The sequence below is a fragment of the Pristis pectinata genome, chromosome 32 (genome assembly GCF_009764475.1).
Source record: "Pristis pectinata isolate sPriPec2 chromosome 32, sPriPec2.1.pri, whole genome shotgun sequence".
Lineage (NCBI taxonomy): Eukaryota > Metazoa > Chordata > Chondrichthyes > Rhinopristiformes > Pristidae > Pristis > Pristis pectinata.
In genome coordinates this window covers 20,565,741-20,625,363 of record NC_067436.1, presented here as the reverse complement: position 1 = coordinate 20,625,363, position 59,623 = coordinate 20,565,741, and the positions used below count along the sequence as shown (strand labels likewise).

At 40.8% G+C, this 59,623-nt stretch overlaps 1 protein-coding gene across 1 annotated transcript; it reads right to left on the bottom strand.

Annotated features, from left to right (window-relative positions):
* Positions 1–518: 518 nt before the first annotated feature.
* On the bottom strand, positions 519–59,362 carry LOC127585266 (E3 ubiquitin-protein ligase ARIH1). The gene is made up of 14 exons (XM_052042595.1): positions 59,012–59,362; positions 51,040–51,107; positions 43,690–43,834; positions 23,319–23,411; positions 23,161–23,216; positions 19,107–19,173; positions 18,706–18,812; positions 18,547–18,589; positions 17,322–17,393; positions 11,899–12,029; positions 11,374–11,431; positions 9,297–9,557; positions 5,241–5,353; positions 519–3,156 (listed from the first exon to the last, which is right to left on the bottom strand). Exons 1-14 carry the CDS (start codon positions 59,297–59,299, stop codon positions 3,072–3,074), a joined length of 1,587 nt encoding a protein of 528 aa, XP_051898555.1. The 5' UTR covers positions 59,300–59,362; the 3' UTR covers positions 519–3,071.
* Between the last annotated feature and the right edge of the window lie 261 nt (positions 59,363–59,623).

The window sequence follows — 59,623 nt, the reverse complement described above, 5'->3', positions numbered from 1 at the left end:
GGATTCAACCTTCGAAATTACTTGCTGGGATAATGGTAACTGTTACTTACAGAGGTCAGTCCTTCTGATTCTAATCCCATACAAGCATGCACTATCATTCACACCAAACACTACTGGCTGTGTTTACAGTGCAATCTCTGCCCCCGGCTTTTCAAAAGAATTTGCTTTTAAGACATTCCTTAACACGTCTGACCAAGATTTGTCACTGCTCCTAACATCTCCTTCTCAAGAACACAACAGAAAGTGAATGCCACTTTTCCGATTCTGCCTTTGCTATCTGAAAGGTATTCCGTTACAGCAGACTGCCATTGAAGTGTAATGAGGATTAAGAAAGACATCACTTTGAAGTCAATATATTCATAAGGCTCGAATACTTGAGTAAGCATGATTGTCTAACATTTCTAAAATTCATCTTTCCAACCTTCTCTACATCTTTGGACAGTAGGGATTTTATCTTTGCATTCTAAAGTTGATGTGAATGAGAAATTGAAATTCAGTAAAATTAGAAAACATTTGTTCCTTATTTGTCAAAAGTGCATTTATTGGGTTTAAAGTTTCACTGTGCTGGTGCCAAATGCACATGTCCTTAGAGCAGTATTTCTTGGACCAGAACAGTGTGATGCAGTAATCCCATATGATAATCATTCAGTAACTGTTCTGACCTGGATGAAAGGAGGACACATACAAAAGGTGGAATAGAAATGGATTTGCAGCATTGTCAGTCCCACCACCCCAAATCAGAAGTTCATCCTCTGTATTGACAGAACAGGCTTAAAGTGAGGTGTTCAGAAAAAGAGATTCCCCCCACAGAACCTATTGGCTCAGACAATGAGCTGAACGGCTTTCTTGTGTGTTATAAATTTTCTATGATTCCTATCAGCTATTTGCCACTTCAATGCTTAATGCTGTATTACCATCAGGATACCTACACTACTTAAAAGTCCTAGGCAGATTAACCTGTTATAGCACTGTGAAACAACAGGAAACACAGCACATCATGTATTCTCTATACTGTACCTACAGATGGCATGTGAAATTGCCACAGGTGACCAGGGCTTAAATTCACAAAATGAACATTCATTTTGGGATACTTTGTTCGGTTTTCAGTTTGTAAGCAACCCTCTGAGTCTTACATGAAGTGGGCATTGCATTTGGTACCTTCAGTGAGCTATGCAATAGTTTCCTGCTGGGTTTGCAACGATAATGCTAAACTCATGGATGTCCATTTGCCAACCAGTCATTGTTATTTACCAGTATCTCAGGTTGTTTTCCTTTCTCCTGCTATGTATGTACAGGACTGGTTTCTAACAGGATTGTAATTTCCCTTCAAGTGGGCAACCAAATGGCAGCTGAGACATCCTAGTTAGTATTCTAGACACTGAAAAGTGTGTGTGTGTGTGTGTGTGTATAGAAAAAGCCCACTTGCACACATCAATGCAAAGACAGCAGTAATGCTGGCGTGCAGAATAGCCAATCCACAACTGAGATTCAAACCCTTCCTGGTTATAGAAGAATGCACAGAGGAAAAAAGTGCTTCATAATTTGCTTGCACAATCTGTGGGTCAGTGAGATACATACAGTGCCATGCTTGTTCATTGTGCTTTTGCCCTGCTCAACAATAAGCCCCACCTCACAAGCACTGGAAGTCACGCAAGGAATACCCAAATTAAACCTTTATCGTCAGTAAATGCTTTGCAGTATTCAAGCTTTACAACTGTGTAAGTTCGTCGTGGATTCATCCATTACAGCTACAAATCTTTCATTGTTTGAGAATTTGACAACACATTGTCCCAGTGCAACAAAAGGAGAAACAAAAATAAAAGTTCCACAGCATTGAGTGTGGGGTTAAGGAATCCAATGCTAGATCTTAATCTCAGACAAGTCTCTTTGAAATATATATTTATATAATTAAATTACAGAGTAGAATGGAACAACTACCCATTACTTGTAGCTTAGGTTTGGTTGCCAGTTTGGGAACATAGCAGTCCACCAAGCACTGATCCTTCAACCCTAACCTCTTTACACTGGGATAGCAACACACAGGCAGAGCACAGCGAGGACAGCAGCCATCATCACCCAGGGCGGTGGTGGTGTGTGGAGAGACAGGCTAGACACTGTTCTCTTCCAAATATTACACGTCTATACCACTCCTACTGTCTGACGAGATCTGTACAATTTTACGGGTATTTTTTTATTTTTATACAGCAACAGAGAACATAGAAAGTACTGAGGGCTTCTGCCGAAGCTGGATGTGACTGTCGTTAGCTGTAGCAGGGTAGAAAAGCAATGAGAAAAAGGGGGAAAGAGGTGAACATTAGGGAAACCCAACAGCACCAGGACTCAGCTTGAGTCTACAACTAGTACTATGGAAAATTACATGGTAAAAACTTGCTTTTCATTTTAAAAGGGGAAGGACAAAGCAGAAAATTCAATCCACATTCCACTAACAGCGCTGAGGTCAAAGGTTAGCAAACCTAAAGAAACTGCACAGCAAATATACATATTCTTGAAGGTTTTTAAAGAATAAATATTTTTTTGTAATTAAACATTATGCAAACACGTGCCACACTTGCTCTCGCTCAACCATGCATATGCGCTATATACAATTTGAAAAATACTGTGTCCTCCTTTTAAAAGTCATATACAAAGATAACCCCCAGAGCGCTGCCTTAACATTAGCCAATCAACATTCACAAACAGGGAATCTACATACAATTAATGTCTGGCTGGAAAAGAGGAGCCAGGTCAAAACAGTTTCAGTTCAATTACTACACACAGAGAAAATGAATAAATGAAAGGAAACAGAATATGGTTCAGCTCTCAGAATGTAGCTACATTACAGATTAAAGCTGGAGGGTTTTTAGTGTGTCACACCCTTCATCCACTTACAATACTGTTGTACATTTTGTGGTTTTTATCTACTTTTTTTATTACAATATAATTTACTTAAACTTTCCATTAACAAAAAGTAGGGTAGAACTCCAGCAGTGTCTGCAAGGGCCTGTACCGCCCACTTTATTTGCATCAGCACCCTGTTGCTAACGGGTTGACAGTTCATTGCAAGCCAAGCCTCAGTCCTCGATATACTCCCAAAGGTCTTTCTCATAGCCTTCATGCACATGCTGTAGCAACACCTTCCTCCGGCTCTCACAGTATCTGATAAAGGGAACAGACAGTCAGTTTAAACTTATAAACAATGCACAGCAGTTAAACTTTTCAGGTGGGAATCTTAGAGCTTGTTTGGTCAGGAAAAAGTCTCTTTACATTGGATTGCATAAACATGTCCTGGAACATAGAAAGTCTGAAGTCAATCAGCAGAAGCAATGCAGAGAGTTTTAAAATGTCTTTGGGGGCAGTTTTGAAACTTTGGGTTAGGGTTAGGGTAGAAAGTACTTTGGATTATATGGATCCTTCCAGACTTCAGATATGTTGAAGTTGTAGTCATAGTGGTACAACACAGAAACAGGCCCTTCGGCCCACAAGATCCATGCTAAATGGTAATCCCATTTACCATCACTTCTATGCCTAGGTGATCAAGTGCTCATCTGGAAACATGTTCAACAATACAAGTCTGTCTCTACCACCTCCTCAAGCTATATATTCCAGATTCCAAACACACTCTGAGTGAAAAAGTTTTCCTTAATTCCCCTCTAAACCTCTTACACATTCTAAACCTATGTCCTCTAGCTTTAGACACCTCTACAATGGGAGAAGGTTCTTACTGTTTACTCTAATTAAGCTCCTCATAATTTTGTATACCACTATCAGGTCCCTCCTCAGTCTCCTACATTACAATTAAAATAAACCCAGCCTATCCAGTCTCTCTTCACAACTGAATGCTCCATTCCAGGCAACATCCAGGTGAACCTCCTCTGTATCCTTTCCACTGTAGTCATGTATGCCCTATTGAATATTCAATAACACAAGATCAACACCAAATATGAAATGACAAAAAAGTTTACAGGTTAGACTGGTGATGCAAAATGATAGGTTAATATTAATAAGCAAAGCATATTTGGAAGACATATCCCAGGTTAAAAACAATGGTTTTATATTAAATGGCCCCCGTTATCCTAATGGAACATTGAGATATATAAAAAATCCAAGATTAAGTGTTAAAACTGCTATCATATGATGAACATTATGAAAATAGAGCAAAAATTGTACTGTGATGTACTCTACTGTGAAGTACCTTGGGCAGGGTAGTCAGATTCACTGATTCTCCAGTATTTCAGATTTACACCAAGTATGGATCCAGCTATTTAAAGAACAGGTTTAACTCCTGCTTAAATCAAGTGTTTTGCAACTCCAGCATGTACGTCAGAAGATCAGGGGACACAGACAGGAGCAATGTTGATTCACCAGGGTATGCTCAGTTGTATTGCCCAATTCTTAAAACTGAAGTTATGAATCCCATTCTAATCTAAACTGTAACGATAGAGTCCTATGCTGGAGGCGGCCAGGGGCCTTGCCTGCCCAAGCAGCTAATTCAGGGATGGCTCTGCACAATATTTCCCAACAGTTCTGCATAGTTCCCAAGCCAGATCAAATGGTCATTGAACTCACTGTTTCTGTATGTGAAATGGATGGTACATTTTACCCTCATTACACTTAAATGTAATTTATTGTATCTGAAGTATTTTGAAATGTTTGAGAGAGGAATGTTTAAATGCAAATCTTGCTTTACACATGCAGGTGGACATTAACCACCTAAGCCAAAACTGACTCGAGCTTATTTGTCACAAAATGTAAGATAGGCTGAACTCTTGCACCAAAGGACAAATGATTTTCATTTATAAAGTCACCATGTTTCAAACCTACATGCTACAACTTGAAGAACCTGCAGGATAACATCACTAATAGGTCAGTGTTTTATTCAGCAGTTTTCAATGGGCTGGATGAGTCAAGAACGATCTATTTTTGCTTCTAGGATGAAAATATTATGCTTTGCAGTAAGGGACTTGAGAGGGAAAGTTTGCAAAGCTGTTTCACCCCTGGTCCTGCCCCACTTTTTTTTATTAAAAGTGGAAGCTCCATATCAGTCCACTCATTCATTGGGAAAAATAACTGCATGGACATGGTTATTTTAAATTATTTGTAATTGTGTGCAACACATGTACATGAACATTCTGGACCATGTAGATTCCAGAGTACCAAGTTAATACCCACTTCCTGTGTGTTCTGGTATGGGGAATGAGAAGACATTTGTTAGAAACCTTGTTATATTCATATCAACTTACCTGTACTTGTCTTGTACTTTTTGTTTGATGTCCTGCAAGGAGTCCTGGGATATGTCCCTCTCCAGATAGCCAGACAGCACTTCTGTTGCATTCTCCAAGTCTGCCTGATTGTTCTGGGGAGAGAAGCACACATTTCATAGATCACGTGTCCCTGCATTGCGTAGGTATTCTGATTCTGCCAAGCGCTTGTAATAGCAAATGCCAAATTAAACTTTCTTAAATTGACAAATTGCTAAACTACAAAGAGCACTCAGTCCACGTGGCTAACTGACAGTAGATAATTTAGTGGCCCATGACACAGTCCACATTCTGCCAATTAGACAGAGTCCAACATTTGGTTATATTCAGTGTAAACTAACTTGTAATGGAGTCCTAATGTGGGGTCTTAATCTGAAATGTCGGCAATTCGTATTTTCCCCCTCCCACCCCCACAGGGACTGCTTGGCTCGCTGAGTTCCTCCAGCAGTTTTTTTTGCTTCAGATTCCAGCATCTGCGGTCTCTTATGTCTCTAACTTTTAATTGTATTGTGTGGGTCACAGGATGGAGGTGTTATTAACTGTGACACATGAATCAATTCAAAGGTGAAAGATTCACTCATAAGATTAAGCAGTTCCCTTTACTATCTAGTACCAAGCTAAGAACACAGATAGAAATTTATACAAGTTCCAGATTTACAGAATTTGTCAACATTATCAGGGATGAACATCTCATCTTCATCTTGGTAGTCTTAAAAGGTTGTAGCAGGCTTCTTCCTCAAACCATACCTGCAGTGGAGCAAAAACAAAATACTACAGGTGTTGGAAGCACACAGATTGGGCAGCATTTATGGAGAGAAAAACATTTAAAATTTCAGGTTGATGAAAAGTAATCAGCCTGAATCATTAACTTTGTTTCTCTCAACAGGTGATACTTGATAGATGGTGCAAAATAGGGATTTGCAGGATTCTGACCCAGTTATGACCTGATAGTTGTCCACTGTCAGGGCACATGGCGAGGCAGGAGAAATCTGAATGATGTTTCTAAGCAGTCTGTAGAGCTGGGAGACTGTGGAGGAAGAAATTTTAATTCTGAAAGGCATATTGAAGATGGTAAATATCCCAATGTGTCAAAACCGTGCCCAGTGTCTTTGCGATGCTATCATGACAACAAGAACATCTGTTCAAATTAAAACCAGTTCCATTGCAAGGTCACCCAGAATGTGCTTGTCAGATGAATTTTCCACAGTCCCATTTACAGAGGACAATACCTATCAACGACAAAAGCCAGGGTGGTTGCCATGGAATGACATACAATATTGCATAATTTGTTGAAGTGGGCAGGGCAGAATGAGAGACCATACAAGATCCCGGGCTTTATAAATAGAGTCATAGATACAAGAACAAAGAAGTCACAACAAACATTTATAATACAATGGTTCAGCCAGATTTTAAGGTTGGGTGGGGGGGGGTGGTGGTGGTGGCAGTGGAGTGGTTATGGAAGGGGTTTACTAAAGTCATTCCAGAGAGGATGACCTTAGTTATTTGGATAGACTGGAGGAGCTGGGTCTGTTCTCCTTGGAACACAGGAGACTGCTAGAAAATCAATCAGGGCCATCAGTTTATTAGGGAAGTGGTAGCATAGTGGTTAACGTAACACTATTACAGTGCCAGTGATCGGGGATTGATTCCTGCCGCTGTCTGTGAGGAGTTTGTATGTTCTCCCTATGACTGTGGGTTTCCTCCCACATTCCAAAGACATACGGGTTAGTAGGTTAACATGGGTGTAATTGGGGTGGCATGGACTCGTTGGGCCAAAGGGCCTGTTACCGTGCTGTATAAATAAAGTTTTTTTAAAAAAATAGGTAGGATCATCAGAATCACGAAATGGTTACCGCACAAGGGGAGGCCATTGAGCCCAACCATATAGATAGAAATGGTCCCCATTGGCAGAAGGATCAAATACCAGGGGCTGAGAAGGAAGGTGATTAGTAAAAGGAACAAAAGTGACATGAGGAAGAACATTTTTCTTTTAACACAACAAATGGGTGGGGTTTGGATTGCACTGCCAGGGAGGCCACATTCAACTGTAACATTCAAGAATATGGATTTGTGGGCTATGTGGAGAGCACATGGGGACTGGGACACGCTAGATTGCTCATATGTAGAACTGATCCATGGTCAATGGGCAAATGGTCTCCTTTTGTACAGACCCATTCTACAATTCTGGTGGTCCTATTTGTCGCACCATTATCCTTATAAAACAGAGCCCTGACTGATTTGCTCATTAGTGCCCTTCAAGATTCTAGCATCAAGAACAGAATCTCACTAAATCTCACACAACTATTGGAAATAATCAACACGGACCTGCCAAGATTGTGGTCATAAAGTTTGCTTGAAGGCCTTGGCAAAATGATCATAGTGGACATCACAGCCACTGATACATCTGTGTAACACCGCAAAAATAAATTTAGTAACCCAAAAAGGGGAGAGAACAGCAAATCTGTTTCTGTACCAGGAAATGTGGTGAATTGGAAATGGGCACTTTTGGCCCTGTATTTACATTTACCATCAGTACAGTTGCCAGGATACTCTAGGCTACTGAACCTGGGATAACAAGAGACCAGTTGTTGAGCCACTGCCTACACCTCTCACCATGGGAGGAGTTTCTGAATGAAATTGCAACACTTTCAGGCTATACAGAGAGCACAATAAAGGATTGAGCACATTAATCAGTCATAGAAGTGGTTCTCAGGAGATTCTGTTAATGTATTAAGGGTAAAGCCTGCCAAAGGAACAATTTTTTAGCAAGAGGTTGCAGTAATATGAAACTCCAGAAGGGCCAAAAATTAAACATATGGACACAACGGAAAACCATTTTCTGGCCACATGGCAGCAGCAGAAAAGGTTAATTAAAAACAACAGAGGAAGACAGAGAGAGGAGGTAATGCTTAAAAGTAATGGTAGAAATGGCTTTGTAATATGGTGACACAAGGAGCTTGCAAATGTTCTTTATTCCCTGTAGGTTTTATTGGCATTTTTGAATTAATTGACCGAGGAGAAACTTGTGCTGAATCTGGCGCAAATATTCCTGTTGTTCTGATTGCTACTACTCACACAGGAGAGCAATAAGAACTCAAGTTTCTATATTCACACAATATGAATTTTACAATAGCCAAGCTGACCCTGAAAATTTTTTAAATTGCATCATAACAGGCTCAAGACAAGCCAAGAAAGCACACCAGCTCTACTTCCTCAGAAGGCCAAGGAAATTCGGCACATCCCCAATGACCCTCACCAATTTTTACAGGTGCACCATAGAACCCATCCTATCCAGATGCATCACAGCTTGGTATGGCAACTGCTCTGCCCAAGACCGCAAGAAATTGCAGAGCGTTGTGAACACAGCCCAGTATCACAAAAACCAGCTTCCCCTCTATTGACTCTGCCTACACTTCTCACTACCTCGGGAAAGCGGACAATATAATCAAAGACCCCTCCCACCCAGTCATTCTATCTTTTCCACCCTTCCATCGGGCAGAAGATACAGAAGCTTAAAAACACACATCACCAGGCTCAAGGACAGCTTCTATCCCACTGTTGTAACACTCCAGATCAGACCTCTTGTACGATAAAGATGAACTCAATGTCTCAATCTACCTCGTCATGGCCCTCACACTTTGTCTACTTGCACTGCCTCTAACTGTAACGCTATATTCTGCATTTGGTCATTGCTTTTCCCTTTGTACGACCTCAATGTACTTGTGTTTGAAACGATCTGTCTGGATGGTGTGCAAAACAAAGTTATTCACTGTAGATTGGTACATGGACCCTTGACCTCACAATCTACCTCGTCATGACCTTGCACCTTATTGTCCACCTGCACTGCACTTTCTCTGTAACTGTAATACTTCTGCATTCTGTTTTACCCTGTATTACCTCAAACCACTGTTGTAATGAATTGATCTGTATGAACGGTATGCAAGGCAAGTTTTTCACTGTACCTCAGTACATGTGACAATAATAAACCAATTACCCGTTAAACAACAATTTGAACCTGTGTGTGGAAATCGGGCATACCTCAAAGATAATGGACTGGTTGTTCTTTCTGAGGTAGAAAGCAAAGACATAAGTGTACATTAGTGTGGCGCGGCACTGGCAGAGGACATCCACAGCTTTTTTCAGGAATTGCACCTCAATCCAAGACATGTTGTGTTGTTGCATCTCCTCCATCTTCTGCTTGACTTGAGCATACAGCTTGTGCTCGAACCGCAGACTCTGCATGTGATTCATGTAGCGGTTGCAGTAGAAGAGATACCGCTGGAGAGCTGCTCGAGAGCGCTGTCACAGAAACATACAGGAGAGATCAGGTGCTGGGAAAAATTATTTTCAATCATTGCTTGTGTTCAGTCAAGTAAACCAGATTGTATTTCTGTACTGTCCATATCCTTCCACTTATCAGATTTTCAACTAAAAGTGACAATTAAGTATTTCAACAGAAATTAGAGCCAGGTGATAAAGATGAAGTGAACATGTTATGTCGTCAGGTGCCATCCAACACTGTCAGCTTCACAGTTGAAATATAGAGTGGTATTCAAAAATGAAAAAAACTGCAGATGGTAAAAATCAGAAATAACAACAGAAAGTTGTGGAAATACTCAGCAGGTCAGGCCTCATCCATGGGAAGAGAAACAGAGTTAGCGTTTCAGTTCTTCCGATGAAGGGTCTTTGACCTGAAACGTTACTTCTGTTTCTCTTTCCACAGATGCAGCCTGACCTGCTGAGTAGTTCCAGCATTTTCTGTTCTATATTCTATACTGTATATTAAGAGTGTAGACCCTTTACCGCTCTTGAAAATTCATTACATTACAATCATTACAAATATTATTTCAAACTCTGTACTGTTGCCAGGATGAGGTTTGGCTTGTGATGTCAAAAGATTCCAGGCACATACGAGAAGCTCCCAACAAGATAGTTTTGAAATGAATTGTGTTTAATGACAGATGTCTACTTAAATTCAAATAAGTACTGAAAGTATTACACCAATATTTATGTATGTACATTCCTCAAAATATAGACTTCCAACTTCATGTTAGATCAAATGAGTGCTCAGTTCATACGCATATAAACAGAAACAGATCAGCTCAGCTGATATGGCCATGGCAGGTCAGAAAGCCATGGGTAGAAGCCCATTAGATATTTAAGCATTTGACTCAATGTAAACTGATGGACAATAAATACCAGCCTTACCAGCAATACTCACATCTCAAGAATTCATTATAAAATCCAAAGCAAGTGGTAACTGCCAAAGTTGCAGTTGAATGAAATGTTACATGTCTACCTAGCACAGGTATATAAAAATGTCACGGCATGAAGAGTTGAGCGCGCTGTGGCTCGGCTAGTATTCCTTCTCTAACAAACTATCTAATGCAGAGCAAATCATAATTTGCTATTTGTGGTAGGCATTGACTAATACTAAAGACAAAACAAATTTGATCCACAATATGGCAATATGGTGATGATGGAAAGGTGTTCTTGTGATTGGAAATGTGTAACCAGTGATGCACCACAGGAATCAGTGCTGATATCTTTGTTGTTTGTTATATAAATTAACAATCTGGATAAGAGTGTATGATTAACAAGTTGCAGGTAACAGAAAAATTGGTGTCATTGATAATGAGGAAGATAACCATAGACTACAAGATGACATTGATCAGTTAAGATGGGCAAAGTAATGGCAGATGGAATTTAATCCTGATCAATATGAAGGGATGTACTTGGGGAGGATTTACAAGCGCAGGACATACACCATGAATGGTAAGACCTTGGAGAATACAGAGAAACAAAGGGACCTTCATGTACAAATCCAAGGATCCCTGAAGGTGGTAGCACCAGTAGGCAAGGAATGCTTGCTTTTAATTTCTGTGGCTTAGAAGAGTAGGGAGGTTATGACACAACTTTATAAAACATTGGTTAAGCTACAGCTGGAGTTCTGTGTATAGTTGTGGTTGCCACACTGAGAGGAACATGATTGCCTTGGACAGGGTGGAGGGAAGATTCAATGCTAGAAGGAATAAGCTTCAACAATAAACATTTCCCCACACAACTGCATGGTTAGGGGCTCTGTGGATCTGTCCACATCCCATGCTCCTTTTACCTCCTGGGCATCCCTTGCTGCCTTTGCGTCATCTTCATTGTAACGATTGCAGTTATACCTAAAAGCAGAGAGGGGCCAACTTAATTTCATTTGCTTATCAACAAAAATAAATACAATACAGACACAAAATGTAAACAAAATTCTATAATATTTGCTTTCTACATCAGTTAAGATCTTCCCCCCCCAATCACCATGTTTGGATTGAAGTGTCACTGATAACCTTGACATAGCTTTCCCCCTATCAAATTTAATGAGCAGTATACGAATGTAATTCTCCTCCTGCAGATTGTGTACTTAGTCAGACTCTTAACTAGTTCAGCTGTCCACTTCGACGAAAACAAGTTTGGCATTAAGTTTTGCTCAAGTTCTGAAAACCAACAGTATTTCTGAAACAGACACTTTCAATCAAGCATCTTGTTTGACTTAACCTTGGGGCAGAGGTACAGCAGCAGCCAACCTAGCATCCCAACAATTAAAATGTTGGTTAATCCTTAAAACCTTGCAAGAGCAAAGCAAGATACTAACCAGGCAGATCCGTGTGGCTCCCAAGGACCGAGGCAGACCCAACAGAATTCTGCTTTACAATTCTGATTGCGACAAACCATGTGATTACATCCGCCATCCTTTTCAATGGTCACATGACATTTTGGGCATTCCTGTTGGGATGTTAGAAGCACTGTTAGCACATAGTAAAAATTCAACTGCAGGTAAGCAGTAGAAGCCCACACTTGAGTTCTAATATTGAATAGCGCTATACTAATCAACTACCTACCAAGCCCAATGAATTAGCAAGCCATATCGAGAAATCAGTCCTAGGGTTAAGGACAGTGAACAGCCATTAGACGCACTTTAGATATTTTCCTGGTAATATTTTACTTTTAAGAGCTTTTTGTATCCCATGTTGCATTAGCAAACAAACTTGGTGAGATGGGAATGACATGCACATTTTAAATCACTAACGCTTTATTACTTGGTGTGTTTTGGAATAGACTGCAGTTGTGTTGTTTCCATCACAAGTCTGAGTGAGGAGCTGAGTATTTCAACATATTACATGAAACACTGACAGCTTAACAGCTTGTATGGAGGACACAGCACCAATAGTCACACTGATGGTGTAGCATGGACAAGGAACTATAGCTTAATCGAATGCTTTTTGAGAATGCAGTGGGCCCGGCATTCACCAGTGGGCCTCAGTTCCTGAATGAAAGCCCCATTTAGTCACACAGTAGAATACGTGCCATGTAAACAACAGATCATATTACAGGCCATTCATTTTAAAGAGGTAGGACTGCCCGTGGAATTCCAAGGGACTGTTAGCATCACAATGGCTGGAACAGCTTGTGTGTTGAGTATATATTTATTTATTTTTAAAAAAATTTTTGATAACTTTTTAACTAAGAGGACCTCTGGTTAGTTGGTATTAACAACCCGCCCTTCACTCCCAAAGCCCCATGGGGGCTATACACCCCAGAATGGGAATCACTAGTACATGTAGACTTAAAGGAAACCCTTAGATACCACAATGGCGGCCATTTAAGGCGTAGGGGATTAAGGGAAGGATTGCAAATTGTATCAAAAACTGGCCTGAAGGGTGTTCAAACACCAAAAGACTGCAGATTTTGTAAATCTGAAATAAAAGTAGAAAATTGATGGAATTACTTAACAGGTTGGGCAGCATCTGTGGAGAGGGAAATGTTTTAGGTTGATGACTTACATTAAGATTATTAAAAATCAAACGTGCTGTAAGTTAGAGCAGTGGAGGGGTGAAATGAATAAACTGAATGTCTATGGAGACCAAGAGACTGAATGATATGTGTGGAGCCAGGGATAAGAGCGAGATCCGAAATGAATACTTCTCATTAGTGCTCACATAGATCAGCTGAATGGTTGAGTGGAGTGGTTGGTGGCAGATGGAATTTAATCCAGACAAGTGTGAGGGGAAGTCGAGTTCTGGTAGGACATGTAGAGTAAATGGCAGGGACCTTAAGAGAGTTGATGTATAGACGCACCTTGGGGTGCAGGCCTATGGTTCACTGAAAGTGGTGACACAGGTAGATACTTGCCTTCATAGGCCAAGGCATTAAGTACAAGAGTTGGAATGACATGTTGCAGCTACACAAAATATTGCTTAGAACACATTTAGGTGCAATTCTGGTTGCTACACTATGGGAGGGATGTGGTAGTAAAGAGAGTGTAAGAGAGACATTGACTGGAATGGAGGGCTGTAGTTACAAGGAGAGATTGGATAGACTGGATTTTTTCTCACTGGGTCAAAGGAGGCTGAGGAGTGCCCGTATTGGAGGCTTATAAAATTATGAGGGGCACAAATAGAATAGATAGTCATAATCATTTTCCCAGGACAGGGGAGTCTAGAATTAGAAGGCTTAGGTTTAAGGTGAAAGGGGAAAAATTTAAAGGAGATCTGAGGGGTGTATGTTTTACATAGAGGGTGGTGAATATCTGGAACGAGCTGCCAGAGGTGGTGGTGGCAGGAGGTACAATTACAAGTTTAAAAGGCATTTGGACAGGTACATACAGAGGGATATGGGCAAATCAGATTAGTGTAAATAGGCATCACATCAATATGGTTGAGGTAGGCAGCAAAGTTCTGTTTCTGTGCTGTATGTTTCTTTGGTCATGCTGCTGGCTGAGAGAGGGTGATGAAAGCTTATAATCACACTGATCTGTCTGGAAGAGCTGTGCATTGGAGAACAATGAAAACAGAAGAAAAAAAATTTGCAGGAACTTAGAGATAAAACGTTCTAGATACTGGAAATCAGAATTAAAATACAGAATGCTGGAAATACTCAGAACTGTGGAGAGAGAAAAACAATTAATGTTACAGATTGATGACCCTTCATCAGAACTGGCTAGTTTTGATAGAAACTGGAAAGGCTGATATCTGAACACGTTAGATTCAGTGACATTCCCACTGCTGTAATGCGCCACAGTAGTGATAACCTCCAGGAGTCCACCTTCACTTCTGTTCACTCTGTACATCAATAAATTGATACAAGCCAAGAGCATGTAGTATCCAAAGTTAAAGACCGTTTGAAGTTAAATAATTCAGGAAACCTACATCAGCATTTAAGGGTATTTCAACATTTCAGAAAATGAGGGAAAAAGTTCTGTTTCGAAACAATGCCCTGGATTTTGCTCCTCTTGACCTGCGGCTTCCACTGAAAACCGTTGGCTGACAGGGTTGTGCATGTCAGCGGGAAGTCAGGAATGTGTTGAAGGTCAGGCTCTGGCTCGTCTGATGTCCCATTCAGCCATTGACCTCAGCACTGAGCCCAGGGGCAGAGCTCAGTTGCACTGCCAATAATTGGCTGTACAGCTCGGTGTACTTAGTTCAACGGGGTTACCAACCTGGAATGAAAAGGTAGGAAAGTGTATTCTCTTTAGTTTAGTTGATGAGGTGTATCCGAGGTGCTGAGAGATGAGGGAGAAGAATGCTGGGCCTTGACAGAAATTATTTAAATCTTGGCTGGCCACAGGGGAGATGCCAGATGACTGAAGGACAGCGAACGTGGTGCCTTTATTCAAGAGCAGCAGGGACCAGCCAGGTAATTACAGGCCTGTGAGTCTAATATCACTGGAAGGGAAGTTACTGGCGAAAAAATCTGATGGAAAGAATTAATTTGCACTTCAGTTCATTGGACCCAAGACAAGTTGGCAAACATAGGCTTGGTACAAGGAGGTAGAGGCTGACTGTAGACTGTTGTTTTTGTGACTGGAAGCCTGTGATCAGTGGTGTACCACAGGGATTGGTGCTGCACACCTTACTGTTTGTTATATACATTAACAATTTGGATATGAATAAAGGACATATGATCAGGAAGCTTGCAGGTGACCCAAAAATTACGCTGTAATTGAGATTGAGGATAGTCTTAGGGCCCTGGACAATATTAATCAGTTGGTAAGATGGGCACTGCAACTGAAAGTGGAATTTATTCTGATGTAGTTTGGGCGGTTGGAATCTGGAACGCACTGCCTGTGCAGCTGGTGAGGCAGACACTCGTGCTATTTAACCAGCAATTCAAATGTTCGCCTGGAGAAGGCAATAGAAGGCTACAGGCCTGGTGCTGATATATGGAATTGGAATAAATGGGTGTTTGATGTCCAGAATGGCCATGGTGAGCTAACTGGTCTGTTTCCCTGCTGTATGTTTGAACATAAATGAATTAAAAATTTTAATACTAAAATATTTTTCAATACATATAATTTAAAAAAAAACTGAATTTGACTTACTAAATCTACTTTTTAAATATCACTGATTTAGAAGGGCTGTAAGGTCATCAGGACAGTCCAAGGCTGGACCTCAGAATATGCCTCCTGAACACCAAGTCCCATGCAGAACCCTCCACCTCACAAGAATTGCACAATGAAGCTTGAGCTTGACTAGACCCACTGAACTGCAAAGGTTTAGTTGTGGGCAATTGCACAGGGAGTGAACATTAGGAACAGACTGGTCAATTACAATCTGGACAAAAGCAGTAGTAATCACATGAGTAGAATGAGAGACTGGAGGATGTGGAAGAGGTGGGACTTGGGAGATTAAATCTCAAAAGTTTAAAAGCAACACCACAATTGGAATGACCGTGTCGATATCTGGATCTTTTGTTTGTTGCAAGTGCTACTGAAATTGAAATCTCACTTCTGAATATCCTCCTTAAGTAAGTTGTTTAATGTTTTCTTTGAAAGTCTCAAACACATCCACTAAATTTTCTCAAAATAATTAAAATATTCCTTGTTTGTGCTACTTCATTAGTGTGGGTATTGGTACAGATAATGCTCTCCACATAAAGGGATGCTTAAGATGGCAATTTGAAACTTTAGAAAGGTGACAGTTGAAATACTGAGTGCAATTTCTTAATTTACTAACAGTGGATGAATAGTGAGTTACAGAATAAGGATGGGGCAGATTCACTAGGGTGCTGCCTTGTGTGAAGAAATACAAAAACCTTGTAAAGGTTAGAAGAGTACGCATTTGAACAGTGAAGATTTTGGGTAACTGGTGAAGATATTCATAGTTATGAAATGATAAGAGACAGAAAAACAGAATGGTTTACAATTTGATGACTTAGGGCTATAAACAAAAGGGGCTTTAAATATAAAAACTGAGAGGCTGTGGAAAGACCGAGCAGGATTAATCTTTGAAGCAATGTCCACAAGAGTATTTAAGGACAAGTTAAACCGACATTGGTGTGGAGGAGTCCGAGTATAGGGTGGCACTTAGATTATCATTGCTCCCGGGGGATAAACACCTCCATTGTCCTATTGGGTTCAATGGTCTGCTCCTGTGTCATAATTTCTACTGAATACCATGTAATTTGGTTTTAAGTGATCACTAGCTTCCCACAACTGTTACACGGCGAGAATTTCTCACAATGACTACAGCAAATAAAACATGCAAGTTTTTACCGCAAATTATATGAAATCATCTTTGACTGTGACATTGAGAATTACTTACGACTAAGTTTACAAAGGTACTTCATTGTTGCTATTACGGCATGTTTAAGTAAAGGAACCTGGAGAGCAGCATATATAGAGCCCACTCATCTCTCATATTGTTAAGCTTTTCCCTCCAGTCATGAGAATGTGGGCACTGAATTCCAAGAGCATCCAGTTCCACACTCTCGCTCTCAAGACACCAGCATACAAACTGGTACTGATGGTCTGCAGAGATGCAGACCATCAAGTGGGTCTAGTTGAACACAGATTGCTTTACATATTCTCATTCTACAACATTTAATCCAGAACCTCTTCTAAAATATGCATTTTCTGACAATTCTGTTGAGATGAATGAAATAGCAAAACCAGTGAGAGGGCTAGTCCGTAATCCTTCAGACTGATCTAAGAATATTCTCTGCATCAGTCATCCTACCGTATCAGGGGCAACCCAAAGTACTACTTCCACTGATGGTCTCTGGAGGTCATTGGTCTACCTTGGTATTTGCTGCAATCCAGTTGGAGGTTTCACTGTCATCATCACACTTTTTAATCCATTTCTTCAACCACTACAAGGAAGACAGCAGAACACTTTATTAGCACATTCTGAGTAAAAACAAGGCCTGGAATGTGCTCATCTACATACATTCCAAGAACAAAAGTAAACTTTGAAAATGGTCGAGCAATTGTGGAGATCAATGCTTTGCAAAACACTGACAATTTTAAACTACTTGCAAAGCATATTGTGCTCAAGATTTTTTTTTAATAAAAGAGAACTTGTACACATCAATCCTAGTTTTCCCTGTACCATCTCATCCAAGAAAGCGATTTGCTATTTGCGCTTTGATGGTACTTTTGTATTATCCGTTGCTGCACAGCGCACTGTAAAACTCCCCAGGTAACCTCTACATTATTATACTACTACTGGAAAAATAAGGGTGTTCCCAACAGATTACCCAATCACATTTCAGTCTGTTTTAACTCATCGTTTTCTCTTACCATCCCTACCCTACAACACTACAGCTGATTGTTTTTAAACCGTTCAAAAGACTTTACTTAAAAGGACCCGGTTTTCTGACAAAAAAAAAGTCATCGAACTGAAATGCTAACCCTGTTCTTCTCTCCATGGGTGCTGCCTAACCTGCTGCACATCTCTAGCATTTCAAGTTTCCATATCCAATGTATAAATCTCAGTTTGGGTCTCACATCGCAAAGGCCTTACTTCTAAACTGCATCTTTTGGAATAATATACCAAAGAGCTGATGTAATCACTGCGAAGATCGTCCCTTCAACAAGTAAATTTTGTAGCCAGCGAGCAAAGGCAGCAAGCTCTGGCTCACTGACATTTTTTCCTAACCCAATTCTGGACAATTCATTACTATCACCATCACAATCTAAGAATATATTGAGTTAGTACAGAGAGAATGAAAAGATTATTTTCCCCAATAAATTCCCTCTTTAAATCAACCACTCCTCACCACTGCCAAAGCCACTGTCACCCTGCTCAACCCTTTACAAAGAAGTAACATCTAGCTGCATCCTAAAAATCGACTTCAATGGCTTCCTGGGTACACTGTCATCTTTTCTGCATATAGAAAGGATACGCATTGAAGTTTCACTTCACCTACTGCAATTTTAAAACAAACTGAGCTTACACAGGAACACTGTCACATTACTAATGTGAAAATGGTACCGTGAATTTATTGATGGACAGTCTCTCACCTTGCATTTAACAGGATCATGCCAATTCTCAGCACAGTTGAAGCTGTAAATTAAGAAACAAGCTTACTTTGTGACAATCAGACTACATTTCAGATACTTAAAGCAGCCCAATAACCAATAGGGATACTTGGATAGAAATCTGTTGTGCCGTGCACTTACCAGAACTGCCGCCCACATTTACAACGAACTGGCTTTGCATCAGGATATTGAACTTTAATAACGTGGTGACAGTCAGGGGCAGGGCACCATTTTAACAGTCGATTACACTGTGATGGAAAAGCACAACTGTTGGCGTTTCAGTCAGTTTTAGAAAAGAAAACTGCAGCAATGAAAAGGTTTAGGTACCAGCCACAGTCAGTAATTAATTAATGACCACTGAACATTAGTCATATTTTACTGCACACTTAAACTTTGTTCAGTGCTGTAAGGCTCCACCTATCATCAGCAATGCAGTCTAAACATATTTAAAACTATTTTGAATTACTACAACACGATCCCAGTACTAAAGTATTTAATTTCTACTTGCTGCACATCAATGATCTAAAGAGAGAAAGTCTTACCTCTACAAAACTGTTAGTTATTAAATGCTGGTACTTCAACTTGACTTTGGAATCTGTGATCAAACGCCTGGAGAAAATAAATGGAAGCACATTTCCTTTAGACTGACAACATACAGGGATAAAAGGAGTCTTTCCACAAAAAAGTGACCCATCCACACCCTGTAATGGTGCTGATTTCCCAATTCAGTACGAAGGATGGTGGTGGGTTAAGCAAGAGATGAGCTTTTAAGAACTTGTGAATCTACAAAATTCTTAACTGTGCAGTTATTAAAACATGCAACTAAACTGTTGCTGAGGTGTGATACTTGCCATTCAATTCAATATGGTAAAGAGGTTCAAGCCTTTTCTAGACAGATGTTCTACTGAACTCCTGCCTTGTTTTATCACCATCCATCAATGTCCTGATGGATACTAGCTTCCCCAAATATTAACTTTTACATAATCAGTGAGGAGACAACCATCCTGTTATTGCTGGTTTGATTATGGTGCTCCATGGTAGATTAGAAGGTAAAGAATGAAAGCTCCAGGTAGTTGGAGTGTGTGTGAGACATAGGGCTTGTCAATATGGAAACTGGTGAAGCACAAATAAGTGCCTCATCTTAAACTGTGCTTACATGAAAAATTTGTGTTTGCCATCTCTAAAATGTGCTGTTCTCCAAAAAGACATACAATTCTGCAGACTTTCACTTGAACTGAAACACAGCGCTGCAACATACATGTGAATGAGCATGGTTATTGTCAGCAGGAACTCTGCAACGCAGTGAAATGAAATGATTTTTAGACTCGCTGCAAACCAAGTTCTGTGAAATTGTAAATCATCAGAACTAAACTCCTGCCAAATCTCAGTTTGTGAAACTGGACCAAAGAGAATTGTATACATCAAGTCAATTCAGCCAGCAGATAATTCTGAACAACTCTTGCACTACTAAAGAAACAAGGGGCAGGCAAGTTAAGGTGATCAAAGATAGTGTGGGAAGTGGCAGGCATGAATGAGAAACAAAGTATGCACTTACAGTCGGTCTAACTTACAACTAAATTAAACACTCTCAGCACTGTTTGGATCAAAGCCTCTATTGAATAACCAACAAAGTATGGTTTATGCACATCTCTCCAATGTCAGCAAAATTTCACTCCCCGTAGCTTAACAGAGATTGCATAAAAGTGCCTTTAAGTTCATCCCAATCTTTGTATCCCCACCCACCACACAATTTAAAACCATGATTTCATCAATGAAACATCATTTCTAGCAGTCAGCAGGAGACAGTCTGACACTCCTGCACTAAACTCTAGGTTGAATGCACAGAAGCCATTCCCCATTACAGGGACACAAACTTTTCAAGACCCGCACGACTAGAAAAACAGCTCGAGGTAAGCAACCGATATAGTACTTGGACAAATGATGAACCACCCCAAAAACCTAAAACCTAACCTCTTGGTTAGTCAGTCACATTCACAAAGGTGTTCTAGTGAATACATGAAATAACGCCATTTACTGTTTACAAACTCTCTGCCATGAAAGGGTGAGCACACAATCGCCTGTGCTCTCTGGACCAGCAATATTTATATACCAGCTGACTGTACCATTCAAACTCCTCAGAGTATTCTACATGTGATGAGTTGCGAGCAGGCAAATGTGCAATGTAGCAGGATCCCACAAAATGATGACCACCACTCCTGCTCTCATCTGTTCCTTTTGTGACAAGCAAATCAAATCGTAGAAAAAACTTTTTCTTTGAAAAAGGAAATTTATTACTAGTATCAACTAGCCATTCAATTTCCTTCCACTTCAGACAGGTCTACACTGCCAACTTAGACCATGCTCAGCCAGGACTGGGGGGTGCTGGGTGAGGGCAAACCCACACTTTCACACCCCTGTACGTGCAACTATGTTACATCGCAGTAGCTGATGGTTTAGGTTGAGGCAAGTCTAAAAAAGCCACTGAGGTGGAATTTAAAATTCATACAAAGTGAAAACCTAGAGAGAGACGACATGCACAAGTTGTCATATACCATTTATTACATCCTCCACCCTGACATTCCAGTGGAGGAACAATGCTGAGGGCCACTGCACTGTCGAGGGGCAGCCCTGGTGCCACTGTAGGAGTCACCCCAGGGTCACTACACCACTGCAGGAGCCTTCTTTCAAAATGACTTGTCAAATTGTGATTCCCATCTGCTTTAACCAGGTGAATGCAATGCAACCCATAGCACTGCTGTGACCACCAGCAAGGAATAATCCCTGGAGATATGGCCAATATTTATCAATTAATAAACATCCATTATCATACCACTGATTTGTGGAACCTTACTGTGCGCTAATCAGCCATTAAATTTTTTACATTAGACCCATGACTATAATTATTTGGCTGTAGAGCAGTTTGGAATAGCCCAAGAACAGCTCTATGGAAACACAGATAACACAGAATTTTTTTTTAAATCACAAAATCAGCAGATTTTTCCTTCTGGATCTCTCCATCTCAGGAGATAAACAATTCACTGATATCTAGTAAAAACCTATGGACTCCCACAACTACAACTCCTACCACCCTGTATCAAGATTCCAACGTTTTCCCTCAGTTTCTCCATCACTGCTGCATCTGAAGAGGCTTTCCTCTCTAGGACTTCTAGAATGTTCTTCAGGAAACGGAGCTTACCCTCTGCTGTAGTTGATGGAGCCCTCAAGCATTCCATCCATGTCTGCTCTCACCCACACTTTTCTCCCCCCCCATCCCCAAGACAGAGCAGAGATAGTTCCCCTGGTCCTCAACCTTCACCCCACCAGCACATCATCCTTCGTCATGTCCGCCATCTCCAACAGGATCTCACCACCAGCTGCAATTTCCTACACGCCACCCCCACCTCTCCCCCCCCACCCCCAATTTTCCAAAAGGACCCCTCTTTCCATGACTCCCTCATCCGTTCATCACTTCCCACCTAACCTTCCCTGGCCCCTGGTACTTTCCCCTGTAACCATAGGATGTGCAACACTTGTCACTTCACCTCCTCCCTCACCACCATCCAGGGACCTGAACAACCCTTCCAGGTGAGGTAGAGATTTGCCTGAATCCCCTCCCCTAACCTGGTCTACTGCATTTGGTGCTTGCGATGTGGCCTCCTCTACATCGGTGAGACCAAGAGTTGACTAGGCGACCGGTCTGCAGAGCACCTACGCTCTGTCCACAACAGACATTTTGAGCTTCCGGTTTCCATGTCATTTCATCTCCCCTTCCCATTCCAACACTGACCTGTTGGTCCTCATCCTTCTCCACTGCCCTGGAGAGGCCAAATGTGAAGTAGAAGAACAGCACCTCATATTCTGCTTGGGCAGCCTTCCAATTTCAGGTCCCCCACTCAGTGTTCCTCTTCCACTCCCACCTGTCCACTCAGGACCTCCTTCCCTTTGTTCAACTTTTCCATCCCTCCCCCCTCGTTACTGAGACGCATTACCCTCCCCTACTCTGTTCCACCTGCCCATCACCCACATACCTTTCTACCTGCATTTCTTCTCCCGTGATTCACCTTTCCTATCCTCTCCCCCTACCTGGTTCCATCTGCCCATTATCGCTCCCTCATCTGGGTTCACCTATCACCTACCAGCCTCCGACTCCACCCGGAACATCCCAGGAGCACAATAAGGCAGGCTGCCACCACTCAACTCCACACAAAACTAATCACCCTGGGCTCCTCCTCCAGTCAGAAATCAAGAGTCCAATTTCAAGAACTGCCAATTATTCCCACTGCTTTCCACAAGCATGATAAAGGCCACTGAGTTTCATTCCTTCCACATCCTCTGCCACATTAAATATACCTCAGCCACTATATTTCAGTATTCAGGGATTATCACATCTTCTGCTACAACCAGCTGCATCTCACTCTATTGCACAACATACACCATGGACAAATAGACAGCACCTGGAACTGTGGAGTTCAGTGCTTTGCCCAGTTCAAATTACAATTCACATTTTATTACAATCCCAGTCTTTACAGTTTTTGCCTTATCCTAAAACTGCTTGCTCATAAGTGAACAACTTTCACCTATTAAAACAATACTTACATAACTGTGTTGTCATCAACTAGGATATCACAGCCATGAGCTGGGCAGGATATAGTCTGCAAAGAAGTGCAAAACAAGTAAGTTCACCAATGGAGTCACACTTAAATATTCAGTTTCTGAACAGCAGGAACAGAACACAGAGCAGCGTGGATACATACCTGCCCCATACCTTCCTCTATGATCTTTGTAGTTAAGTATTCATTCCAGCACTGCATACAGAATTTGTGCCCACACTCCAAGCCTGTGAAATACTGCAAAAGGCAAGAAACACAAAGAGTGCCAGTGTCATGATAAGACACAATTAGCATCTGGGAACATATTAATATTTAGTCACATGCAGTCCTTTCCTGAAATACAGCAAAAGTCTAACACAGGAGTCCAGCATTCTACACAAAGCACATGCAATGTGCAGTCCTCAAAACACAGGCTTCCAAGTCCAATTCTAGTTATGTCTCATTTTTGTTTGACTCCATTACAAATGTAATGGAAAAGATAATAGTTAATGGGTGTTTTAGTATCTGGAGTGTACTCTACCAGTGAGATTCCACAGGGCAGAGTACTTGAACACTTGCTTTTTATAATATGCATTAACGTTTGAGTGGAAGCAAGTCACTACTTATCGTGAGGATTGATTAAGAGACATGAAATATAGAGTGCATGATTAGCAAGTTTGAAGACAATGCAGGAGTTAGCTGTTTGACATTGAGGAGGAAACTTCAGAGTGCAAGAAAATCTGGGCTTGAAAATGGCAGACAATTCAATCTGGAGAGGTGCAAGGTAATGAATCTGAAGAGATGCTAAAAAAGGAAATACAAGTAAACTGGAGCATTGAGAGGTGTCAAGGGACAAAGGGGCCTTGAAAGTAACAGGAATATCAGTAAGATGGTTAAAGTGGTATTCAGACACAGATTCTGCAGATGCTGGAAATCTGGAGCAACATACTCAAAATGTTGGAGGAACTCAGCAGACCAGGCAGCATCTATGGAGGGAAATGAACAATCAATGTTTCAGGCCGAGACCCTTCATCAGGACTATACTAGTTTCAAATGGTATTCAGAATGCTCTCCTTCATCAGCAGAGTCATGGAATGCAGGAGTCAGGAGCTTGTGCTAGAAATGCAAATTAGACCATGGCTTGATTTCCACTAAACGGTTCTGGTGAGTACAAAACAGGAAATAGTGTAGAGGAGATTTACAAGGATGTTGCCAGAACTGGAAAGATATAGTTGTGAGGCAAGCCTAGATAAACCAAGGTTGTTTACTTTGAAGAAGTAAGATTTAATTGGTGTATAAAATTAGGAAGATCCCAGATAGACCAAATTTTCCTTTCCAGACAGGTCAAAAACTAGGGGCATAGATTTATGGTAATTGGCTGAAGGGAGAGGATGTTTCCCCCACTCAGAGGGTGGTAGGGGTCCAGAACCCTTTGCCTAGAATGTTAAGAGGCAGAAACCCTCAATAAGGAGTAGCTGGATGTGTAGTTGGTGACTTGTAGAGCTACAGACCTAGTGCGTAGATGGGGTTCGGCTGGGTAGCTCAAGTTTACCAACGTGGAATCAATGGACTGAATGGCCTCCTGTGTCTAAGGTTTTCTATGATTTTATTCTATAATACATCCCATTGGTGAATAGATCTGTTAGTGCCAGGATTTGGCAATTAAAAAAAATATTAATGGGATTAGGTACCTAGAACTTTACATTGCTGGCACCTTTGGAGAAGACATGGCACACACTGGCAGAGTTCCATGTGAACAGGGATTAGGCATCACAGCTGCAATGGGTGAAAAAGTAATAGGAGTTGGCCACACAGCCCCGTTACTGATCCTCACCCTTGCATCATTTTCCCACCCTAATCTCTTGCCCCTCAGCATCCCACAATTTTTCTGTCTCAGCTCAGAACATGACAATCAAACACCAACAGCCTTCAAGGCTACAGAATTCCAAAGATTTACAAACTTCAAATACAAGAAACTTTGTCACCTCAGTCCCTTAACGTCTAGCTTTACACTCTTCAAACAGAGGGACACGGACACAGCAGCTATTCCGACAATCAATCCGCAATCGAGTGAGCAGAAGGTCCAAACTATTCAAATCTCTCCAGGGATGGCAAAAAAGTATTGAGGGCGATGGAATGAGAGTGATTCAGCATGGAATTTTAAAGTGCTTCTGGGTGAAAAAGAGTAGCAAAAATAACATGGGTCCTTCAAGGACAGAATAAATAATTGGCAATTGATAAAGACTGACATAATAACAAATATTTGGTATGCCTCACAATGGAAGGCAAATACTGGAAATTGGAGACACCCAAGACTGCAGATGCTGGAATCTGGAGCAAACTGGAAACACTACTGGAAACTGGATGGAATAAGAAAAACCTTCAAGATCAAATGAGGAGCCCAAACAAAAACACTAGTAAAGGGTGCAGGAGAAGTTAATGGGGCTAAAAATTTAACCTGAAATTGCAAAGGGCACTGGGTTGCTAGAAAGCCATTTTGGCAAATTTCCAATCTGACTTTGTATCTGCTACACTCATCAATTCCCCTCCCTAGTTTTATCAATGCTAACTTTTGAGGAAATGTGCCACTGCCACAACTTGTTTCCAACTTATTTTGACACTGGTAGCTCTAGTAAAACAAGTTACTGGTCACTGATATCTCAAATTGTAGATGTCGTAAATGTACTAGATCAATGCCATTTATATCAAAATCAAATGAAGGTTTCTTATAAGAAATAATAATAGGAATGCTAAATACTTTGGAGAGTATATCAAGTAATTCAAAGACTTTCTGAACATCAAATTAATTTAGCGATTAGCTTCACTAAATTCTGTAAATGACCTCTACACTTACAGATATCACTTTCCTACATCCGCATACATTGGGTAAATGCAATTTTAAGGAGTCACAAAGGTTTAGTCAATCCTAAATGAGTTACTCAACATATTTAAATACAATCCCCGGAATTGACTAACTGAAACAATGTAGAAACAGATCATGTTTCACTCATCAAATAAAGAACAAATGACAATCAATTAATCAATTCATCATAATTCCAAATTACTGCCACTCAAGCCAATTTCAAATATTCAGTCATTTCCTACTGTATTTACAATATTCTACAACATGAATAGTTAGGGCTGAAGCCTCGATTGATAAAGCCCAGAACTGTGTACACCTTATTAACCATTTTCCCAACCTGCCATTCATACTGTATTTGCAATACTCTGCAAGATGAATGTAATTCCTTTTGAAAAAAGATTCAATATCAAAGATAATTCTGTAAGAAATATCAGGCCCATCTTGAAAGAGTTGAGTGAAAGACAGGCTTGGATTGCACCTTTCGTGACCTCGTGATGCCCAAAGCTAATGGATAACATTCTAAAGTGTTATAACATTGGACCATCACTAAAGACCCTCATTATCCAGGCATGCCCTCTTCATGTTACTACCATCAGGGAGGTGGTACAGGAGCTTGAAGATCCATATCCAATGTTTTAGGAACTGCTTCTTCCCTTCTGCATTCAGATTTCTGAATGGTCCATGAACCCATGAAAACTACCTTATTATTCCTCTTTTGCACTACTTATTTTTGTAACTTACAGTAATTCTCATCTTGCACTGTACTGCTGCCACAAAGCAACAAATTTCATGGCATATGTCAGTGATAATAATTCTGAGCTTCCACATATAGCAAGTTGATAAGACCATGGATCACAAGATATAGGAGCAGAATTAGGTAATTCGGCCCATCAAGTCTGCTCCACCATTCAATCATGGCTGTTTTTTCTCCCCCAACCCCATTCTCCTGCCTACTCCCTGTAACCCTCTTACCAATCAAGAACCTATCAATCTTTTAAATACACCCAATGACTTGGCCTCCACAGCCCTCTGTGACAATGAATTCCACAGATTCACCATCCTCTTCCTGAAAAAATTCCTCATCTCACTTCTGAAGGGAAATCCCTTCATTCTGAGGCTGTAGCCTCAGACCCAATACTCTCCTACTGATGGAAACATCCTCTCCACTCTATCCAGGCCTTTCAGTATTCAGTAGGTTTCAACGAGATTCCCCCCCCCTTTCTGAACTCCATCAAGTACAGGCCCAGAGACAAATGCTCTTCATACATTAAGCCTTTCATTCCTGGGATCATTCTTGTGAACCTCCTCTCGACCCTTTCTGGGACCACCACACCCTTCCTTAGATGGGGGCCCAAAATTGCTCACGATATTCCAAATGCCATCTGACCAACGCCTTAGCAGTATGTCCTTGTTTTTATATTCTAGTCCTCTCGAAACGAATGCTAACATTGCATTTGCCTTCCTTACTACCAACTCAACCTGCAAATTAACCTTAAGGGAATCCCGAACTAGGACTCTCAAGTCCCTTTGCACCTCCAATTTCAGAATTCTCTCCCCATTTAGAAAATAGTCTACACCTTTATTCTTCCTACCAAAGTGCATAACCTCACAATTTCCTACACTGTATTCCATTTGCCACTTCTTTGCCTACTCTCCCAACTTGTCCAAGTCCTTCTGCAGATTCCCTGCCACTGCCTGTGCCTCCACCTTATCTTTGTATTGTCTGCAAACTTGGGCACAATGCCTTCAGTTCCTTCATTCAGATCATTAACAAAAAATGTGCTTCCAACACTGACCCCTGAGGAACTGCATTAGTCATCGACAGCCATACTGAAAAGCACCCCTTTATCTCAACTCTATGCCTTCTGCCAGTCAGCCAATCTTCTATCCATGTAATAAGTAATAAAACCTAACAACATGTTTTGTTTTTAAAAGTTGCTTTAGGTGATAGATATCGTCTGGATACTGGGGACAAGTTTCCTCTTCTTCACATTAGTGTTTGGAATTTTCTACATTCAGTCAAGAGCACAAACAAGGGATTCAGGTTAAAGATCTCTTCTGAAAGATGGCATCTCCAACTGTGAAGCGCTGCCTCAGGCATACATTGGAGTATAAATATCTTGACTAATCCATCAGTCTTTGAAATAGGCCAATCCAGATCATGAGAATATCCACCCTATTTATTATGATTAAAAAACACATGGCTAATGAGACAATTTTTGAATCTACTTAATACAAAATGCATATTCTTAGTATAACATTTGTTAATATTGGGAAAACAGTATCTCAGGAAGAACTTACCAAATTGGAGAGGACCAACCTGAAACTCTAATTCTACCTCAGATTATATTTCCCTCAATGTGCATTAATGTCATGATGTTTATTTTGTTATGCAAGTTATGTACGATTTATGTTAATTTAAGTTTATGTAATTTATGTTTGTAATGTACCGTGCTGTTGCTGCAAAAAGCTAATCTTCATGGCATTTATACCCTGGGTATGTATGCCCAGGGCAATAAACAAACTTGAGAAGAGAAAGAAGCCACACTGAGTAGAAGTTTATGAGTCAGCTCATGAACAAGATAAATTTTGAACACTAGGTAATGAGGTAGTCTTGAGGACGTTCTGTCTTTCTAACAAATGTGATCAGCTTCAAGCATGCAAATACTCTATAGAGCCCCAAGCCCAAATTCACAAATATAACATGCAAAATACTTCTCCAGAAATATTGTTGAAAAGGCCACATTGTTATTCAGAAATTTTTTAAAAACCCAAATTTGATAATGTTTCACACTTTAAAATAATAGTTGTATTACAGAATTAACATGGGTAAAAAACAATGCATTAGTAATGAACTCTCCAGGTGTATATTACCTGTAATACCACAAGTCAAAAAATAAAGCCTTTTTTTTTAAAGAAAGAAAGCAGAACAGAAAAGGGAATTAACTTAATTTTTCTTTAAAGCTGGCAAATAGCTGGAAACCATAAAGCCTCCTGCAGTCAAATTAAAAGGAGCATTATAGTCAGTATGTGAGGAGTGCTCCACATGGTTCTTCAAAAAATGCAATGATGGCAATAATTTACGAAGCAAGAAAACAGTGGCTCCTCTCATTGCAATGGTCATTTGCTTGGCCCAAACTGCAAAGATCCATTCCCCAAGCTGTCTTCGTTATAGAGCCAAAGAGGTAACCAACTCAAACCAACTGTGTTAAGTTTCTGATTTTTGTGAAGCAGCAGAGAAAAATGAAGGAAGATTTGTTGATATTCTCCTGGATGCATCAACCTAGAAATGTTGTGTACTTAGACCAAAAGTCTACAATCTGACATTCTACAATTGAGCCAGTTTGAAGGAACAAAAGATTGAGGACATTGTTTCTTGCAACACATCACACATTATGTACCTGTGGGCCCCTTTCCATGATCCAACCTGGTTATTCCAAAAGATGGCTCCTTCAGCTTGTTATGCACATGGGCACTTGAGGAACCCCTTATTTGTCAGTCATGAAGAAGCAACCAGTCATGGGGAGTAAAGCAGTGTACTCATTCACCCTCCACCCCGACCCAAAAGGGCACCAATAAAGGAACCACAGAAATCAAACATTTTGTCCACTACAAGATAACAAATGCAGAGTCAGATCTTTGCTTTTCTTCAAAGTGTTACTGTAGAATAACTCAAAGATCATTGCCATACCATAATAGACTCCCAAGAATGCATCTGCAAGCCACACCATTCAGGCGGAATTATCAGTGGATCTATTCTGATGTATGAAGACGTCCAGAGTTGACCATCAGTAGCTGATGACACTCTCATTATGCCCTGGACTGCTGCAAAGCCCTAGTGCTTGCTTTTTGGTAGATCAGGACAAATTATACTGCTCCTTTGTTCATAATAATCTGTTGAAACTCCTGTTCTTGGCAGCTGTATTGTGCTTTCTCCAAAAAGAGGCATTTCAGTGACTTGTACCTTCTTCTGAAGTCAAGTCTAGAACTTAGCTGGATAAACAGGTGACTTCACTGCTTAGATGAAATTTGTTGCTTATTAGCAGCTGCAGCCAATTTTATTTTTAAATGGGAACTTGGTTGTGACACTAAGTAGATTTCAACAAACTGATTTTCACACCACTGAATTACAAAATTAAAATGGATTACCATTCCTCAAGCTGGGAGATGGCCACTGTGCTGGCACCACCACTAGGCTTCAACAGGTGTGAATTAAACACAGTAAAAAGAATCTACAAAGCTCGATGTTTAAGAAAATATATACTGTTTTACTACGCTGGGTGATACTCATTTTGGTCTGAGTAGTAATGACCCTCTGAATTATTAGCAACACTTTGAATGCAACTTTGATGATGGTCATTTCCCTTTAGTCCATCATCAACCATCCACTTATGCTAATCCTACATTAATTCCATTTTTTATTTTTTATCTTCTGAATTCATCCAGTACAGATCACAACTCTATCATGAAATGTCTTAGTACATCTGAGGTGCTTTGATTATTTAATTGACAGGAAAGGATCTGTTGCATTCTCTTACTGTTGAATATGCCCACAATCAGGTAATATTTGCACAGCAAGACAGACATCTAAATTACAAAAGGTAGGTAAGAAGGCCAAGTAAGTAGGCCAAGTGCAAACTGCAAGCCACTAACGGCAAGAAACTGCAGAGAGTTGTGAACACAGCTCAGCGCATCACAGAAACCAGCCTCCCCTCCGTGAACTCTATCTACACCTCCCTGCCTCAGTAAAGCAGCCAGCATAATCAAAGACTGCACCCACCCCAGACATTCTCTCTTCTCTCCCTCCCATCGGGCAGAAGATACAAAAGCCTGAAAGCACGCACCACCAGGCTCAAGGAGAGCTTCTACCTCACTGTTAAGACCATTGAATGGTTCCCTGGTACGATAAGATGGTCCCTTGACCTCACAATCTGCCTTGTTATGACCTTGCACCTTATTGTCTTCCTGTACTGCACTCTCTCTGTAACTGTAACACTTTATTCTGCACTATTATCGTTTAACCCCAATGCACTGTTGTAATGAATTGATCTGTACGAACAATATGCAATAAAGTTTTTTTTACTGTACTTTGGTACATGTAAATCAATTTAGCAACTTAAGTGAAGGAAGATGGAGTTCAAAGTAAAAGCACACCAAATCAATCTTGATGTTCCTATACACAACTAAAAGTTACTTCTTTGATGTAAAAAAGACTAATGGCATGATGGTCTTCACTTCAAGTGAGAATATGAGTAAATGATTATCAGATTCTGTCATCATTCAGTTCTAGCTCCAAACTCAAGGAAGGATGTGGTGCAGAAGAAAAGAACCAGTACATCAGATGAAATAGGCAGATCAGATCAGCTGCATGAATTTTTCCAAATTTAATTGAGAAATAATTTAAATAAAGTGCATAAAATAAAGGGATTTGATATGGACATACATAGCAAGCGTTTTTAATATCAGAGACATCTAAAATTAAAGGGGAATTAGTACTGGGCCACCCAGGGGTGAAATCTGGAAGCAGTTTTATGAAAAGGGCTATGGAGAACTGGAATTAAAGGCTGTGGATTAAAGGGTTCACTAAATTGTTTTAAGATCGAGAGCAACTAAGTTTGTTTTTGCTAAATGCATCAAAGGATATGGATTCCAGGTACAGATCAGCTAAGATCTAACTGAATCACCTTCTCCCGTTTTTATTTTCCTAAATGAATTACCCATTCACTTTGAGAGATTATACAAGAAAAAGATTATGACTATGGCCCAAGACTGATTTAAGGGCACATGCCCAGAATCTCAACATAACAAGTTAATGTGAATTATTTTGCACAATCAATAGGTTTGGTAGAAACTCCTGGTAAAGCACAGAAGGTTCAGAAAACTACAATGGAAACCTTGACTGTACACAAGAAGTTTGGATTATTCCTGAGGGATCAAGCATTAAGCACAGAAATATTGCTCGTTTAATATTTCCATTGTAAACTTCATTTTTTCATTGCAATTTCTGGACCTTGATCCTTTAATAGTGTTGCACATTTTTGAAGGAGAGAAAGTAAAGAACTGTGCACTAATGCAAGTGCGTAGAACTCCACCTTGGAGATTTTAGTTACGTCAATATAACACAGCTGGAAGAACAGAGAGTTGAACATTAAACTCAACCATCAAAACCCATGGCTTTAACTAGCAAATAGCTAGCAAAATCATAGGCCAATATATGTATGCAGTTCCTTCTTGCACAGGAACTCAGATAAACTACTGTGTTCAACATAACCATGTAGACCAGCATTGGTTAATTTTCTCATTTTCCCATTTTCCTTTAGCAGCACTCCAGAGCCCTTATGGATCTCGTGGGTATCCTAGGTCAATTGTAGCATGAAATGTTATTTTCAATTGAGCTTTTGTTCTGCTTGGTTAACATTTAAATGTCACTAATTAAGCAAGTTGCTTGCCCTTCTTAATATTCATTTCATGCCCATCAAGTTGATCAATAAAAAGGGAGTTTAACGATGGAATATTTTTTCAGGCTCCAAAACAACTTCTCCCCTAAGCAATAATGGCTCATTTACAAATCAGCTGCAAGGAATGTTTAAACTAATGTGCTGGATGTTAATGAAAGGCAGTATGGATTATGTTCATCTTACCAAAAATTGGCTGTGCTTAAAAGAGTCAAAAATATTCAACTGCCGCTTAACGTTCAAGTCCTGTGTTTTTAAGGATAGAAAGAAAAGTTCCAGCAAATCTTTAGGAACAATCTGGGTCCAAGGCTCTGATGATGCACAGACAACAGATGGGAGAGTGCAAAGATCATTTTGCTGGCTTATGGCAGAACAGCAGCTATCCTTTCTGTTTGCTGATGCACGATGTAGCAAAACCAGGACAGTGCAATGCCATTCTGGAACATCCTAGTATTCATTTGTACTTTTTAACCATTTTTTTTGCTCTTCCTTAATACATCTAGCACTTTAACTATAGGTAACAAAGGTATGCTCCTCACTCAACATAACTTATGACAACAAATTCTTAAAATTGATAATAATCAGAAAAAGTATTAAAAGCAACTATTCTGTCCTAGCTTAATTTGGCTAAGCTGATGATAGTGGTACCAGTAGAGATAGAACACACCCTCTTAGCCTGGACATCATGCTGCTGCCAGGTCAACTCAAAATATTTCCACCCTGCAGCCATCCTAACATTGTGAACTTCTCGGTCTTTCAGCAAGTGTTTACCACTCCCTTTCCAAGCTTGTGGCCAAAAGCCATTCTGCTAGCAGAAATTTATGCCTGATTTGTAAAAGCATATATCTGTATCACAATTCCATTCAACTTTCCTGTTAAAATGAACATACTGCTCATAACCATTGCTTACTCTCTGTCCAGACCCAAGAAGAAAGGTCCCCTCTCTCCTTCTGATGAAGACTAACTCTGGGTGGGCCATTTCAGATAGTGTGTGGAGTACAGCCAAAGAAAGGTAAATTGTCCATTCTTTGGGCACCATCATTAATTATACGGTAATACTCTAATAACCTGGTGTCCAATTGTTTGGAAATCCTGACTGTTCAGCATCTGTTTCACGCATCAGACATGAGCACGAGCTAGGAGTCCAGAGTGCGAGCAGGGTATGTAGCTGGTGTAAGGAATGCTTGAATGATTCAGATTGTTGACAGGTTGAAAGTTAGAAACTGAAACTCACTTGATTCTATTACCCACTTCTTTTTAAACCTACTGGGACTCTGCTTCCAGCTCCATTCAAACTTATCGGATTCACTGAAAAATGCATTATACTATTGTGTAACATGTGAAAAAGTTAAATAAAAGTGTGTTGGGGCATTAATAGGAGTAACATTCAACAGACCAGAAAATCTGCTAATCCAACAAAAAGTCAAAAGAGTGCTGGATTATCGGAGTTTTACTGTAGTCTTTCTTACCTTCTCTTACTGCAGATCTAGTGCTGCAGTTTTTGTAGATGCCTTTAAGCCAAAAGAACACCTGGAATTAACAACTTGTGACCTTTTACCACTCCCTGTTTCAACAATTTTGTTATAGCTGTCTGCATAGCTAGAAGGTACCTGCAATTTGACTCTTAAATAAATTAGACACAAGAGCCAATTCAATTAGGGTGTTGGCTCCTAATGTTTAGTATTGTGTTGCTGGCTTCCTTTGGTCACAGAAACTGAAGACACCAATGTTAGAGGGTGGTTACACTGTCATTCAACATACAAGTGTGGAACTAACTAAAAGGTTAAGTGAGGTGACCCTTTTCGATTTTATAGCAACGTTGAGTAATGGATAACATCCCCTTTATGTTTTCTTTCTGTATATAAAGAATTTAGTTTTAGAGTTCTTTATGCCCTCTGGGCATAGCATGATGCTTCACTGAAATCAAATTCTTTGGAAATATAGTAACATATTAAGAAGTAGCACAGCATCCCATTTGCACCCAGCAAAGTCCTATAAACAGTAACAAAACAAACTATCATTTCCTATTTTTGATTGAGGGATTAACATTGGTTTGGATACCGATGAACCAAAGGAACTCCAAACGTAACTGTAGTGCAGATTAGTCTGAATGGAATAAACCAAATGCTCTGTAGCAAATCTGCTGGAAAAAATCAGTACAATATTATTTAGAATGTTTTTTTATTTAGTTCCCTCTGCAAACACATCTTAGAATGTTCATTGGAGTTCCTTGATAGATACCCTCTTGTAACTAGGACCTTCACCACAAGAGACAAGATGAAGCTCAAGGAGTTATGCAGGTTGTTAATCAAGTGCCCTTTTTTTAAAAATGGACAACTTCAATCTAATCCATCCATGGGGACAGTTGGTTAGTGTATAAAACTAAAAATCAGAGCCTAATAAACTGTTCTGATGCCAGTTCACAGTGATATTTCACCACGCAGATAACAAAATCATTAGTGCTGATGTAAAGGATTTCTGCTTCATCATCAGTGCCCATTTGTTCAATAGAATGTCTCACGTGTGTATTTGAGACAGATTTAGTGACTGGATGGATGGATTTTCAGTAGACAAAACAGCAAACTCAAGCCAAGTACTACACTATACTAGGGATGGCACATTTATGGAAAGTTGATAGATTACTGATTCAATTATAATGACATTGAAGTGATAAGTAAATATAAACAGCGCAGTTAAACAGGTGTGTGAGCAAGGTGGCATCCGGAATTCAGAATGCCAGCAGGAACCACCAGGGGCCAAAATTAATGCCCGTCAACATCTGCCACAACATCAATGGGGGGGGAGAATCAGTATTTTCAATACAATGTGCCAACCCATACACTATACAGAGCTAAATAGTCTCCACCCTACCTGGCCATCTGATACTGAGTTAGTGATCCTAGTGGTGCTTCCAGACCCCCCATTTTCTTCTTTCTAATGAGAGAACAGGAGACTCGTTTCTACCTTGTCATTGCTTTACACCACCGCTACACTCAATTTGTATAAAATACACAACTATAAATGAATAAATATCAGGACTAAAATTTCTATCAATAAAACTATACGAGTTGTATGTACATTATTCCCAACCTAATAAAGTTTGCACCTTCCACACTTAAATAAATCTAAAACTAAGTACATTTGTTTCGATGAAGAACTATGAAGATGTTGTCATAGTGCAAGGGCCCAGTCAGATAAACACCCAGACTCATTAATAAAAAAAAAGATCATGTGGTCAGGCAGGGGGAGTGGTCTGAAAACTAGGGCCTACCCCAATAAGAGTGAAGGAGGTAAAATACATACAGCGGTCATATTTTTAACATGCATGCTTTGAAAACAAAGGCAAGACCATAAAGAGCAGAATGAGGCTGTTCAGCCCATTAAGTCTGCTCTGCCATTCAATCATGGCTAATTTTTTAAAAACCCCATTCTCCCACCTTCTCCCTGTAATCCTTAACCCCCTAACTAATCAAGAATCTATCAATCTCTGCCTCAAATACACCCATTGAGTTGGCCTCCACACCCTCTGAGGCCACAAATTCAACAGATTCACTTCTCCTCCTCTGGAACCCCTCCAGGGCCATCACATCCTTCCTTAGATATGGAGCCCAAAATTGCCCACAATATTCCAAATGTGGTCTGACCAACATCTTATAAAGCCTCAGGAGTACATCCTTGCTTTTATATTCTAGTTTTCTCGAAATGAATACCAAGTTATCCTTGAAGGAATTCTGAACTAGGACTCCCAAGTCCCTTTGTACCTCTGATTTCTTAATTTTCTCCCCATTTAGAAAATAGTCTACACCTTTATTCTTTCTATCAAAGTGTATAACCCCGCACTTCCCTGCATTGTATCCATCTGCCACTTCTTTGCCCACTCTCCCAACCTGTTCAAGTCCTTCTATAGACTCCCTGTCTCCCTGTTCCTCCGCCTATTTTGATATCGTGTACACACTTGGCCACAATGCCATCAGTTCCTTCACCCAGATCATTAATGTTTAAAGAATATAAAGAAAAAGGCAACATATTTTTAAAATTATACTTGAATGCAGCAGAGATCTCAGAACACACTGCAGCATTTCCACATGTTTACATGCCACTTCTATAATTTGGGGGCTTGTCTTTAATTCAGCATCACAGACCAGTCATTGACAAGCATTTACTATTCTCAGAGCTCAGGTTGTTTGATAAATCGTTTCACTAACTAACCCAGGGGAGGGGCTGACGGTCACAATGCAGGGCACTTCACAAGGAGCAATCAACATGGAGACGGTCTAAAAAGATCGTAACTTTATCATATTAAGTTCTAGGAAATGCAATCAGAATCCATTAAATCCATTACACCTATTTGAATAAATAAATCAATCTCTGAATAGTCCAATGTTAACTCCAGTGTTGCACTATGTCAGACAACACCAGTTCAAAGTGGAAATTGATACAAAACATACTGAATGAATTATTCATATTGGGCACGCTCAGCAGTCCAACCAGGTCAGTTAACTTTGGATAAGCAACTTCTGATTATAAGTTAATTTATCCTAGTTCTTTTCACACAGTGTTCCTGAAAATGCTGATTATTTCACATCTCAGAATGAACCATGCACAGAGCAGACAGAATTTCCTATTAGTTTCCCCTCCTCCACTCATTCCATCTGCCCATCACCCACACACTCCTCCCATGGGATCTCCGCCCCCACTGTTCCCACCTGCCCTTCCCTCACTTGGTCCCATGCTCCACCCTCCTCTCTATCAGATTCCATCATCTTCAGCCCTTTGTCACCTCCACCTATCACCACTCAGCTTGTTACTATTTCCACTCTCTTCTCACCTGCCTATCGCCCCTCCTCACCTCCATACACCTATCACTTGCTAGCTCTTGCTCCACCCCTTCCCCTCATGCCTTTAAACTGGCCATCTCCCTTCAGTCCAGATGATGGGTGTCAGCCTGAAACATCAACTGCCCAGTTTCCTCCACGGATGCTTCTTGACCCACTGAGTGCCTCCAGCATTGTGCTGCTGTAGACAGAATGCCTCTCTATTTACAAGTGTCTCATTTTAGGACGGGGCCTTACTGTGATCACCATTGCCTCTCAGTGCACAAGTCTGAATTCTACCAGGGACTAAACAACAAATGCCAAATTTGTGGCAGACACATGAAAGCTGGGTTAAAATCCTGAGAAGTGGCATGACTACCCTGTGGGAACACCTTCAACACAGAGACTGCAGTGTTTCAAGAAGGCAGGTCAGCACCACTCTTGCAACAATTAGGAATGGGCAATAAATGCCAGGTTTGTCTGAGAGGTCAGTATTTCCAAAAACTCATTCCAGAAGGAAGGAATGAATTTTAAAAAAAGGAATGAAAGAAAAGTTAAAAATGACTGGGATATTATGCTTTACAAGAACCATATATACTATATAATGCCAGGCATTGGAAGGAAAGTTTGGTGGAATGTAACATTCAAATATCAGAAAGGCATGATCCATCTAGACAAAGAGTCCTATTTACAAACAGTTCAGTCAAGCCCAGTTAAAAGCACAGCACTCAGAGTCCATGGAGTCTGGATTTTGGCAAAGTTAGGGTGATAACAGTGGGCAATATAGTTGAGAGGACAGATATTAGTCTCTGCAGCTGCGGGTGTGAGTTTCAAAAGTTGTCCCACAAGGGTTAAAGACATTTCTTCAGGGCTGTAGAGGAAGGAAAGATCTAGGTGTCTTGGTCAATGGGGGGGGGTTGGGGGAAAGAGGAGGAAAGAAACATATTTTGAAAGTATACCAGCAACTGGGTCGATATTAAAAAGCAAAACCACAATAATAATTTCTAGATTCCTACCCATAACCTAGAAATATAAATTGGCATGGAATCAAATCAGGTCAGAGAATGTGTGGCTCAAAGATTGGTAAAGAAGGAATGGGTTTCAATTCATGGGCAATGGCATGAGTACTTGAAAAAAAAGGATCTATTCCATTGGGATGGACTTCACTTGAACATGACTAGGACCAGGTTCCTAGTGAAACAAGTAACTAGATCTGAAGATAAAGACTTTAAACTGAATAGTTGAGATAGGTAGTGGGCGGGGTGAAGGGGTTCGCTGAGAGGAAATTTAGGAATTTGAACAGAAGGGAACAGACAATAGTCCATGATCACAAAATAAGTAATGAAAACCAGAATGTGTCCAGTAGGATAGTTCATACAAATATGGACCTATGAGTCCAAACAGGACAAACTGGAACAAAGATAAAATGAAGGTTCTTTAACTGAATGCATGAGCATTGATAACATAGAGGTAAATTAATGACACATATAGAAATAAATGGGTCTGACCTACATTTGCACCTCATTTAACGCTCAGCATGTATTTCCAAGAACAAGAAAACTAATGGGACCAGTGCTATGAAGGGTCATTACATGCAGAAAATCCCTGCTCTCCCCACTCTATGGGGCAAATCAACAGTGGTTACTGGCCATTAAGCTTGTCATACAGAAAGCTCCAGACTGGAGAGAGTTGTGCACCTGCCAGTTAACAGACGGAGCAGGTGCTGCTGGTCCCCACCAATGGCCCACAATCACCTTGAACCCCAGATCTCAATACTAAGCAATGACAACACTAACACAGCCCATTCAACATCAGCCCTCACACAGGGCCTCTACACACAAAGCCATTGCTCAGAGGCTAGCAGAGGGTAGGGATTTGCTCTAGTTTTCTTACACAACAGTAAATGAAAATCTGATGAAGGGTCCCGGACCTGAAACGTTAACTGTTTCTCTCTCCACAGATGCTGCCCGACTTGCTGAGGGTTTCCAGTATTTTCTGTCTTTTTAAAGTACAGGGTGGGCATGACTCAGTGTTCAGGCTGGAGGACCAAGAGCCCTATGACAAATAAGAGCTATGCAGAATATCATTGCAATAGTCATTAGAAAGACAAAACAGGGCACTTAATATTTAGTATTGGACAGAGTCACAAGGATTGAATGAGTGAAGCACAGAAGGTTCTAGATGTTCTAGTGCACGAATCATAAAAAGCTGACAGGCAGGTCCAACAAGTAGTAAAAAGGCAAACAGCATTTTGGCCTTATTGCAGAGGGGTTGGAGTTTAAAAATAGGGAGGTTTTGTTGCAATTGCACAGGGTGTCGGTGAGGCCTCATCTGAAATATTGTCTACAGTTTTGTCCCCTTACCTTAGAAAAGACAATGGAGGTAGTACAAAGGAGATTCACCAGGCTAGTGGAGACACAAGAGACTGCAGGTGCTGGAATTTGGAGCAACAATCTGCTGAAGGAGCAGTTGTTGCTTCACCAGGTTAATTCCTGGAATAACAATATTGGCCTACCAAGTGAGACTAAATAGTTTTGGCCTGTGTTCTTTGGAGTTTAGAAGAATGAGGGGAGACCTTATTCGAACAAAGAAGATCCTAAGGGAGACTGACAGGGTAGATGTTGGGTGCTTTCACTAAAGTGAGTCTCAACCAAGGGGACATTACAATAACATAAGGGGATGGTCATTTAAAACTGATGTATGTAGAATTTTTTCTTCTTGCAGAGGCAGGAAAATCTCTGGAATTATCTGCTCCAGCCTGGTGGAGGAAACTGGGTCATTAGAAGTATTTAAGGCCGAGGTAGATAAATATTTGGTAGATCATGGAAAAAAGACACAGAACAGCAGCTGAAGCTGGCAAAGATCACCCATTATCATATTAAATGGTGGGATAACCCACTCCTGCTATTTTCTCGTGTTCTTGTGAAAGCTACAATGTTACAGAAAGTAAGGTCCTGTTCCTCAAGCTTATGCTGGGACTTGTTGGAATAGTGCAGAAACTACAAAGCTTGGAGGGGGTGTGGGTGACAGCTTTGCAGAGCACCTAAGTACACAGGAGTGACCTTGACCTTCCAGATGGCTGTCACATTAACCCTCCGTGTGAATCAGTATCAAATTCAAATGACTCTTTAGATATGGATAACCTGATTTTTCTGTGGATCAGAACCAGTCAATTCCTGCTCCAGATTCCAGCATCTGCAGATTTTCTTGCGTCTGTGTACCTGTTTGTGTTGTACAACTCTAGAACTAGCTGTAATATTGACTCAGATTTTTTTTCCTCTTCACCGACACTGCTGATCTGCTGGATATTTCTATCATTCTCCTTTTGGCTTCAGGACTCAAACAGCTCTGGCCCATATTTCACAGTTTTACATGTCCCTTTGTTTGCTTTGTCTAATTTCTCTCATTAACCAGAGGCTTGTTAACTGCAGAATCACCTAGGAAACCTTAGCTTCATCCAAGCAGATAAACTTTCTTTGTTCAGTCTATCCCTCCGACACCCTCTTTGCAACTTAAAACTAACTTACTTTCACACTTCCTGGTTCTCATGAAAAGTCTTCAACCTGAAATATTAACCATTTCTCTTGCTGCCTGACCTGCTGAATATTTCCAGAATTTTGTTTTTAGTTTAGATTCTTAGCATCTACAGTTTTTTTTTATTTTCAAAATGTCAAAATGAAATCATTTTGGGAAATTTGTTAAAGAATTTTTTTTGCAGTAGTAACTAGCAGAATAGGTAAAGGCACAAACTGTAGAGTGAGAATTATACATCACAGAAATGGGCCCTTCAGCTCACCACTGTTCTGCCCACCTAGTTGATATGCTATACTTTAACTTTCAGAAGGATTTTGTAAGATTACATACAAGAAATTATTACTCAAAATTAGAGCTCACTCCATTGGAGAAAATATACTGGCATGATTGAGGATTGGAAAACAGTAGGAATAAATGGATAATTTTCACTTTAGGAAGCATAAACCAGTGCTGGGGCCCCAGATGCCCACAATTTACATCAATTATGTGAATGAGAGGATCACACATTATACATCTGCATATGATACAAAGGCAAAGGGGCGGTGTGGGCTGCAAGGATGATGCAGCCGGGCTTCAGTAGGATATTGATGTTAAGAGAACGAACAAGGACACGGCAGATGAAATGCACTGTGGAAAAATCTGAGATTATCCACTTTGATAGAAAGTTGGGTGGAAAATCAAAAGTCAATAAATCAATAAATGGTGGAAAATCAAAAGTCATTGGTGCTCAAAGGAAACTGCAAGTTCTTTTACATAAATCACAATGTTAACATGTAAGTGCAGCAAGCAAATAGGAAGTCAAATGGCATGTTGGCCTTTCATGCATGAATAGTGATGTCTTATGTGATTATACAAAGTTATGGTAAAACTATTCGGAATATTGTGTACAAGTCTTCCTTCCCAAGGAAGGGTATGTTTCAGCAGATTGAATCTTGGGATGGCAGGATTGCCCTACGAGGAGAGATCAAGCAGACTGGACTGATAAGAGTTTAGAACAATGAGACATGATCTCATTGAAGCATACAATATTCTTACAGGGCTCAAGTGTATGGATGAGGAGTTGATGCTTCCTCTGGCTGGGACTGTAATTTCAAAACAAGGGGTTGGCCATTCAGGGCAAATGTGAAAAGAAATTTTTTCACACAGAAGATGACAGTGAGTCTTCAGACTGGAGAGGTTAAATGACTGAATTTATTTGTGGCAGAAATTGATAGATTTTTAGATATTAACAGAATGAAGGGATATGAGGTCAGTGCAGGAAAATTGAGCTGAGGTAAAAGATTATCCATGATCTTGCTGAATGGCAAAGCAGGTGTGACAGGCTGCATGGCCTACTCCTGCTTCTATTTCTAACATTCTGACACTCTGCATCATTTTCTCCTTCTGTTTTTATTACATACTTTAAACCAGTTTTGTTTGGGCATTTCAGTCATCGGGTATATTTAGCCATGCACAGCATTTCAACTCATTAAATCTAGGATCTAATGAGAGGATGTTTAAAAGATTTCAGTGCTGGTTGCTTTCTGAGATCACAATTACATGACTGCTTACAAGCCATATATAGCCACAGCCTCAAGTTCACTTATAATAGTAACAGGGAGTGTGACCAGATCAAGTTTTTGAGACTTAAGCACTAGGTTAGTGTCTGCATGGAGTGTTATTAGATGCTGTAACCACAAGGAACAAAGAAAATTAAGGGAAGTGACCTGAGAAAAAGATTCCAAGCATGAATCCTAAAGGAATATGTATGGGATAAAAAACTCAAAGAGAAACATGGAACCATTTTCTAAATGAAAGGATCAACTTAATGGTTAACATATTTTAAGAGAGAATCTCTGATGAAATCTCAAATGAACACATTTCCAATATGTTTAAATCCAGAACCTGGTAACAGTCACATGACTTTGCAGTAACACCTTAGACAAACCTCACAGGCACAAAACTCCCACTTATTTCGCAATAGTTCTTGGTGACCAAACAGTCAACATTTTTCTGTAATAGATATATATGTTATGTTATTGTGGGAGCCAGATGCAGCTTCCTAGGCAATGGGGCAGCCACAACATTTTTCACCTACTGTTGCTTGCCAAATACAAATGAATCTTTCAGAATGCCATTAGCCTGGTCATACCAGGATTTATGTAGCTTGTAAACAGCCTCTAATGGCAAAACGCAGGTTCTTATAATCTTCGTTTGCATAGGGTTAGTTCTGTGGCACTGAAATATTCCTTTTCGCAATAATTCATGTTTTTTTTACACTCAGTGTATCAAGCACACTGCTGCAGAGTTGGAACTGATGATCAGTATCAATTCGATGAGCCACATTCTATTGGGATATAAGTGGGACAAGGCTCATTATTTAACAGATTCTGTGGAATGTTGTTTGAACTCATCTAACTTGCAGTTCTTTGCACAGCACCTGTTCCAGAAATAGAGCTCATCATTTGAAGGTGGTAGGTTGGAATTTCCTGCAGTTAAAAAAAGATATAGCTGTCGCCATGCAGAGCAAAAATAACATGTATATAGTGATAACCCTATTAGACCTTAAAGTATCTTGCACATTGTTCAGCAATTAGAAAAACCCAGTCTTGAGCTCCAGCTTTACTACTGGTCAGCAAGAGTAAGAGGTGTTCATTTTAGAGGTAGCTTGCTCCAGGTCTGATCGATAGTTTGTCTGCTGCTCAGGAAATATCCCCAAGAACTTGTACACTGTGTTAAGCTGTTCCAGTCTCAGTAACTTGAACAATTGGTGTACTTAAACTCAGCCCAAGATAAAGTTGAAAAATCTTAATACTTATGAGACAGAAGGCTGTGGTCCAAATTTATCGTATTTCAAACACCATTCCTCATGCTCTTCAGTATACACTCACCGAGTTAGGATAATTCAGGTAGCAGATCGCACAAACCATGTCCTGTGAGGAGGATCTTGTGTTCATCTGACGTGTTCGAGATTTTTTATAAGGGTTTACTACATGACATTCTGCAAAAAGTTTCTCCAGGTTCCCATCGAAATATCTGTAACAATTAAAGTTTCCCATTACTTAAAGAAATCAAAGTAGGTTTGAGTTCAGTTTTTAATCTTCTTCACACAGTGACACTTTCGAAAAGGGTACTCACAAGCCACTAGAAATATACAAACTTAATATTTACAAATACAGGACACGACCTACAATGGGAAATAGCTGAGTAAATGTCAGACTGCAAATACATAGACTATTAAAGAAGGCATCACACAACCCCATCACCAGAGAGGACCTAATTGCACTGACAGGTTTATGTCAATTGTTAAGAACAGTAGGACAACAGCTGGCCCTTGAAGCCTGCTTGACCATTCAAAATCATGGCTAAGTCTTCTACCTCAGTGCCATTTTCCAGCACTATCCCTGCATCCTTTGATTCTCTCAATATCCAGAAATCCATCGATTGCCATTTTCAACCGAGCCTTCACTGCCCTCTGGAATAGAATTCCAAAAATTTATGATGCATCAAGTGAACAAGCTGCTCTTCATTTCAACCCAAAACAGTCTACTCCTTATTCTGAGACTATGATCCCTGGCCTTGCACTCCTCAGCCATGGGAATATCTTCCTTTCATCCAGCCTATTGAGCCCTATAAGAATTTCCACCTCTCATTCTTCTCAACTCCAGGACAGAGGCCTCCTTTGTTCACTCTCATATGGCAAACCTGCCATCCTTGGAACAGGTCTACTGAACCTTTGCTGCCTTTAAGGCAAGTAAATACTTTCTTAGGTAAGGAGACCAAAATTGTATACAGTCCTTCAGGTATGATCACACCAAGATGCTATATAATTCCAGTAAGACTTCCTTGCATGTATATTCAAATCCTCTCTTAAAAGGGCTAATACACTGTTTGCTTTCCTCATCATTTGTTGTAATTACCCATTGGGTTCCAGTGACTTGTGAAAAGGCAAACCTAGGTTCATCATTGATCTTTGAACATCAAACCTACCCAAACCTTTGCCATTTAAAAAAATACTCAGGAAATATTATAGGAACTTACAATGGAAACATACCGTATAAAGACCAAATAACCTTCTATAACATCAACTAATCCCTTCCTCCAAACTTTCATATGAAGACAACACCTGACCCTGGCTTGTTTATTAATTTATCATTTCTTCCAAAATATGTTCTCCTAGCAGTTTTCTGTAACCCCAATGCAAATTTCCTAGATAATCTCATTTCATAAGTATATTGAGAACACCCTTTACACAAAATGCATCTTCCTTTCAAGATTACGTTATTGACAGCAGGTTTTGACCCAGTAATGTCAATGCCTGGGAAAAGGAAGCAAAGCAAATGGAGGGAGTGAAGAACATGTCTGTGAAGCTTCAAATTGGAAAGAGTAACATCTTGGAAAGAATAAAATTTAAGATCATGGCATTGTAAACTGTAGAAAAACTGTGGTAGTCAAACTATTAACAGCCATTAACTTTCGTTAAATTTTAGACAACAATTTGGTTCGGTTCACTCCACTCCACATTATCTCTATATTTGCACATTTTGAAATTGGTTAATTCTTATTCCTAAACACTTTGCCAACTTCAAATGCAGCCACTACTATTTTTCTTCTATTTGGAACTATGAGCGATGGGGAAATGCTGTGATTTATTGCTCATTGGAGGGATCCACATATACCGTATTTGGGATAACATCAGCATGCCCAATACAGGGCCATAAAGAAAAGCTTACTGTTGTAACTGTACAAAGATTTTAAAGGCAAATGTATATCTGGCAGACAAGCAGCTGAGGGGTAGAAAATGTAAAACGGAGCTGCTATCTCTGAGACATTAGCAGATATCTGAAAGCTTCAGTTCAATTAATCCAGAAAAGACTGCCTTTTGCAATTTAATGGATAGAAACTATATTTAATAATCTCCCTGGGAAGGTGGAGCTCCAGGTTTTCATTGTTTGACGAATGAAAACTGTCTTTTCCTGTTCTTGAACATTTGTGCAACTGCTCCATGGGATACCTCCTGACTGGCAGTAACTCAGCTGCAGGTGAGCAGCTTCAGGCAAATGATCAGCTTGCCTGAGCCACAATCAAATCAGCAATTGTGAAGGGCAGTTATTCCATTTTAATATTTAATAAAATTATGGTGTGAGAAACAAACCAATCTTGATTCTGCCATTGAATTATGCTCCTTCAACCCATATTACTCGCATACCAAAATTCATTTACACTTCACAATCTAGTGTCAATGGAATTGCATGGAGGGAAATTCAGCCTAACTAACACAGAGCCACAATAATTCCATATCTAAAAAACAAAAGCCATCCATCTGCTGTGGCTTGTCCTCTTTACAAATTTGTTGATTGTAATTGAGCAAAAACTGTGCATTGCAGCTTTCAGCTGAAGGGTTGGAAGCTGTTTCTTTGTCATATGTAGAGCTTACAAGCCGCCTAGAATAGATTGGCTGTATGTAAGAAATGTATAATCATCAAACAGATGCAAATGTTCCCAGGAGGGCGTGAGGTTATAGGGAGAGGTTGGGCAGACTTGGACTTTATTCCTTGGAGCGTAGGAGACTGAGGGGTGATCTTATAGTGTACAAAATCACAAAAAGTATAGATAGGGTGAATGCACAGTCTTTTTCCCCAGGGAAAGGGAACCAAAAACTAGAGGGCATAGCTTTAAGGTGAGAGTGGAAAGATTTAAAAAGGACCTGAGAGGGCAGTTCTTCATGCAGAGAGTAGTGCATCTATGGAACGAGCTGCTAGAGAAAGTGGCTGAGGCAGGTACAATAATGACATTTAAAAGACATTTGGATAGATACATGGATAAGATTTAGAAATATCAGTCCAGTTTTTTTTTTCCTTTTGAAATTGTTTTAGTTTGTTTCATTTTATTACTTAGATTTTTTTTTCCGATTTGGGTTTTTTTTTAAAATATAATAAATCTTTTTCTTTCTCCTTTTGACTTTCTTTTTGTAATATATTCGTTTACCAAGAAACCATGGGGCCTAGAATTTTCTTTTTTAATTCTTTATGATTATATATGTCATGATTGTCCTCCCAATCTCTTTGTATTACATGAATAATTACCGATGTTATATGTATTAATCTGAAAATTAATAAAAAGATTGAAAAAGAAAAATTTAGAGGGATATTGGCTAAACGCAGGCAAATAGGACTAGCTTAGATGGGCATCTTGGTTGATATGGATGAGTTAGGCCAAAAGGCCTGTTGCTGTGACTCTATGTATCCAGATCTCAATGGTCAGTAGTGTTGATCCAGCTTACAATTCCACCAAGATACCAATGCTGAACTAAATGCACAAATTGTGAAAGAGAAGCTTTTCTTCAATGTAGAGCATAAGGAAATACAACAGCAACCTACATTTACAGAACATCTTTAATGTGCAACAGCAATTCACAGGTGACATAGAAATTGACACCAAGCTACACAAGACAAATAGCTTACAGGGAAACAAGTGTAGGACTGGGATTGATGGGATTGTTCTAAGAGCCAACAGGCTCAATGAAACAGATGGCCTATCTCATAAGAAAATCAGGATTTTTGCCCAAAAGCTTGGTTAGAGAGGCAGAGCATTAAAATGGAGAGTGGGAGAATAGAGACAAGAGGTCTGGGAAGAGAACTTCAGATCCCAATATCTTGGAAGCTGAAGTAAAGTCATCAATGGTGGAAGGATTTAATGGTGACCAGAACTGTAGGAGTTACGTTACAGATCTGGGTGACAGGAACTGGAACAACATGAAGGGATTTGAAAACAAAAGGTGAGAATTTCAAATTTGACACACTGCTTAATCAGGTGCAACTGTAGGTCAGAAGCACAGGGATAAAAGGTGAACAAAACAGTGAGTTAAGACGTGGGTGTAGAGACTGGATAAACCCAAATTCACTAAGAGTAAAACAAGAGTGAAATAGGCAGAACCATGTTGTGATAATTAGGTCTGGAGGTAGCAGAAATATGGATGAGGGCTCAGTGGACAAGCTGAGATAGGGACTGAGGTCAGAAACAGGTGGTCCTATGGACACCATGAACACGTGGTCCAAACTGGGAGTCAGTGACAAAGGAATGGAACTTCTGATGATGACTGTAGACATGCAGAAAAGAAATACGAGAGAACCAATTGTACACCCTTGGGAGGCATCAGTGGCAAATGGTATGGCAGCAGGAGGAGAGGCCAATAGTGACCATTCTTTGACTATGACTGGCTGGACATTAACATAAACAGAAACAATGAGCGGGGTCTCCAAATGGGCGACGATAGAGAGGTGTTGGAAGATTATGTTGTCAATTATGTCAAAGAATGCATACGGGTCAAAGAGGATAAAAAGGACAGATTTTTTACAACCATATATAACATCAGTTAGCCCAGTAAGAGCTGAGTCAATACCATGGCATGGACATAATTTTTGTGGCTACTTGTACAAAAGGACACAGAAATGTAAAATACTTTAGGATATGAGGCTCTAACATTCATGCCCCAAAGTTTCCACATCTTGCCTGCCTAGAGGTCTCCATGGAAGCTAGCACAATTGCCTATAACAATAAGGGTATTTAAAAAGGTAGTAGATAAATTATTGAAAGATCAGGGAATGGAAGGCTATAGGGAACTGTTATAGAAAAGATGAGGCCTGGAGCAATTCAACCATGATCATATTAAACGATGGGATAGGCTAGAGAAACCGACCAGCCTATGCTTATGTTCATATGCCTTTGGTGGCTCTGCCGATCCCATGCTATGCTCTACTCTTGTCTCAGCCCACCAACAACTGACAGCAAAAAGCAGCAAGCACCCCACTCCTAATATAGATCCCTTATTTAAAACAAGCAGCATTTGGCATTCAAAATCCCAATATATACTCAACATTGAAACAAACAACAGAGCCTCCAAAAGCCAGGGAAGGTTTAGAGGACTATAAGAACTAGTATAGTACACAGGCCTGTAGTTCATTTTCAAACAATAGTGGAGCCCAGTAGACCCACCTCAGTAGCATCAATTTTTCACACTTCAGAGTCCAGCAAACTCTTTCTTCATACTGTCTCCCAAAACACCCTCAAACAGGGATGGGTACAAAAAAAATCCGTAAAAAAGAAAGCACCAAAATGAAATGGCAATACTCAATTCACTTGGTGACTGACAGCAAGAATGCAAACTTTCAATATGTATGTACACAACTATTCGTGGTGCGATAATTCAGCACTATTTGATGGGGGAAGGGGTGAAACGGGCAGTTTCACAAGATAACAAGGACAATATCGCCCTAAGCAAAACCAAAACCTTCAAATTCACAATCAGAAACTTGCAAACACAGCTCAATGAACACCGCACAATACCAACTCAGTGGGTTCTAATGATTCATAGACTTTCCCAACCTAGCTTTTGAGTTCACCATGTGGAAATAACTTCTGTCTACCATATCAGCTCTTTCACAATTCATGAAATTATTTGTCCAGAATAAGTGACTAAATCCTCAAATATGAAGTGTAATAACCCATGTTTTTTCATTCCTATATGTAACTTCCACCTGAGCAAAAATGTATCTATTTTACTTTAAAGATATGAATAATTAGATTGGCAGCAAACTCTCCTGTAAACGCTGAATTCAAATGACACAAAGGACCACAGTGGGAGTACATGCAGCAGGCTGTCAGTAGTCGTGTACATGCCAGGACCAAATCATTGGGAGCACAACACCAATCAAAGGTAAACTGTTAGACCACCTTCTTTTTGAAAACAGCATTGAGAATATAATGTAATTCTACCATGGCTAGTAATTGCTTATTAGTTTTGTTTCAATTGATAACTTGTTTGTCTGCGATGACTCAAAAAAAAGGATCAAGATTTATCTAGCTCCAAATGGCTTGAGACGGCAACATGAAAGACAGAGATGAAGCCTTGCTGGCAATGATAATCTACGCTTAAATAATAGCAAAGTGCCACACTCAGGGAAGAATACTGTAAACGACCACTGCGTAAGTAACAAAAACTCACAAATGGATTGAAAGCTTTCTTTAGGTTACTAAATTTATTTGCCGTGAATCTATGTTCAGTGCCCTTAGCTCCTTTGTAATCACATACATGCTTTTCAACGAATTACTGAAAATGCCCTTTCAGCAATTGACTTAAGTTCACTGGAGTCTCTGATATCTCCAGAAAACATATCTAAAATGGACATTACAGTGTCTAAAGACAGAATCTGGCCAAAAAATATCAACAATTTTATAATAGTTGGACAAACATCCATTTAGTTTGGACCCACTGCTTGTAAATGCTTGAAGGTTAGGTAATCAGTACAAAAGATCACCAGAGAAGGTCAACCAAATCTGTCACAGCAATTTTATCCTTAATGCTATTTCAATTTGGAACAAGAGAACTCACTATTTAACAGAGGAAGGAGAAATAAACACAGGGAACTACCAACTCATTAGCCTAACTTCAAGGGTAGGGAAAATTCTGGAACTATAATGATGAAACAAAACACTGAAAATCATAATAAAGTATGAATTTATGAAAATGAACTCATACTTGACTATTGGAGCTTTGAGGATACGAGTAGTACAATAGCTGAAGGCTGTGGTATACTTTGACTCTCAGAAGGCTTTTGATAAGGTCTCACAAGATTTTGGTCAACAAGGTTAGCTCACCCTGGGATTCAGCATAATTTAGTGACATGGAATGGGATTTGGTTATTAAAGTAAAAAGCAGGAACAAGTAGATCTTTCTCAGCTTGACTGGCTGTAGTACCACCTGCAACCTTTGTGGGATAACAATTCTACCATCATAAATTAGCACAAATCTTTTCCCAACTACGTGATGCTGGGAAGGCACACTCTTACCCAAGGTGCTGGTGAGTCTTGCCATTGTTGTTAGATCTTTATCCTCATCATCACGAATCTCTCCATTAATTAACCTGACAACATCATATGCTGCACCAAGCTATAGAAACGCACTTCAGATATCAATCCCCACCCCCCAGAGACCAACTTGTTCACGAGAAAGATGGCTGCTGGGGCCAAACACAAACTCCATGGCCTTCATACAATGGGATCACTGTCACTGCAACCTAACATTTTTTTTTCCTGATAGCTGCTTGATCTTTTCCACTAAAATGTGCATCTTTCCATCCACCATGCAAACTAATTAAAATCCACATTTCCTCCTTACCGCGCAGCTGATACCCCTACGCTATACGTTAGGCTTACTTCATTTCACTAGAGACAAAGCTTACCTTTCCATTAGCTTCTCTTTATCCCAGTTGAAGTGACTGAGAAGTATCCTTGTGATAGTAGCTGGATTCTGTAGGTAAAAGACAGCCAAATTACACAATGCACGTTTTTAAGCATATTTTAAATGTTGTTATTGTGATTGGGTTTTTTCGTCTATGAAGTTCTATATTAAGGGACATGCAGTCTATGTATGAACAACGGCCACAATCACCATTTTGGCACGAACTCTACAGCAGGAAGAAAACAAATCGGCTATTCTACTTTAATATTGTACAATGCATTTCCTGTGTGAAACTTAATTTCAACACACCATAACAACCACCTGAGTCAAAGGGCTGTAGAGCTAAGCCACTTAAGTTGAACAGGTTTTCATTAATGCAATACTGAGATTGTACTGCACTATTGGAAACTCTGCACTAATCAGCACATATGGGTTAAAAGCTCAATTGCACCAGTCAAATTCTCCCAGGTCAAAGATCCCATAACAGTTGCCATGTGGTTTACGAAGAAAATGGCTGCAGTGCTTCCGAGTGATTTTTTGTATGCAAATCACTGAGCTGTTTCAGATGTGTGGTACCTCCCGCACAATGCATCTCTCATTCACCTTGCGCATGCTAAATAGATACTTCTAACCTCGTCTAACAAGACATTGCAAACTCCACCAGCATAATTATGGAAATCCAACAAACACAAAGGTGTAGTAATATTCAGTTGAGGGCATGAGATTCTTAGGTTGCTGTGCAACAAAATCCACCTGGGGTATCAAGAAAGAGAAACATTTATTAAATACTAACTACTTCAGAAAAAAATTGCCTGGAGAGATGATAAACCAGATTCTACGCGTTAATTTTTTTTAATCTACAAACAAGCTTGTTATTTTCATTTTATTTATGCATTTGCTGATAGCATACCATATGTTCTACCTCACAGGAACTTAAACAGTATGTGATTCAACCATCACACATACAATCTGAAATTGACAAAATTGGGAATGTAACACGGTAAAGTCACCAACATAGTTTTCATATCATTAAAACCAGTGGCTGTAAAATACACCTTACTTACCCAGGAACGTCACCAGACATTGTTCCTTCAAGTGCAAGGTGCCACGTGAACAGATCCCACACCATTTATACTTCTGATGTCATTACAAGATCACATGATTGTTTTATCCTGCAGGATAGTGGCAACGAATATTTGGAGTGAGGAACTTAGATACTTCAGATGAAGCACATCCAACAAAAAATCTAGGGGCAAGGGAAGGACACACCTTGAAGAAAGAATGGGGAAATCCTGAAAATTATTTCTCTGTGAATCCCACATTTCATTTCCCAGCTTCCTGCTACATTTCCTACATCAAGGCAATGACCACACTTTAAAAGCATTTGTCTTCAAAGGGCTGTTGGATATCCTGAAGTCATAAACACAAGAGATAAATTCTCTCTTTTAACTGTCATGCTCAAACAGTGCACAGCCTTAAAACAAACAGCAACACTAGTTAGAAAATAGGCATCCCATGACTGTGCAAATATACTGGACCCCTCATGAAAAGTGAGATTTTCTTCAGCTAGAAATGATATAAATTGGCCATGTTGATTGAGGAAGCTTTTGCTTGCCCCCTTCAACTACAAGATTTGCACTGCTGTGGGGGACTCATTACAGTGATTGAACAGACAAATTAAGGCTATTACTTGGGAGATTGAACCACTGGCAAGGCCAGCACCATAGTTATGTAGTCAAAAGCAGCAACAAAATTATGCATAGAAAATGAGTGACAGAATTGTGCAGTTAATCTGCTCTGGTGATGTGGACTAAAGGAGGAATGTTGATCAAGAAATTAGGTGAGTGCCCTATTTTTTCTATAAACCTTGACAGAAACATTTCTCATTCAAAATCTGGAAAATCCAACAGAACGGCACAATGTCAATCAAGATTGTGTGTTCCAGTTTTGGTGACAGCTTGATACAGAGTATAGAAACCAAACACACATCAGTAAATTGACCACCACGCAGAAACATAGGATAGCACCTTGAAATTAATGCAAAATGGTGCTGAGAACTTCATTGTGACCAAGACAATGCTGCACATTACAAGAAACCTCAAGTTACAGCATGAATTCTCCCTAACCACAAAGAACTTGGCTTAAACAAGTGCAATTTATCTTTTTGAGAAATTAACATAATCAAAAACTAACAGATCTCCAGGCCTTGTAGCCTGAACACTGGTCCACCTCATTAAAAATCACACCTGGGATACTGCAGCTTTTTCTTTCCATGCCCAACATAGTCTACATACTTGCCCAGGAGGCAATGCACCATGGATTCACTTGATTCAATTCTTGGGATGAAAGAGTTGGCCTAATAAAGGAGCAATGAATCAATACTAGCCTATACTGACTGGCGTTAGAGAAATGAGAGTTAGGTCATGGAGATGTGCAAAACTTCAAGAGAGATTGACAAAAGGACAAGAGGTTGGTTTCCCAACTAGAAAGCAATGTCTTGGGATATGGAATCTGCCATTCAGGACTGAGAAGAGGAGAATCTTCTTCAGAGGATTGTAAATTGCTAATTTGATATGTTGTGTTTTAGTTCCTCGTAAGATTTCGGCCAGAAATAAATAGATTTTCGGATACCATGGGAATCGGGATAAACTGTAAAGGTACTGAAGGGTGGAACAGCCTGGACTACGATTTGCTTCCATTTCTTATATTACATTCTTTTTAAATAAACTTGAATAGATGAAACCAAACAGCCACAAATACCTCACAGCCCTTACAATACTAACTGCAGAGAAATTGAGTGGGTGGAAACCATCAGAAAACACATCTCATCATGAATATTCTGAACTCCAGCAGCAAAACCCTACATTTCCCCAAATTGTAAATGGTCCAATTCACCAGATAAGAACAGATGATGTAATTATTTACTTGTGCAAAGTGGTATAAATCCATATCTCCTTCCCCACCTCCCCATCCTTTCGTGTCCCTTCATATAATCATCCCTTTCAAAGTACTCTCTGGGTCTGGGGCCCCAAACTTTCCTTGTGAAGCAATGATTTCCTGATTTGATCTTCTGCATTCACTGCTCACGATGTGGTCTCTACACAGGGAAAACAATTACAGACATAGCTCTTTGTAGGACACCTTCGGCCCAGACGTGACACAGGTCTTCCCGTTGTCCCTCATTTTAATCTTCCATCCCATCCTGACCTTGACCTCATTCATTCACTTGCCTTCATCCTTCCTCCCTGTTCTCTCCACGAACCCCCTTTCTTTACATCTCTAACTTTCTCCACTTCTGATAAAAACTCAATGACCCGAACATAAACTTTTTTTTACTCCATTGATGCTGCTTGACCTGCTGAGAATTTCCAGCATTTTCTGATATTTTAGTGCTATAACTAAGCATTTTAAAATTTACTGGAGTCTAAAGAAACTGTGTGCAATGTTCTTCACAGCACCACAAACTCCCCTCCCCCAACCAAACTGCTTCCACCACACAACACAACTCGATCTGTTCTCTTCTGAAGTCACAGTCCAAGTTTTAGAGTTCAGAACACATACTTTAAAAAAAAGCCCATGTAATTACAAAGAAGATATAAATCAGGATGAAGAAATCCTGAGCACAATTTTGCACCAAATGCTTGACAACAACTATAACCCCCTATAGATATCATCCTCTCCATTAGTAAGAGGAAATTGATTTTTGAAGCTTGCTCCTGTGGCTCTGCCACAACCCATTCTGGTTAATTCAAATATGCAACAGCAAAATGAACGCTTAAGTCTATCTACATTGTGTACGAACTGGAGAAAATCACTCTGCAGACAAATGCAAGTTTAAATGGTGACTGTCCACCATTTTAAAGGCAGTTTGATAACTGTGACAAAATAATGCCAAAATCACAAAAGACAACACATTGTGGAAAAGCTTTGCTGCTATGAAAGCTGTCCATCCACAGAATGATTCATGTGCAAACAGCCCCACCCAGACACAAACATCAGATTCTGCTGAGCAGAACAAATTGCATCCTCCACAATCACCAGGAGGAAACAGAAAGAAAGCAACTGCAGGCTTCCCATAGAGACAAGCTCAAAAGCATCATCCCACCCAAACAAAAGCATAATCAAGTACACCGTGGCAGCATAGCAGTGGTCCTGGCCTCAAGACAAACTCTTAAACCTGCCTGGAATCTATGTCTGTAACACCAATATGATTCGTGGTTCATCCTGCTCCTGCCAAAAAATGATCTGCCCAAAGCTCACTGGTGCTCCAGAGCAAGGTGTTGCCCACAACCAAGTGGTACAAATTGACACACTCTGTGGCTTCAGAGAAACTGGGGAAAATAGATGGTGTGCAGTATCATGTTTGAGTCCAGGGCAATTCTGACTCTCTTCTGAAGGCAAGATCTTCTGAGCTATCTGGAACACAGACAGTTTTAAATAAAAGCATCAACTAGTCACTGTTAATCCATCAGTCACATTTTCAGGATAATATCAAGAAAGTAATTCATGGCAGGTTGACACTGCATCACTAATTGTGCCTCTTGAATGAAGCCATTTACTACTCAAACTGAGAGCCATGCATTATCCCACTAGTTATACAATTTTTCCTGAGCTTATCAGCATGAAATCAAAATTGGTGCTCGAATATCAATGCTGAAAGCTAGGTTCCATTTGCCTGACAGTTTGACTGACAGTATAAATGAGCTACACAGGCTGAGCAACACTTTGATACTACTATTAGCTTGAAATTCACAAGACTGGCAACTAGAAAGCATATAGGCATGAAAACACTGTGCTTCTCCTCAATGGGTGAATATTCAGTGAATGCCAGCGTGTGTAGTGTTCCAACCTACAAACAGCTCAGATGGAAGTGTACAGAAGCCAATGTCGGTACACTCAAGAAATGGGGACCAACATAACATTTGGAATGTCATGTGCAATTTTACAAACCATTCATTAGACTGCACTTGGAGTATTGTGTGCAGTTCTGGGCCACACACTATAGGAATGATGTGGTTGCACAGCTGAGAGTGCAGAAGAGATTCACCAGGATTTTGCCTGCATTGGAGGACTTATGGGAAGAGATTGGATAGGCCAGGGTTGTTTTCCCTGGGATGAAGGTGGCTGAAGTGTAACCAAAGACGTAAAATTATAAGAGACACAGATAAGATAGATAGTCAAGAGTCTTTTCCCCTTGGTAGGAATATCAAAAACAAGGTGGTGTATATTTAAGGTGCGACAGGATTTTAAAGATTTGAGGGGAATTTTATTTTATACACACAAGGGGTGGTTGCTATCTGGAACTTGTTGCCAGAGGAGGTGGTGCAATCCGATATAATCACTATGCTCAAGAGGAATTTAGACAGGCACTTGAATAGGAAAGGCACAGAAGGATACAGACCTATTGCAAGCAAATGGGATTAGTGTAGATGGGAAAAGGTCAGCATGAACACGGTGCATTGAAGGGCCCGTTTTGTGCTGTACAACTCAATAAATTAGAGGGAAGAAGCACAGTCCACTTGAATTGGAACTTGGGCAGCAAATGTACAGAGCCCACCCAGAGGCTAATTAAGCTTCTGGAAGAAATCATAGAAACTAGGAAAATCCCCAGGTTCACATCATGACTTGTATTGAGTTATTAGACATCAGTTTGGTGATACAGCAGTAATGCAATTAATCCCCACATTCTTAGGAGGCTGGATGGAGTAACAATTTACTCACCAGGCATCAACAATGGAGAGAGAAATGGTTAAAGGAAATGGATTAATAGAACCAACAAAAGGGTGAAGTATGGAAGCTGACATATTCAAATATTATGCACAACTTTTATTAAGTATCAGAATGAACCACATTTAAAAATATGCATTTCAGGTAGGGCCTAATAAACTTCTTCCAAGACTAAAACCAGATTTCCAGCTCAAATATTTGTGTGCTAACACAGTTCATAACATTGCAGGCAGATTGTTAAATGCAACATCTTTCCAATAGTTGCACCCAATGTTTAAGAAGCATATTCATGACTTGGCTTGACCAATCTGTTCTTCACTTCAGATGACATATCTGGGCAAAGATGGTACTGGGAACACTAATAAAATCCACAGCTGAGAAGAGAAGGTCAATCAATAAATATTAGTTAGCCTAGCTGTTAACTCAAGCCAACCTATCCAAATATCAATTTCAGCTGGCACAATAGATGTGAACTGTAATTCAAATGGTAGAAATAAAATCTATATTCCAGGTAATGAATTATAAACCACAATTAAGATAACCTGGCCAAATACATTAAGCAATGGAAATGTTCATTTGTCCACAGGCCTATGAATAAGATAGGATGGCATTATGATAATTCTCTCTACTTCGCAAACATCTCGCACTCTCTCACAAACACAATTCACACGTGTATAGAACAAAACTAAGATAAACCACATATGAACTAACCAGTAAGAAAACAGATTCTCTAACAGCCTTTCTGACATTTGCTCAGGCCCTCTGTAAGCCCCAGGACCCTACTGAAAACTAATTAGTCCCAGCAACCCCAAGGAAAACCAAATGGGCAATAAACCAGCCAGACTCTGCCTCCCCCCTCCCAATGGGCAATAAACCAGCCAGAGACTGCCTCCCCCCCCCAATGGGCAATAAACCAGCCAGACTCTGCCTCCCCCCCCCCAAATGGGCAATAAACCAGCCAGACTCTGCCCTCCCCCCCCCAAATGGGCAATAAACCAGCCAGACTCTGCCCTCCCCCCCCCCCAAATGGGCAATAAACCAGCCAGACTCTGCCCTCCCCCCCCCCAAAGGGCAATAAACCAGCCAGACTCTGCCCTTCCACCCCCCCAAAATGGGCAATAAACCAGCCAGACTCTGCCCTTCCACCCCCCCAAAATGGGCAATAAACCAGCCAGACTCTGCCCTTCCACCCCCCCAAAATGGGCAATAAACCAGCCAGACTCTGCCCTTCCACCCCCCCAAAATGGGCAATAAACCAGCCAGACTCTGCCCTTCCACCCCCCCAAAATGGGCAATAAACCAGCCAGACTCTGCCCTTCCACCCCCCCAAAATGGGCAATAAACCAGCCAGACTCTGCCCTTCCACCCCCCCAAAATGGGCAATAAACCAGCCAGACTCTGCCCTTCCACCCCCCCAAAATGGGCAATAAACCAGCCAGACTCTGCCCTTCCACCCCCCCAAAATGGGCAATAAACCAGCCAGACTCTGCCCTTCCACCCCCCCAAAATGGGCAATAAACCAGCCAGACTCTGCCCTTCCACCCCCCCAAAATGGGCAATAAACCAGCCAGACTCTGCCCTTCCACCCCCCCAAAATGGGCAATAAACCAGCCAGACTCTGCCCTTCCACCCCCCCAAAATGGGCAATAAACCAGCCAGACTCTGCCCTTCCACCCCCCCAAAATGGGCAATAAACCAGCCAGACTCTGCCCTTCCACCCCCCCAAAATGGGCAATAAACCAGCCAGACTCTGCCCTTCCACCCCCCCAAAATGGGCAATAAACCAGCCAGACTCTGCCCTTCCACCCCCCCAAAATGGGCAATAAACCAGCCAGACTCTGCCCTTCCACCCCCCCCAAAATGGGCAATAAACCAGCCAGACTCTGCCCTTCCACCCCCCCAAAATGGGCAATAAACCAGCCAGACTCTGCCTCCCCCCCTCCCAACGGGCAATAAACCAGCCAGACTCCGCCCTCCCCCCCCCAAATGGGCAATAAACCAGCCAGACTCTGCCTCCCCCCCTCCCAACGGGCAATAAACCAGCCAGACTCTGCCCTCCCCCCCTCCCAGTGGCCCAATATGCCCCCACGTTCCCAGCCTGCACCGCATTTCCCAACTTACACCCACCAGTACCGCCTTCGGTCCTCCCACCCCACAGGGAAGTCCCTGGGCCCAGCTCCCTTGCGGCCTGTTTGCTCGGGCTTTCAGCGGGCTTTCCTCCGGCACGCTGGCCGGACCAGGCTTACCTCGATGACCTCGTTGACCTCCCGAATACACTCCACCATGTGCTGGACAATCTGCTCGGCGCTCAGCACCTCGTAGCGGTAATCCTCTTCTTCCTGCTCGGCGCCCAGGCCTCCCAACCCGCCCAGGCCTCCGAGGCCACCGACGCCGCCGCCAACCCCGTCGCCGTCCTGCCCGGGCTCCAGGCCGGGCTCCTGCATCTCCACCTCGCCGATCTCGAAGTTGTCCTCGGGCTCGCTCTCCTCGCTGTACTCGTCCTCATCGTACATGTAGCCCTCGTCCGAGTCCATGGCTGCGCGGGTGGCGGGTGTGAGCTGCCGGTGTGTGGGGGTGTCCCTGCCTCAGGCTCCGCTCCGCACTCCCCCGGCAGCGCTACCGCAACAAAGGGACTGGGCCGCGCTCTCTGTCCCGGCGACCCCCGCGCCCGCCCTCCCGCCCGCCTCCACCGTCACTTCCGCCCCGCCGGCGGGCCGCTTCCGCTACACAATAGTGCCCCTCTGTGATGTCACTGGCCGTTCGCCGGCTTCCCGCGCTCGGGCTGCCGTCTTATCATCACGTTATACCTCAGAGCTTTGACTGAGCGGTCCCCGGACTCCGGCGGCCGGCCGCCTGGC

Coding starts and splice junctions, on each gene's coding strand:
- LOC127585266 (XM_052042595.1), bottom strand. CDS start 59,299: ATGGACTCGGACGAGGGCTACATGTACGATGAGGACGAGTACAGCGAG. Junction 51,108..59,011: donor AGGTCAACGAGGTCATCGAG/GTAAGCCTGGTC, acceptor TTTTACCTACAG/AATCCAGCTACTATCACAAG. Junction 23,412..43,689: donor ACCTGAATTATCCTAACTCG/GTGAGTGTATAC, acceptor TGCCTTTTGCAG/TATTTCACAGGCTTGGAGTG.